Source organism: Mustela nivalis (assembly GCF_964662115.1).
Source record: "Mustela nivalis genome assembly, chromosome: 5".
Classification (NCBI taxonomy): domain Eukaryota; kingdom Metazoa; phylum Chordata; class Mammalia; order Carnivora; family Mustelidae; genus Mustela; species Mustela nivalis.
The window spans coordinates 74,302,706-74,374,794 of NC_139024.1; positions in this window are offsets into that span (position 1 = coordinate 74,302,706).

Sequence of the window (72,089 nt, forward strand, 5' to 3'; positions counted from 1 at the left end):
AAATTGGGTCTCATTTAACATGCACAACAAGCTCATTAAATATTCCTGAAGGAATTCATAGTCTAGTTGAATATATGAGACATATATTCGCATGAGAAAAATTAAATTTAAAAAAAGGTAAATAATAATACATGACATCATTAAGCAGCATGTGATTAATTTACATGTAAACAAGTGCATCATATAAACAACATATGCAATGTATTTGGAGGGAGGGTATGAACACTGTGGGCTAGCCTAAGCTACTGTGGGCTCATTGACTGTGATGGTCTTACCTCATTGAATGGCAAAGTTTATCTTCATTTGCTGAACTATAAAACATTAGATCCCAAAACACCCTTAAGTAGTCATTGTCTAGGGGGCGCCTGGGTAGTACAGTCAGTTAAGGGACCAACTCTTGGTTTTGGCTCTGGTCATGATCTCAGGGTCATGACATCGAGCTTTTTCTTAGGCTCCCACACAGAGCCTGGGGTCTTTTGGAGATTCTCTTCTCTCTCTACCCCTCCAACTTGTGTCCTCTCTTTCTCTCAAATAAATAAATAAATAAATCTTTGAAAAAAAAAAGTCATTATCTAGTTTGTTTATAGACAGAATATCTTCTTTATCACCTGATGTGGTGATAGCTTATCACTCATATAGTCTTTAATGGATCAATTACACAGCCCTTTCAATTACATTGTTATTTACATTTCTCCATTTGATCCTCACACACCCAAATGAAAAAAGAAGACCTAGGAGTGTTATCTCTCTTTTTCAGACAAGAACTTGCAGCTCTGGGAATCCAATGATTTGCTTCTAGTCACAAGGTAAAGGAAAGGCCTAGAAGTTTCTGGTGTTCTTTCTGCCTCTGATCTTTTTCCTGTGTAGAAAGAATGTAAATGCATGATAGTTGACCACATTTTGTCCACTGCTGTAGTCATAATTTCCATACGGACACTGGAACACTTTCTCCGAAATAAATATAGCCTAAAGATTCTTTGTTTTATGGATATGGAAATAGTACTAAAGATGGAAACTCAAGAAATAAATAAATGAGTTGGTCACTAATGGCAACCCTTGACTCAGGAGCTTTGTTGAGATGTGCTTTCTGTCTGAGGGGAGGGAAGGAGATATTGGCTGTTTTCCCAGAGGATGCTCATTGACTTACTTCCTATTAACTTAGTAGTATGTAGTATGGAGCACTGATCAGTTACCAATGCTCCAAGTCCTCTCCCCAACTAGCTGTGATCTGAGAGCTTCCAAGTATCTGCAGATGGGTCCAATTGGAAGTTATTCTCACCACCTCCAGTGCCACCCCCAAAATCCTGGGCTTGCCTTTGTTGGATTCCATAAGTAGAAGTTTGAAGACCTCACTGATTCCTCTCTTGGACTGTACCAGGGGTAGGAAGCCTGGGGCTGGTGGTGGGAAGCAAGGATGGGTAGGGGCAAAGAACAAAGTCTTTCAAGACAGGAGATAGGGTCTGCAAAAGGCTCTGGCTTTTCTTTTCTTTTTTTTTTTTAAAGATTTTTATTTATTTATTTGACAGAGCGAGATCACAAGTAGGCAGAGAGGCAGGCAGAGAGAGAGGAGGAAGCAGGCTCCCTGCTGAGCAGAAAGTCCGATGTGGGGCTCGATCCCAGGACCCTGAGATCATGACCTGAGCCGAAGGCAGCGGCTTAACCCACTGAGCCACCCAGGCGCCCCGGCTCTGGCTTTTCTAATGGATTCAAAGAGGATGAGTTTCTATTTGGATAGTACTCTGTCCACACTATCATCCCAGGAGGTATCTGTCATGATGGAAAGTAACTATGTCCAGGATTTGAACACACAAGGAAAGGTGCTACACTGGACATAGCTTTTATTAAGTACACTTGTCTTCATCATTCCTCCTTCCTGCCCAAACTGATGCCTCTAGGAAATAATTCTAATCACAAGGAAAATCTGGAGGCATAGAAATAGTTTATTTGCTTAAACTTGAGGGTCCAGAGAAGACAAACTAGTTCTTGAATTTTTTTTAAGATATGAATTATGGTCATTTTTCAAAGAGGTGCTTATAGGACTTGTAAAAGCCAGCAGGTGCTTTTAACTACAGCCCAAATTTAGCCAGTTTTCCCCCTTTCCGTTGTGGCCATCTTAGATACAGGGTGAGATTCTAGATACAGTCTGCGAAGGAGGTACTGTGCACACTTTTAGAGCACTGCAGCTAATTGCAAGCCTTAGAAGTACCAAATTGCCAAACTCTCTGGCTCTCATTTCCTTATCTGTAAACTGGGCAGTAGAGGTGTCTTACCTGGTAAGGACTGTGTTAGCAATGAGAGGTAAATACAAGTGAGGACTTGGGATGGTACCTGGCTCAGAGTAAGTGCTCCTGTCACTTCAGCCACTCTTAGATCTCATATTTATATATTTATATATATCTTATATCATATATGTAAATATATGTTATATGTTTATATGTATTTATATGTTTATATATAAAATATCCTACTCTTTTTTTTTAAAGATTTTATTTATTTATTTAACACAGAGAGAGAGATCAGAAGTAGGCAGAGAAGCAGGCAGAGAGCCCGATGTGGGGCTCGATCCCAGGACCCCGAGATCATGACCTGAGCCAAAGGCAGAGGCTTAACCCATTGAGCCACCCAGGCACCCCCAAATATCCTACTCTTTTAACATTTCTTGTATTTAAAGTGGTTACTCCAATTCTTTAACATATTTTTATAGCTGTGATAACATTTGATTTATACCTGCTGGTGTTTTCATTTAGTTTCTGCCAAGAAGTAAGTTGATGGGGGCTTTGGAAGGGATGGGGGATGGGGACAGGCATTGATCATACTAACAAAGCGAGATTTTATGCTTAAAAAGTATTTCTAAAAGGTCGATCTATATTTTAGACTCTTTTGCACCATTTGCTTTATTTATATAATAATACAGTTGCCCTTTTCATCTCTGCCCTTTTCATCATTTTATTAATTTTAATTTACATACTGCATTTCCGGAAATCTGCCCATTGAGGAATGCAAAATGCATGTGTCTCCCAGTCAGGAAGCAATAGCCAGCAGCAGGGGCTACTCTTCTGGGATAACTTCTCCAATATATTATGGTCATGCCTGGACAGACCTGACATACGATGGTTCCACGCAGGATTTTCCCACTTCACAATGTTGCGAAAGCAACATGCAGCAGGAAAAACCATACTTCGGATTTTGTATTTGGATCTTCTCCCAGGCTGTGGTCAGCGGCACGATCAGGAGCGTGAACGACCCATATGCCTACAACCACCCTCTACTTATCCCCTAGTTTTTCACTTTCAGTACAGAATTCAATGAATTCCACGAGCTATCCAATGCTTTGTTATCAAATAGGCTTTGTGTTGGATGATTTAGCCCAACTGGTAGGCTACTGTAAGAAGTGTTCTGAGCACGTTCAAAGTAAGGCCAGGCTAAGCAATCGTATTGGGCTGGTGAAGTACACTAAATGAATTTTCAGCTCATGATATTTTCAATTTATGATGTGCACTGACAATGCTGCTAATTTGGAAGAAGAGCTGGGGCCACGTCTCTGAGTTCTCAGATCGTTTGAAGGTCCCAGTAGCTACCAGGCTGTGGCAGATTTATATGGGTTGGTTAGCAGACAGCAGGTAGCTAAAAAAAAAAAAAGCCAAGGAAAAAGCCAGAAGAACCTCTATTGCTTTTTTTTGGGGGGGGGGGATGGTGAGGGGTATAAAATACTTATAAAATTTACCATTTTAACTATTTTTAAGCATAATGTTCTGTGGAATTGGGTATATTCAAATGATTTTATGATTGTACAACCATTCCTACAGCAGACTCCATACCCAGCATGGGCCCTGACATGGGACTTGATCTCACAACCCTGAGATCATGACCTGAGCCAAGATCAGGAGTCAGACGCGTGATCCACTGAGCCAATCAAGTGTCCCTCCGTTGCTTTTTGAGACAGCACTACCGGGCTTGAGGGACCTGGAGACTGAGAAGTGAGAAAACCACACACATAACTGTTCTTCTTCAGTTTGAGAGAGATCTTTTCTTCCTTGAGATACCTCTTCAAATAAAGAAGAAAACATGGACTTTAATATTTTTATTGAAGTTTACATGTCCTCTTTTTTTGTATTATAACATTTGAACATAATAACTTCAAAAGGAATGTGGATTTTCCAATAAACTTTCTAAGCATGATGAAAACCCAAATATATCCGTTCTGTAGAAAATACTAAAGCGTAGCAGACTCTACTTGTCATATTTTAAATATATCAGGAAGTAGCTGAGAGTTTTTTGTGTTCCATCTAAGTGACAACTGCCTTCACAATCATAGAGAATTGTAAGAATAACCCTGTCTTATTGCAGAATACAATGTAACCTCATAATATGTTGTAGGTTTATAATGTGTTGGGTTTTTTTTTTTGAGATTTTTTATTTATGTATTTGACAGACAGAGATCACAAGTAGGCAGAGAGGCAAGCAGAGAGAGAGAGGAGAAAACAGGCTCCCCGCTGAACAGAGAGCCCGATGTGGGGCTCCATCCCAGGACCCTGAGATCATGACCTGAGCCGAAGACAGAGGCTTTAACCCACTGAGCCATACAGGTGCCCCTATAATGTGTTTTTTTTTAAAAAATAAATGTTTGTATTCAGAAGAACTTGCCAGATAACCATATAAATCATTAGATGAGGCTACCTACCAGGAGAGATGTGTGAAGAGAATCAGGAAGGCTTAAAATAAATTAAAAATTAATTAAAGTGAACTTTCAGTGCTGTTGAGAGTGGTAAATGGATACTGAGAAATACTACTAATGGAGATAAATTGATAAACCTATAGGAAAATTATATACACACATATAGCACTTATTTAATATTAATTACTGATATATAAATATAGGTCACTTATTTGTTTATATCATATCATATATATAAAGAGTAAATTGGTAAACTTGAGAGATTATATCAAGAACCTAATATTTTGGTCTTATTTTCCAGTTTTATTATGATATAATTTACTTATACCATTGTGTAAGTTTAAGGTGCACAACATAATGATTTAATATATGTATGTATTGTGAAATATCATCACAATAGGTTTAGCTAACATCCAAGAACCAAACACTTTGATCACAACTCCATTCTAGGGAATCATTTTAAGGAAATCATCAGACAAAGATTAACATATGAAAATGAACACAATATTATCTGTAATAGCTAAATGATAGAAACAATTTTTTTTAAATTTCCAAACATGAGAAGTTGTATATTGCAACTAATCTATTTGCCCTAACATTGTGTAACAATTATAATTTGTTAATGAGGGATTTCAATGACATGTAAAAATTCTCGTGATGGAGAGACTGTTAAATGAAAAAAGAAGAATATTTTTCTGTGCAGCGTCATTTCAGCTATGTAAAAATATGTACAGCAAAAAAGTTGGTTATTCTGGACGTGGGAAACTGAGTTTCTGCATCTAGTTTCCCACATTCAAACCAATAGGAATTCTTTTTTCATACACCGAGCTTCATTTTATGAGAAAGAAATAAATCACAAGTAACTAAGTTAATGTGCAGAATTTAACAGAGCACGTCCCAGGGTGAGTCTGTGGGGAGTCAGTTTATTCTTCTCTAGCTCTTAAAAATGACATATTTAATGGTGACCCTAAGGCCCATGACATTCTAAGGCACTTTGGAACCAGGAATGGTTTTGCTCAGTATGGTTTTCATACTAGGTGAATATATTGTCTTCTATTTTTTGAAACTGGTGGTCTGCGTATGGGATATACACAACTCTGTGTAAGTAGAAGATCCAATTAACGAAACCTGCATTCTCCCATATTTATGGCAATCTGGGGCTTAAAATCCTGTGGCCGCAATCTTCATTGACTTAAAGAATTAATTTTTTGTTAATAATTACTTAATTATTGGATCTTACTTGTCCCCAAACAGTCTCCCACATAAGGTTTACATCTGAATGATGAGAATGAAGTAGTTTACAAGTTTCTTTAGGCAATATAAAATACCAACTCATGCCGGCTGAAGGGACAACTTCAACCATTACTGCACGGGCAGTGAGATGGGAGACGGACCGATGTGCTTCCCGCAGGCCACTGCATTTTCCCGTGAGCCTCTCTGGTGGCAGAGCTTCTCTGTGCTACCAAGAGAAGACTGGCATCTCTCTAGGAAGTGAAAAGGTCTTTTTCATACCCTGTGCTGCCATATGTTTTTAGTTGAAGTTGGTACTTTAAAGGTTTTGTGAAGTGGCCACAGGGCTTTGCTTGTTACATGTGCCTTTGGATTAGCTTCTGAAGACTGCCGTCCATGGTCGTTCTGATATTTTAACAGCTTTGTTTGCAATTTGGGATACATATTTTGGTCTAGGATCAAATAGGAGCTCTGAATCGAAGACAAACGTTTAAACCAGCCACCAAACATGTTTTCTTCAAAGTGTGTACAAAACAGCGGCTTACTTTTCGCATGCTTTTGGATCCCATAGGCAGGACCTCCAAGCTTTCCAGGTCCAGGTATTTCAAGAATCCCCTTTCCGAACTGGTGACCTGACCTTAGATGTTGAGTATTTTAAGTGACTCTCATCCACCCTAGAGCTTTCCTAGGTTTGTCCCTTTGACACTTTAACTGGGTTAGAGTGGATCTATCATTTGGGATCTCTGCCATGCTGGAACAAAGACATTAGTTGTCCTGGTAACTTACTTCTTTGGAAAGAGGAGATGTTTTCATTTAGTTTGTCAGATGGCAAATATTTTTGCTGACTGTCTCATGAACAATGTATCCATGTGTGGCATGGGGCGGGGGCAGGGGTGAGCTTAGGGAGAAATGATGGAGGCTTTTTACATTTGAGTTAGAGGGATGTAGGTTCCAGAATTACAGTGAACCCAGCAGAGGGCTCTAGGCTTAGTGGAATAATGGAAAAATAAATCAGTGTATTTCCCATGAGAAAAAAAATGATAATATAGCACCTATGTGGCCAATTTACATGGTACAATTTGACAGTTTGAGACAGTTTGAAAAAATTAAGATTGAGAAGTGTTGGCCATGGGACTAGATTGAAATGCAGCAGTGGTGAGGAGATTGGAAGTAGGACTTAAAGGAGCAAAGCTACTTTTTGGGGTATCTGTTGGAACAGAAGTATCTATTTGTTCCTACACAACAATGCAAAAGTAGCTTCTAGAGGCACCAGTGCTCCTCTTAGTGTGCTGCTGCCTCTCTATTCGTGAGCATGACAAGAAAGGCACAGGTAACAGCGCCCTCCAGCCCGCAGATGAGTTGTCCTCATGGATTCTTTTATAACTCATCCTACCATTTGTCAAAATATAACTTTTCTTAAAAAAGAAATAAAAAATAAACCCTCTTTCAACTGAGTTTCCATTACACTTGTCTTTTTTCATGAATTAATTTATATATTCTATAAATATTTATTGAGAATCTGCTCTGTCCCAGCACTGAACAAAAAAGACACGATCCCTGACCCCAGGAGGCTTGGTGTCCGGGAAATAGAAGTAAACAGGCAACTAAAATACAATGTTCCTGAAGTATCTCTATTGTACTTACTTATTTAGATGTCGACTTTATTTAGTTAGATGACCTAATTTGACCTATGGGGGTACAGAGACTGAATCTCATATTTATTTGATTCCCTAGCATCTGGGATGCATCCTATGTGTTTCAGTACATTTATCGAATTTAATTTATTTGAGTAAAATCTAGCAATATGAAGGATTTCGAAGTAGTATCCCCTGATTATTTTTGCTCAGATTATTACAGATGTTTTGTATGTTGGAGAAATACTGCATATGTTTAATCCAAATTGATCCAGGACTGATTCTAAAATGTCATATTAAAAAAAAAAAACTTTTATTTTTAAGCTAACAGTCTTATATAATGGAAAAAGCTTGAAGTTTGCACTGGATCCAGATTTCAGTTCTGTAAAAGTGACACCTTTTCTTAAACCCAGCTTCCCTTTCTCTAAAAGGAAACGATAAACAAAATCTAACTCAGGAGTTTTAAAATGAGATTAAAGTACATAGAATGTGTGAAAATTGTTTTGTCAACAATAAAGTGAGATGAAATGTTAATGGTGAATCAGTCAGTTAATCAGATAGAAAAAGCTATTGGACATTGTGGTAGGCAAGTATTACTTTTTTTTTCTTTACTGTTCATCATCTTCTCCTTGGGGAAATGCCCTTTCCCCATTTTTATGTGACTTTGTTGTAGCCCTGTGCATGCCCAGCCAGGGACATGACTGAGGCCAGACCAGACAGTGTCCTAGGAATTAGGACCTTGTGCAGACTCGTGGGTACCAAAGGCCATCGGAGTGGGAGCGGTGCCCTGGAGAGCCCAGGAGCTCCAGGGGAGGAAACCCTCACAACCCTGGCTTCTGTCCTCCCCCAGACTGGGATGTGTCGCCTTTCCTTCAAAGCTGTGAGCTACCATGTAGTTTTTCAGCAAACGCTCTTTGTGCTTAAGTAAATCAGCTTTTGTTTCTTGCTCCTAAAAATATTGATTGATAAAGATTTTACTGGGATTTTAATTAATTTGAAGCAATATCTATTGAGTCTTTGTACGTTTTTTGTACAGTTATTGTACATTTTTTGTACATTCATTGCACACACACTCCCTAAGATATGAGATATACTTTCTGTTTTTGAGAAGCTCTATCTCCTCTGAGTACCCCACCTTTCCTGAGCCATCCCAGCTGGGGCTGGAAACATGTGACACCAACAGATGGTGTGGAAGTCCCCAGGAGCACCTCACAGGTGGTTTGTGGAAGAGCCTTCTTGACCCCTCCTTGGTATTTCCATTCATCTCTCAGGCTCCTGCTACTTTCACCATGACTTTCACTGTCAATGCCCAAAAAGGCAGCTAGGCTGGCAGTGCCTTCTCAAAACTGTTGAGCTTCTGGAGTCTGGCCCTGAAGCATGTAAGCTCCTGAAAAACGTAGCCGAGATTCAAGGTAGATTATCGTTCAGTGTCAAAGGACTGCTCAGAGAACAGGCACTGGGATTCCCACCGTCCAGGAGACTTCTTGGAGGATCGGGGATGCCCACTGCTTATCAGAGGATGCATTGGTTTTGGATAGACAGAAACAAATGAAGTGGGAAAATAGGAAGTAGGAAAGCAAAGATATGGAGATGTTAATGAGTAAGGCTCTAAACGGCACTAAGGACAGACAGCCCTGAAATGGAGGGAGGATTTTGTGGGCCAGCAGAGTCTCACAACCAGAAGAACTCACCCGAGTGAAGCACAAAGGTCTGGCTTAGATGCGAAGAGGTATGTGAGACTGATTGCCTCAACCTTTGGGACTACCTGGAGGGGCCTGGGGCACTGAGAGCAGCCATGTCCAGCTGTGATTAGCTCAGACCATTTACCTGAGTGCAGGCACGCATTATCATTTTCAAGATGAGCCACAAATGACAAAGGTTGGGAAACACTGCTGTAAGACTGGTGGAAGATGGGACGTGAAAGATAGCACTAAAGGACCATGCAGGAAATAGAACATCAGAGTAAAGAATTAGCTATTTCCTGGAGGTCAGGGAGGAACTCCTAAAGGATTTTGACTGACACACGATTAGCCTTGTCATAAAACCATAAAGTCTTTGACTTAAGAAGGCCCTAAACAAAACTCATTTAATCCATTTATTCCCAATCCAAGAGAAGATAGGAAAGGCTGGCACGTAACAGCCTCACTTGATTACTTTTTCAAAAAAATGTCCCCTCCTCTCCCTTTGCAGATTCTGGTACATCTGCTGAGGACAGTGGTGGGGGAATGGCATCGGAGAGTTTTTCTGGGTAAGCCAGTCCAGTTCCTGCTGATTAAACCTAGAGTGTTTCCAGCTATTTGGTTCAACTAATACCCTGGTAACCTGCCCATCTTTCCCATTCCTAAGGGCTCTGTGATCAGAAAGCAACCACCAGATTTTTTCGGATGTGACACGGATCACCTCTCCATGTATCTGCAGTCTGTCGTGGTAATTATTCTTTACAAGTCCCATCCTGGGATTCCATATCGCTGATAAAATCAGGACCCAACTCCACACTAGCAGCCCCCTCCCCCCACCTCTGGCATAGAGACACTCCTCCGTCTCTGTAGAGCTCTCTAAGGTGAAGCTTTCTCTCCCTAAGGCATTTCTTAATAGGAGAGCATCATATAGGTCTTCTGAAGTAGGAATGGGGCAGAAGAGGGGTGAGGGTGGTTGGGTGGTTTACACATAATAAATTCATTTCAACACTCCTACCTTTTGATGGTTTGGGTCCCCTTGTTCTTCCAAGGGCAACTGTGATACTTCAGTCTCATGTACTGGTCCAATTAGCTGGTTAAGGAAATTGCTGTATAATAGTTCTCAAGCTTGGTACCTATCTGGGGCAATTAAAAAATTCCTGATGCCCAGCATATACCCCAGAAAAGTTAAATTAGAATCTTTAGGATTGGACTCCAGCATCATCAGTATTTTTTGAAGGTTGTTCCAATGTGCTGATAAGGTTGAGAAAGGTTTAAGAAAAAAGGAAGAAAGAAAGAAATAAAGGAAGAAAGGAAAAAAGAAAGAAAGAATGAAAGAAAGAAAGAAAAGAAAAGAAAAGAAAAGAGAAAAGCACAGTGTTAGACCCTACTCTCTAACCTATTGAGCTGGTGACTCAGGGTCAACTCCAGCAACTTTCTCTACAGAAGTGAGTCTCAAACTTTATTGAGTGTTAGAATTATCCAAGAGCTTGTTAAAAACAGAGATGACTAGAACCTACCCTCTAAATGTCTCATTCAGTAAATTTGGGACAGGGCCTATAAATGTGCATTTCTAACAAGTTCCCAGGTGATGCTAATGTTGCTGGTGTGGAAACTATATTTTGGAAAACTGTATCTCCCTAAGATGTAGCACCGTTAGGTCTGAAAAGGCAAGGGAAGAAAAGCATGTTGCTGGGATTCTGTAGGAGAGTCTGTCCAGTAGGAGGGAAACAGCAAGGAAAAAATACCCCAGTTTCTCTCTCCTCCTTCTCTCCCATCTCTGCGTACCTCCCATTGACAGGAGAGAAAAACAGCGTGAAGAGAATCCAGTGATACCATCCCATAGGGGTCAGCCTTCCAGGACACAAAGCAGAGCATAGAATAGATGTACATAGCTGGACTAAGGGAAAATGAGTAGAAGATGTTGACATCCCAGTGTGAACCTTGGACCCCACCTTCACTCGATTTACCGTTTAATCTAGTTCAGCCTTTCAAGTCAACCTTTTGTACAACTCAACCAAAGTCATAGAACTAATCAGCAGTACAGCTAGAGCTAGAACCAGGCCTTTTGACCCCACACGCTCTGCTCTTTCTACCACGCCAACAGGATTTCAGGCTGATAAATCCAGATAAATCCAGGGAGTACACTGGGAATACTGTTTGTGATTCAGTCTCTCTGTGTTGTGGGCGGTGATGGGGAAGCTCTGGGAAGGAGGGAGGCAATTTAGAACTTGTTGCAAGACCCTAGGTATGAAACTATAGAACACAGGACCCAGGTGGACGCAGTAAGAGTAGAAATGAGGGAATGGATCATAAAAGTCTTTGAAAGAAAGAATACTGGGATGTCTTAGGTGAGGGGAAAGAAGTATGAGGGTTTGTCAAAGGTGAATAAATTCTGAAGGGGAGCCTACCGGGGCATATGGGGAAGGAAGAATTTATAGGTTCGTTTTTCCAACTGAAACACAACGGGAGGACCAGGGTTCTAAGAGCACAGAGAAACAGAAGTCAGCCCTGTTGCCTCATTCTCGGAGCGTGCACCCCCCTGGTGTTGATGCTGGCAGGGGTGTGTGTGTTGCACTTTCTCTCTCACTTTTTCAGCTGGTACCACTTGTGACAACAGCACACTCTGGAAGGATACCTGGCCCGGGGTCAGGTGAAGTGAATGACAAAAGGTGACTGATGTCCACAAGCCCAGTCTGTGCTGCCAGCCTCAGTACACCAGCATGGTACCAGATCCATCTGGGCTTGCGTAGGTTCTGCCATCAGTGTCCAGGCAACCTTGGGCACACCCAGAATCTGGAGGCTTTGAAGCCTCGACTCTGAATTGGGAGTAATAAATAACACCCACCTTTCTTCTTGTTATTTGAAACCTTCTAACCAAGTTGACCAACTTGTCTCAGATTAATAACAGTGACTCAAAGTCGGGCCCCTGGGTGGTGTCTGCCTTCGGTTCAGGTCACGATCCCAGGGTTCTGGGATGGAGTCCTAGCCGCTTGCTCAGCAGGGAACCTGCTTCTCCCTCTGCCTGCACCTCCCCCTGCTTGTGCTCGCTCACTCTTTCTTTGACAAATAAATAACATCTTTAAAAAAACCCAAAAAACAAAAACAGTGACTCAACGTGAAATAAAGAAAGTATTATTATCCTCATTCCTAGCCTAGGAGGCAGACAAGTTTTGACTTTTACATGAAAAGCGCAAACTGACTTAAAGAATTTGGTGAGTTAAATTATGAGAGACTGGCTTTTTGAAGAGAGAGCAATCATTACTGGAAGAGTAGATCATGGTTTTAGTCAAATATTGTCGGAGGCAGGCCCCTGGCCAGGGTGGCCTCCGCCATTAAAAGATGGCGCCTGGCTAGTTGCCAGGTTAGGATTGCCTCCTGAGACTAAGCAGAATGTCCAAAGAGGAAGTAAACAGCATTGGTTGCTAGCGAAGTTGTTCGTTTAGGTGCACAGCCTGATTTGCTCCCTCCTGTACCCTGCTCGCTGATTGGTCATGTAAGCATATATAAGTGTGTAGACTTGCGGAAATAGAGAGAAGAGAGAGAAGATGCATCTGAACCAGGGTTCTTGTCGTCCTTGCGGGGCGAGGGCGATAAATGGCGCCGGCACCCGGGAACTAATAAAAGGAATCTTGCAAGGTAATCCGCAGGAAAGCGGGGAGTAAAGGTCCGCAGGTAAGCGGGGACATTAGCCACGTTCAAAAGTGGAAATTCCGCAGTAAAGCGGGGAGTAAAAATAGAAAAACCTTGCAAGGGAGAAGTCCGCAGGTAAGCGGGATAAAACCACTACAAAGGTGGTGGGAAACTTGTACAAGACCGCAACAAGAAGCGGGGCGGCCATAGAGCTGGGATTTTCTTATCAAAACCGCAGGTAAGCGGGGAAGAGACCACAATCAAAGTGGTGGGAATCTTGTACAAGTCCTCAATAAGAAGCGGGGCGGCCTTAGAGCGGAATTTAGCGGCGAGTCTTTAACGTCTGCGTCTGTTGTCTGTGTGTTCATAATGGGATATGAAGTATCTAAAGTGCGGTTGGAAGGGTCTTTTTAGAAGACCTGCTGAAAGCCAATGGAACTACACTAAAAGCAAAAACTGCTCGGGCCTTTTTGAATACAGGGGAAAAGGCGGCTCCATGGTTCCTAGATGAAGGCTTGCTAAACATACCTCAATGGGACCATTTAGGGGAGGATTTGAAGAAACAGAATGCTTTAACTCTTTGCCTCAAATTTAACATAACAAAAGCACAGGCACGGGACATAATAATCTCCTGCAGAAATTGCGTGATATTACTACCTGCACCATCCTTGGGGGTTAATCCTAAGGGTTTGTTACCTAATCATATATGGCATATGGATGTCACATATGTTTCAGAATTTGGAAAGTTAAGATATGTTAATGTCTCTGTAGATACCTGCTCTGGAATAATTTTCGCCTCAGTGCATATGGGGGAAAAATACAGAGATGTTATCGCCCATTGCCTACAGGCTTTTGCGGCATGGGGAAAGCCACGCCAATTAAAGACAGATAATGGTCCAGCCTATAGCCCACAACCCTTTAAAGCCTTCCTACAACAACTTGACATTCACTTGATACATGGAATACCCTATAACCCACAAGGACAAGGTGTTGTGGAGCGCGCGCATCTTACAATAAAAAATGCGCTTTATAAACAAAAAGGGGGAATAGGGGACACCTTCAGGTCCCCTAAAGATAAGCTCAACACCATTCTCTTTATTTTGAATTTTTTATCGTTGGACAAAACGGGTAAATCAGCTGCAGACAGACATGCAAGTGATGCTGCTGCTTCCCCTAAGCCTTTAGTACTTTGGAGGGACATCCTCACAGGAAAGTGGAATGGACCAGATCCAGTGTTAGTATGGAGTAGGGGGTCTGTATGTGTTTTTCCACAGGAAAAGGAGGCTCCAATTTGGATCCCAGAGCGGCTGGTGCGTGCAGCCTTGCCTCCGAACACCAGTCATGATGCTGAAGATGCTGATGATAACTCTGGGGATGCTACACCTCCTGCGGCAGACGCAAGCCAGAGAGCTGTGGGCAGTGGTTAAAGCATGGCCATATCCTTTACCAGTGACTAACTCTTCTCTCATATTCCCTCCTCTCCCTTTGATGCATGGCATGTCTGTAACTTGCTAGGAGCATGTACTGAAATCTCAGCAGTGTCCATGTTAAATGGTGGCAAATTCCTCAACTGTTCTTATAAACAAAATGACTCTAGTATCTTTGAGACAACAGTTAATGTGTCTTGTCCCAATAATAGTACTTATCAGCCCACTCCCATATGCGTCTGGCCACCATTCCTTTTCCTCGTAACAAATGCTAGTGAGCTGAATGATACGTTGAATTACACTAAGAACTGCTGTCTTTCCCAGTGCTGGAATGTCACGGCCTTCAAACTGGCTGTGATTATGCGTATCCCTACCCATGTTCCTATCCCAGTTTCCATTCCAGAGGACAAGTTACCGGTGGTGCTATCCAGAAAGAAGAGAGATTTTGGTATCACAGCCGCCATTGTGACAGCATTCGCTATATCTACAGCAGCTGCCACGGCAGCAGCAGTCTCGCTTGCTGCAACTATACCCACTGCGGAAGCTGTGAACACCCTTGCAGAAGGAACAGCGGCTGCCCTTCAAACATAGACTCAGATCAATGCACATCTGCAAGCAGGAATCCTGATAGTCAACCAGAGAGTGGATTTGGTTCAAGAACAAGTGGACATATGGGGGGCCCTATTGGGACTGGGATGTATAGTACCCTTCCTGGCAATTTGTGTAACTCCCATAGTCACTAATATGAGTGACTTACAGAATGTCTCCCAACAGCTCTCCCAATACTTGCGGGGGAATTAGTCCGCAGAATTCCAAAACTATACTCAGCACCTGCTACTAGGCATAACAAGGATAAATAACACCAGAGTTGAGCTTGCAACCCTCCCAGAGATAATCAAAACATTGCAAGATGTGTTAACCTTTACGAAACAATGGGCTAGCGTAATTGGTCTGATGACAATCCTCGTAGTGGGCTTGATTCTGCTAGTAAGGAAACTGCAAATTTGGAGGCGACAGCAACATAGGCAACAGCAAGCCATGGTGCAGGCCTTGTTAGCCATCAAGGCTGGAACATCTCCCCAAGTGTGGCTAAGTATGCTGGATCAGTAGTCAGCGACAGGTAAGATTGGTGGGGGAAATATACCAACCTAAGACAGGACGCAGATCATTGATATCTGCCGTCTGATGACGGGTAAGGATATTCCCCGCCACTGACAACCTAAGACAGGCACGATCCTTGCCGTAAAAGAAAAAAGGGGGAGATGTCGGAGGCAGGCCCCTGGCCAGGGCAGCCTCCGCCATTAAAAGATGGCGCCTGGCTAGTTGCCAGGTTAGGATTGCCTCGTGAGACTAAGCGGAACGCCCAAAGAGGAAGTAAACAGCATTGGTTGCTAGCGAAGTTGTTCATTTAGGTGCACAGCCTGATTTGCTCCCTCCTGTACCCTGCTCGCTGACTGGTCATGTAAGCGTATATAAGTGTGTAGACTTGCGGAAATAAAGAGAGAGAAGATGCATCCGAACCAGGGTTCTTGTAGTCCTTGTGGGGCAAGGGCGATAAAATATATTTCCCTTCCTTAAAGAATCAATACATACTATCTTTTCACAAGGTGTGCTTAGATAACTGTAACATTTCATCAGATGGAGCATTCATGGATCTTTTAGGATCCTCTGGAAGTGTCAAAAAAGGAGGGAAACTTTTTAGGTTTGCTACTTGGGAAGACTTCTCTCATAGTGAGCATTATCACTTCATAGTGACTATTTTCAACCAATGTTTATGTTATTTAAAAGTGACACCAGGGGCACCTGGGTGGCTCAGTTGTTAAGCGTCTGCCTTCAGCTCAGGTCATGATCTCAGAGTCCTGGGATGTAGCCTCCCTCCCCCCCCAGGGCTCTCTGCTCAGCAGGGAGCCTGCTTTTCCCTCTCCCTCTGCCTGCCTTTCTGCCTACTTATGCTCTCTCTCTCTCTGTCAAATAAATAAATAAATAAAATCTTAAAAAAAAAAAGTGATACTGGCCTTTAAACTCAAAATTTTAGTACAGATGCAATTCCTGCCTTCAGCAGGAAGAGTGATAGTAAGACATTTCATTATGTCACTTTTTACGTTTTTTCCATTTATTTTTAAGCTACCCATGATCAACACAAAGTAGTCCAGAATACACCAAAAATTGGCTTTCAAAAGTTTTTAGTATCTTTCTGAGTTTTCTAGCACCTGTGGTCAATAGGTCGGCTCTTATTTGGTAGTTCTGCAGTGCTGAATGAAGCAATTATTAATGGAAAAGGAGAAGGACCAGCAAACTAACCCATACTTACCATAGTCAGATGACATTTAGGTTCAAAGCTGTGATTCCAAGAACTACTGGTAGAGCCAGCTTTAAAGGCAATGGCTCCATTAAATTACATGTATTGTCTTCTCCACCTTGTTCAGCAACTTGGACATAAGTGACAAATTCCCATTTTATAGATGATGAAACTGAGGCTCTAAGAAGTTAATGACTTGCCCATGTCACCAGGCTAGCAGGTGGTGGGGCTGGGCTTGGAACTCAAGTCTGCCTGATTCTCATGCTGGGACTCTTTCTGTGACATCACACCAGCTCCTTGAGTAGACAGCCCCAGCATTGACAGCTGTCCAGATCTGGATGGGTGACTTCCAGCTGAAATGAGAGTGGACAGTGTACAATCTTGAGGAAAGTGGATGAGAAACAAATCAGAATCAGCCTTAATGAACAAGGGCTGGTTGTGTTATATGGAAATAGGTGATAGAAAGGGACACTTTGCCCCTAAGTATATTTTCTTGGGCTCGTCGTCTCCCTGGGTACTTGAGAATTCTGGCATAAAAACATTTCTTTTGTTTACATGACTGGACCACACACATAGCCCTTAATCTCTTAACATGTTTGTGTTATTCAGTATTCAAACTTGTTTTCCATGAGATAATTCACCGAGATGGGACAGAAAGAAATGAGATGCAAAGGAAGTAAATTTGGGTACTCAGGAAGGTGAAAAGAAAGTTTCGGACAAGAAATGACACCAAAAGGGCAGGACAAATTGGGGGTTAGCAGCGAGGGGCCTCTGCTGCTCCAGGAGTTAGCGTGAGGACACGGGGAATGGAAGCATGTGGTCAGGGAGGGGCCACCAAAGGTTTACAGATCCTTCGTTTTATTATTTTTAGCTAAGGGCGGCTCTGAATTAGGGTTTGGGACACATGTGATAGAAAAATCAGATTGTGAGGAGAGCAGGAATTAATCTTAGTAACTGTCCTGCTTAACTAGGAAAAGGGTTGAAGGCCTGGGGAGGGGGGTACTGCTGTCCCTGAAAGTGGACGCTGGGAGCCGCTGGCCTAGAGGCTGATAACAGAAGATCCAGGCAGGTGGGAAGATTGCAAGGCCTTTCCAATCGTCGCACAGGTGGGGGCCGGCTCCTGGGGCGAGATGGGAAGTCCGCGAGACAGCGGGACAAGACCACCCTGAAGAAGAGAGGATGTGCCGGAGAAGGTAGACTCGGAAGCCGAGTTTCATGCCTGCATTCAGAAGGGAAAATCACCCTGCTGCCGAGTCCTGAGGAAGGATGTTTCTGTTAACGCAGAGGGCCGGGAAGAGCCACAGAGGCTGTGGGAGGCCTTCTGGCGTGTTCCGCTTGACCTCCCACTTGACTCGTGGCACCTTGCCTGTGATGGACACCAGGAGCCACTCCCAGGCCTCCACTTGGGGGGTGTTGAAGTGTTAGTCCCATAATCCAGCCTGCAAGTGGCCGGTAAGATGGAGTGCATGGGGCTCAGTGCAAATTCCAGCCCCTTCGATAAGTCCTCTGCGGTCGGGGGCTTGCCTGATCAAAAGGTGCAGACTGGAATTAAGATTCCAGATAAGCCGAATGAGTGTCTGGGGAGAGGCCCGTTTAGGGCTCTGAGACCAACTGTTGTAACTTGTGATCTTTATTTAACCCACCCAGAGGCAGGGATTCTTGCTATTTTGGCGAGTTTAGTGGCCAGCCTGTGTCTCTCAGGGCCCGAGATATAAATACCATGCAGCCAAAGTGAGGTATTTCCCCTGGCGGTGCCGAAGGCTCCTTGTTGAATGTCCTCTGGGAGGGCGAACTCTAAATACAAGTGTTCAGTTAAAAAATACTAGACCGTGTTATCTGCCCCTCACGTGGACCACATAACATAATTGATAAACTGCTTCCGGGCCAGGATCCCAGTGTGGATCCCATTCGCCCATGTGGATGGTTGGCGGGCTGGAGAAATTTTTAGAATCTCTCACTGGACACTTTGAAATGAGAAAATTATCTCCACGACTTATTATTTAGTGCCTTTTTTTTTTTCATATGTGTGTATAAATGTAATTTGGGCGAAACAGATAAAAGGGGAACGAACTATCCTAGGAAGGATAGGAAGGAGAGGTTGTCATACCCAATTGGCAAATTCTTGGTGGAAAAATCTCGATTCACAAGACTCTACTGTCAAAAGTTCATAGAATATACAGAATTACACGAATCAAGGATTGTCTCTGAAAGTAAAGTGGCCTTTCCTCTTTCATATACTGAGGGGGATTTCTCTTTTCATAAAAGGACCCCCATCCGTTAAAGCAAATGAGGGGACCTTTCCCAGTCAAACTTGTCTATATTTGCTTGTTCCAGAGCCAGGGATGGAAAAACCCATTTCTCAGATTTATTTAGCAACACTGTCATTTCTCAGATTTTCCCTATACGTCGTATCCTAGGGAATAAATTAACCCTGAGTTAATACTAGCAAGTCGTTTACATGAAGTTATATGATTTGTATTTCTTTCATCAGACATCTGAAAAATGACGTACCTACTCAGAATTTTGGATTTCGAACACTTTCAAGGCATCAGACCTCTGCCAGACAGCCTCAGAGTGGCATGATACTAGAATGTTCCTTGATTAGAGAAACTACATGCAGAAATAATACCAGTTACCTTGCTATACAGAAAAAAGACATTTATTTTTGATTCTCATTATTTTTTTCTTCTTTCTTTCTTCCTTTCTTTCTGATAAATTGTTATTATAGATTAGTTGAAACATGCAAAAGGAGGCAGGATGCTGTAATGAACCCTCCTTTACCCTTTAACCCGAAGACACTTTTAATCCTCACCTTCATATAAACTCCACTAACCCCCTCTTTCCTTATTTTGAAGCTCAACTCAAAAATTATTGCATTTCACCCTTAAATATTTTAGTATGCTCCAGAGTTTATTTTAAATTCAATACAGAGCAATGATTTAATTCCAGCAATAAAACAATATTTGAAAAAATACTCTCCTTTGAAAAAGAAATCTCTCCTTTTTTTTTTTAAAGAAAGTCCTACTTTTTTTTTTTTTTAAAGATTATTTATTTATTTATTTGACAGAGAGAGAAATCACAAGTAGGCACAAGTAGGCAGAAAGGCAGGCAGACAGAGAGGGAGAAGCAAGCTTCCTGCTGAGCAGAGAGCCTGATGTGGGGCTCAATCCCTCAGCCGAAGGCAGAGGCTTAACCCACTGAGCCACCCAGGTGCCCCAAAAGTCCCACTTTTTAAAAAAGAGAATGTGTCCTCTGAAATTACTTTTACTACTACTAATTACTATTACTAACCTGATTTTTTTTTTTTTTTGGAAGAGGGGTCCCTGAAAAGGATTTTCCAACTTAAATGTGCTCTTGGTTCTAAGTAGTAGGGTCCATTGTTTTTTGAAGTTGTAAATGGAGATGGGTCCATATTTAAATTGTGTCCCAAGATCAGCAGCTTTGCAGCAGGAGAGTGGCATCGGGAATGCTTACATCCTTTAATGAAAAACACAAATTTCATTTGATAGGTTTCTATTATGTTTGTGCTTTTTAACTTCCTATTGTTTTAACCAAAACCTGGAGGTTTACATGTTTCAGGCAACCATGTTGTCCTTTAAAACTTGAAATAAACAAAATCTCTTTGATGAGTGGCTCTGAGTGTCACAACTGATGGGGAAAAAATGTGATGAAAGATGCTGGCAAAAACCATGAAAGCTTTATGAAACAAAGGCTACCAAACTGGAACCACAAACTTCTGCTCAGTGATAGTCAACAAAATAAGTGTGTTTTTCAATACGTCTCTTAGGAAAACGAAGCTGAAGTTCTATATCAAATCTTGCTTAGCTCATTTTGTTGAAATGACACTAAAAAAGGCTTGATTACAAAACTAAGCCAGTGTTCCCAAATGAAGCCAGCATGACTGTCATTTATGGGCTAGGGACCACAGTGTTCCTCCCATCTGTATTTGGAAATCAACATATAAGCAGGCATCGGCATTTCAATGGTAAATAAAAAGGCATCCCGTTCCTCCTTCCTCAAGCCAGCTACTTTTACATTTCTCTCCCCCTGGGCTCAGGAAAACAACCCAGGATCTGAGCTCCTGTGAGAACCTGTCTGATTTAAGCTCTGCCAGGAAAACACCCAGTAGTTTACCTTACACTACAATGCGGGCTGCCTGAATAGTGGGCTGATCAAAAGGGATAACAGGTCAGAGCACTGAATAGAACCACAAGGAAATCCATTCCTAAGTGCGTTTCACTGGGCATCCGCGTGTCCTGCGCCTGGTTTCAGATCTCTGTTTAGCTCCCCTGCAAGTAAGGCTCCAATGATTTCTCAGTTAATTTGAAAGCAGTAAGAACTTGTCAAAGAAGCCAGAAAGCAAATGGGACCGTCCTAGCTTCCTTTCCCAAAGATGGCTATCAGCTAGATCACATCTCTGGTCGTCAGCCCTGGGAACCCGCCTTCGCCTCCGTTTGGATAGTGTCTGAGGACTCTTTGGCAAGAGGCTGTCTCCTGATACTGAGTTTCTTCCTTCCCTTGTTGACAAGCAAACACCCATGCCTCGGGGTTCCTGGGCTATTCTGGTGCCTGAGAGCGGTTCCGAGACAGCCCCGGCCGACCTGCCTTCCTCCTCTTTGTCCCGCACCTACGGGCCATTCCCAGGGTCTAGAATGTGGTGAGAAAGAAAAACAACGGCCCTCAGTGCCACGGTGTGGAATGGCTACGGGAGGAAGTGGCAGAGACACAGGAAACAGGGAGAGGTTTTCTTACACAAACAAGCCCGGGAGGAACAGGCTAGGAAAACAAAGGTAAAACGGGAGAAAGCAGCCACTGGGCCCCGGGGAGAGTGCGGTCAGGGCAGGAACCTATGCCAGCCTGGGCCCTTGGCGTCTGTGGCACTTCGGTGACTGAGCCTGCAGGGCCTCACGAAGTCTAAGGCAGTAGAGAGACCAAGAAGGAAACCTGAGAAAATCCTGACCTCCTGGGTTTAGAGTCTCAGTGAAGGGCTCACCCCGCCCCGGTGGGAGTCCAGAGCAAGCTACCTCAGCCTCATGACCTCCCTCTCTGCCTGCCCTCCTGCACAACAGGCAGGGAAGAGACACACCCAAGGGCACAGCTCCTGCATTCTGGTGGCGACCCATCTCTGGACCAGCCTGCTCGTTAGCTCCTGTCTTTGGCCGAAGGATGGGAGTCCCAGACTCTCTCTCACTGATGCTGTGCCCTTGCTCAGTCCCTCCCAGTTAAGGAACTGGATTCTCTGGGATGCATCCCTGCTTCAGTTGCTACTGCATCTCCACTCCCATTACACCCAATGGGTATTCTTTTTTCGGAGCCTATGGGCTCCCTTATCATAAGTTGTTGCTGGTATATCGCCTGTACTTAGTAGGTGTTCAGGAAAGGCATGGCAGAGGAAATTAACTGAACTCCCTCCCTGTACTTTTGTCCCCAGGTGGAATCTTCCTGTCCTTGGGCTTCTGATACTGGCTCCTCCCTAGGAACCCTCGTTAGCCACTTGCAGTAGCCACCTGCTCTTTCTTCTAGAACTTTCTTTCAGAAAGGGACCAGGGAGTGTTCTGACAGACCAATAAGAAACACCATTTGCCTACTCAAAAAGGTAGCCTGAGGGTAGCATGTTAGGAGTAGAACCTATGTCTAGAGAATGCTGCCATTTCTGATATTCTTCTGTGGGATTAGTTTTGGAAGGCGTCCCCACCGCACCTCCTGACCTCATGTGGAAATGATTCAGCCAGGGACAGCTCCAGGGATGGTTTGGGGGATGGTGATGGTAAGAGCCGCACTGTGATCTCCACTGCCCTCTCTCCTAAGGTACCATAATAAGACAACACGTTTTATGTGCACTATTTTTTGCGTGACTATTGCTAGTTTTCTAAATGTGGCACTAATAAAACAAAACAAAACAAATCTATGCCATTCTGAGCTGGAGTTTTCTAAAAGGTACATGGAGACTTGAAGAGGTCCTCTCAGAGTGAAAGAAAGGGCAAACTCTGCCGAGGAGGATGTGGTTCAGAACAAATTTCTTCCCTTAGAGAGGGCTTCCCTTCGGGGCTTATCTCCCCTTAAGCTATGAAGTCGTATATACCATTTAGTTTGACACCCAGGTATTCAGTGGCATCTACGTACCCACATATCTTTGTGTGGTGAGGCTATGGAGCAAGGAAGAGATGGGACAGCAAATGGAGGTGAGGCCTGCCTCACACTCTTCCACACGCCTCATGGGCCTTGAAGGGGAAGCTACATTTTACAGAGGTCCTCTGTGAATAGCAGCCATATAAGTCATGGCTTGTGGCCCATGGTGGAGCAGGAGGAAACCACAGTCAACTGGATGACTTGAAGGCTGGTAGAAGACACAGGGGAGTGATCCTAGGAGGGAGACGAGAGCCACCACTGGAGTCACTTGTGTGACTAATTGTTTAAGTGACTAATAGTTTAATGTGTGTCCCTCTAATTAAATTACAAATGCCACATGGGCAGGGACTATGTCCAGAGTTTGATTAAGAACTGTTTGTTGGGGCGCCTGCATCGTTCAGTCAGTTAAATGTCTACCTTCTACTGGGGTCATGATACCAGGGTCTTGGAATGAGTCCTGCATTGGGCTCCCTGGTCAATGGAGAGTCTGCTTCTCCCTCTCCCTCTGTCCCTCCTTTACTGCCTCTCCCCACCCCCACTCATGCTCTCCCTCACAAAATGGATGAATAATTTTTTTTTTTAAAGAACTATTTGTTGAGCAGGTGAATAGATACATTTGTCACTCTATTGATTTTTTTAAAAGTTTCTGACTTCCTCATTCAGTCATTAAAAAAAACCAACAACCACAAAATACATTGACTCTTGTCTCTGAGCTGAGCCCTGGCCAGACACCAAGAATAATGCAAACTCTCTGAACTCTCTGACAGAGTTCACCAGACTCATAGAGCTTGTTCACAGAATTCAGCCCTGCACAAAGTTAGTTCCTTCATCATGCTGAAAACCAGCCCCTGGATATGCTGCTCATTTTGACAGGATGTACTGATGACATCTGTTTATCTTCGTTAGAAAGATCTCTTTCTTGCTTCTTCCCCAAAGATACTTAGGATACGTAGGAACGTTAATTCGTTTATCTCTCAGACTCCCAGCATATGTACAACAATGCAAATTTAGTTGAAGTAAAGTGAAATTTTAGAATTTTGGACCCATCTCCAGATCTGTGAAGGTGGAGATGGGTCTCGACTGAACAATCAGCTGAGGGATACAGCCCGTTTTCTAAATGCTCTGAAAGTTAATAAAGCTGATACCCTCTTAGTCTTGGGCAAAGACTTACAAAGTAGGGATTTTGAAACTAGAAAGAAATTTGAAGTAACCTTCAAATTTTTCTCATTTTATTAATAAGGTAGAAGACAGACTAATAGTTAGCTTCTATTTTTAGCTCTGTTACACCATATTTGGTTGTCCTTAGGCAATTCCAGCCAACATCTTTTGAGTTTTATCAGTATCTGCCCTACGACCACATAGGACTTAAAATATTATAAATGTGAAAGTACTCTGAGAAGGCTGAAGTACTGTGTAAGTGAGACGCCATGTGAATGCCTCTGGAAAGGCTAGGTGGATGCTAAGTCAATCTTCTAGAACCTGGGAAATGGTTTCAGATAAAGCAAATCAAGACCGTTTCTTTAAATGAGACAATACATGTAAAGCTCCCATCTATGGTCCCAGGAAGCTAGTGAGTGCTCAATAAATGTCTGCTGTTATTACGATTATTTCTTTCCTTAGAAATATGTAATCTCAGAAAAGATAATCATTTCAGAGCACTACATGAACCAATCGTACTTAAAAATAAGCCCTGTGTTGGTTTATACTGAAAATAGTATGTGCATGAGATATCTTTATGTTGGTGAATATAAGCCACAAAGCAAGATTTTCAGGTTGAAGGGGTCAAATCCATGCATTAAAATTTGGAATTGATCCCAGAGAGCAAATCGTATCCCTCGGTAAGTCCTTATCTTTCCTCATCTACATTACTTACCTACAGTATCTTGGTTAAAACTTTGTTTTCAAGGATCAGATCTAAAAGGATGCTCAGTGTCTTTTGTATAATCACTACACATATTTATATCGGTTTTCCTACAAGTCCTAATTCGCGGGGGGCAGGGGGAGCCCAGATAACTATGATATTCCCTCCTTATCCACAACATTAAATAACTAGAACACAAAGATGAGATCATTTTTACCAAATAGTTGAAGCTTCAAAGAACAAATTCCTTACTTTAAAAACAAAAACAACGCACTTTAGCAAGAGGTTTGCATTAATTTCTTTTTGATTTCAGATTATTTTATCTCCTTCACTTTGTTATCTAACAGTAGAAGCTGCTGAATGGGAATATTCGTTCTCTGGATGGGGACATGTGAAGACCATGTGAATGTGCAATTTAGAAGGGATTCTAAGAGAAAATCATAAATAAGTATCTCAGACCCATTACCCATTCTACAAACTTCCTCCCCAATTTGCGTCTTTCCTCTTCTTGTAGGTGGGCTGAGGTTTCCTCCATGGATGGCCTTCTAACCGGGCATTTTACTCCAACTGAAAAATTTTTTTTTTTAATTTTATTTATTTATTTGACAGAGAGAGGCCACAAGGAGGCAGAGAGGCAGGCAGAGAGAGAGGAGGAAGCAGGCTCCCACTGAGCAGAGTACCCGATGCGGGGCTCAATCCCAGGACCCTGAGATCATAACCTGAGCTGAAGGCAGTGGCTTAACCCACTGAGCCACCCAGGTGCCCCACTCCAACTGAATTTTAATTAAAATGAATACAAACTGGAATGGGACACCTTGCAAGAGCGCAACTCCCATCACTGACTGTTTAGTGAGAGCCCCAAAGGCTGTAAACCAAGGACGCTAAGGAGAGCAACCTTTATGGAACTGGTCTATCTGGCTAATGGGATCATATCTAATTCCTGTGATTTTATTCTAAAGATCTAAGTTACCATAATCATATTGCTTTTTTGCTTTTGTTGTCTATTCCATTTGTCTGAGATATTTGGCATTTTACTTAATTTTATACTGCTTGTTCCTTTGGTATTACTGCAGCTGCATACTTGATTTTAAAACCACTAGAGAATTACTGGTCCTGTCTTAGGCAGTTGTCACGAAGATCCCCACCCCTCAGCCCCCAAGATAACTCATTGCTGGAAGAGACTCCCTAGGGGCAAGTGGGGCAAGTCTGGAGCGAAAACAGGACTATGGGTCCTAAAAACTCAGTTTACGGAGTTTGATGCAAGGAGGCAGAAAGGGAGCAGAGAGACCATAAAAATGAATTATATCGCTATTTAGGAAGCAGATAGTGGGATATGTAGAAATAATCAAAGTTTTTCTCAAGGAAAGTGATGGGGGCACATCCCAGACAGTGACTAGGGGAGTTCCATTTGTTCGGTTCAGTTTTGTTCATGATGACAATGGATTCCAGTTGAAATTGCCTAGTAGGGTTGTCCCACCGCTGTATCCCCCTACTCCCAACCCCACCCCCCTGCTATTTCAATGGGTTTCTTTATTTTCCTTGGGTAGGTTCAGCTCATCAATATGGACCCACTTTAATCCTCCCAGAGCCCTCCGAACATGCATGCCTTGTGAAATTTGGTCCCTGGGTGATGGAGCCATGCTCAGCCACCTGCTCTTCTGTTACAGAGTGGGAAAAGTAGCAGTGGCCAGTTGCTGAATGTCTTCCTCCAGCCATTTCAGAAAGAGATGGGGTCTAGTAAGGAGCTGTGAATCAAGTCCTTCGGTAAATGAGAGAAGGCTGAACAGAGATGGATGTTAACTAGACTTATTGTGATTATTTTGTAATATATACAAATATTAAATCATTATGTTGTACCCTTGAATCTACTCCATTGTATGCCAACTACAGCTAAATTTTCAAAAACCAGAGAAACTTGGACCCTGAACTATGGCACTGTAACCTTTTAGAAGCAGAGATACCTTAGAGATTGTCTTTTCACTGATCCTCCAGCCTGACTGCCCATTGGAAGCACCTTCGCTGCTTTTATTTATTTATTTATTTATTTTTAAAGATTTTATTTATTTATCAGAGAGAGAGGGGGAGAGAGCGAGCATAGGCAGACAGAATGGCAGGCAGAGGCAGAGGGAGAAGCAGGCTCCCTGCTGAGCAAGGAGCCCGATGTAGGACTCGATCCCAGGACACTGGGATCATGACCTGAGCCGAAGGCAGCTGCTTTACCAACTGAGCCACCCAGGAGTCCCACCTTCGCTGCTTTTAAAAACGATGCCGGTATTGGCGCCCTACCCTAGACCAATTAATTTCCTTGAATTGGCCTCATGGAAATTACCTTGTTTTTCTGACAAACAAAATGAGAAGTGCCGCTTCCTTTCATTACACCAGGTTCCAGAACAAGTGGTGGCAGAGTGGCCGGCACCGGCCGCAGGGCAGCGAGCTCCCACCAGGAAATGTTTCGGTCGAAGTCTCATTTCTCTCCTTCATGTCCCACCCCCCACCCTTCTCCCGCCCCAATTCCAGATGGAAACGGCAATTCTCGATTTCTTTATGGCCTTTTTTTGTCTCTACACTCACCAAACAGCAGCTACGTCTTTGAAGGATTTCTCTTGCAAAAGAACTTGGAAACTCCAAGTTGTTTTGTTTATTTAAAGAGTCCGTGACTAGAGACACTTGGGATAAACCAAGATCATGTGGAGTTGATGAAACTCCCCACATAAACACATACACACACACACACACACACACACACACACACACACACACACACACATTTTGAGCTGAAACTGACCAAGGCGGTGGGTTCAAAGGGTAAGAAATTCGATTGGAATGGGTTAAACATACAGAACATCCTGGAAGGCATTCTCATCTTCTCCCCTCTCCCTTCATTCCAACCCCTAAGCTCAGCTGTGGTTTAAGTGGGTCACTCGAGAGCCTCCCAGGTGGCCCAGCCACCCTCAGGAGGAGACACTTGCGGCCCTCTGACCTGAGGGCAGCGTTTTCCATTACAGAAGTGAAATGAGGCCCTAAGGCTGGAAAGGGGACATTGTCATTGAATGGTGGCTGACTTTTACAACCCAGAGCAAAAACTCAAAGCTTTCAGTCTTCCCCTACTCCCGCCCCACCACATTTCTTTTCACAAAGCAACAAATTCTGGCTGGTTATCACTTATGCTCCACCCCATTCTTCTAAGTTAGCTTTTGTGCAGGAAAATAGAGAACTGTTTTCATTGCCTTATCAGCGTCCCAGGAAAGGGGAAAGGAGCGTCTGGCCTGCTATCTGCGCCTTGCATAGGGACAATGAAAAGCTGAAAACAGGCTCCATGGGTGAGGGGCTGCCACTTCAGACCCACAGAGCTAGCCTCTGGAAGGACCAGGGAAGGAGGGGCTCTGCTTAGCCTTCCGAAAACATAATAGCCCCTGGGGTGGGCTGCCGCAAACAGGAAGGGTGTGGGCAGGATTTGAGAGCAGCTGCCATTCTGCTCATGCTGCCCATTCCCACAGCCTTTGATCAGTACGCAAATGGCATTTTGTGCCCTGAGATAAATGCTTGGTCAGAGGGTGTGTGTGGCTGTGGAGGGGGATAAGGATTAAAGATGAAGATGTTTTACAACCTGCCTTAAGGATCTGTGTTTTAAACCTGGGATCAGGGAGGTGCTGACGACAAGGGAACAGAAAGATGTTCTATGGGTGCATTTATTCATTCATTCATCGGACATTTTTTTTATGCATGCACCCAGTAAGTTCAAGTCACTGTGCTAGACAATGGAAGAGATGCAATGGTGAATAATACACAATCTCAAGTGTGGGGAGGTTATTTGGGATGGGAGACATTGTGGAGCAGGGTAGCAAGAGGTGGGGTACTCTTTCAGCCTGTATCCATCCTTCCGCACCAGACTCAGATACACATTACCCTCACCTCCACTCTTCCCACCGCGGGCTCCGGGCTTTGTGCTCTGCGGTTGAGAGCCTCTGGGAACCAGGAATGATTCGGGCCTGTGAACAGTGTGGAGGCAAAATAATAAAAACAAGGGAAACTCCTCCTTGGTCTAATTTGCAAAACTAAGACTCATACAAAAACAAACAAGTAAGCAAACAACAATAACAACAAAAACAAATAGCCAAAGTCTCTAAATACACAGTAAAAGAGTGTCACTGTCATCAGGGAGATGGAGGTCTAACTCAGTGAGAGCAAAGAAGAGTGGCTCCTTCCAGCAGGGGGAATGGTGCAGATGGTGATGGTGGGCAGGAGAAGAGCCTCAGGGAAGGCATGGTTCCTGAGAGGAGGCCTTGAGTCTGGATGAGATGAAATTGAGATGGGTAGCGATGGCAAGACAAGCTGGGGAGGCAAGGAAGGGTAGAAAGAACGTTTTGGGGGCAAATAAGACGTTGTAAATAGAACACAGTGATGGGATGAACATGGCCTGATAGAAAATAGCTCTTTGGCTGAGAATATATATGTTTACTCTGGAAAATATTGGAAGGCTATTCTCTAGAGAGCTTTGTATGCAGACTAAGACCTTAACCTATGACTAGGCTACAGTTTGTGGGGGAGTTCTCCTGTCACCCATCACTTACTAACCCTAGACTTTTCCACAGCCTGAAGGAAGGTCCCTGGGTACTGTGGTGTAATGCCCTGCCTCTGGGCCACACACACAATTTGAAAGCAACACACCATGAAAGGCCAATAAATGCTTGGAACCCTTTCTGAAACTCAAAGGTGTCTTACCGTTCATTGAGTGATTCATAAAACTAATATCTCATGGAAGTATAATTAATTTATATTTAAAATAATGTCTTACTTTATAATTTAATAATGTCCTGGCATTGTTCCAGGCCTTGGGAGTATAACACCAAACAAAAAATAAAGTCCTAGACCCAAGGAGCTGATTTTCTAATTAGGGAGAAGCAGCCAGTGAATAAATGTAGTGAATCGGGGTTATCAGGCAAACTAAGGCAGCATAAGATATCGAGAAAGATGGTGTTGGTGGGTTAGTTTACAGAGGGTGGTCAGAGAAGAAGACTTTTTTGATAACTGAGTGCCATTTGGGCAACAACATGACTGAAGTGAGGGAAAAGCATTCCAGGTAGAGGGAGTTTGGGGGAATTTGGTCAGTTCTATAGTCAATGGAAGGAGGAGGGACATTGCTAAAATCTACTGATGATGGATACATACACATCCTCTTCAAGGTGAGGAGACAGGTAAGGGAAAGCCAGTGCTGTATGCTTGATCCAGAAACAATCCCATGATGCTATTGGGAGCTTCGCTCTGTGGGCAATTCTGGGTGTTGTTTAATGTAGTTTTCTTAGGATGGAGGCAAACAAAGTTTTCCAAAAATATCTCCATAAGCCCTGATTTTGGTGAGCAATCCTGGATTAGGAAAATATTGTGGTTTAGAACTCTTCTATTACACTGAAGGTGGTTTTTGCAAGAAGAGTATGAATTTTTTTTAAAGGGTAGTGGGTTGCTAGGGTTGGAGAAGTCCTTCTTATAAGTCAGTTGTTTATTAATCCAAGAAAAGGCTTCTCCTTTGAGGTGAAAGGGAGGCTACATCTTTCTTGCCCACTTGAGCCGACAACTCACCAATGAGTAGTGTCAACGTTTTCTTTGGCAGATGAAATCGCTGTTAAAACACTACAAAATTTGGTGTATTTCCCTGTACCTACAACTGCCTATGACTTCCCCAAACCTTATGTAAATATAGTTGGAAAGCTAAAAAAAAAAAAAAAAAAAAAAAAGCATGTGTAATAAAAAAAGAATGTGCATGGAAAAATTGGTAAGTGGAATGAGTCTCATATTTTGGTATATAGTGTGTTCCTAAGAAAGAGAAAGTTGAACCATAGATGTACTCACTCCTTGAGGGCTAAATACAAAAAGAACAAAAAAACAAAAACAAAAACAAAGGAAAAGAGAAAAGAAAAGAAAAAAAGAAAAGAGTGCTGATTTTTAAAGAAACATTTAGGCGTTATTCAAGAGGCCTTGTCCATATTAATTAAGATTGGGGGGTGTTTCCTCTTATAACTAGTGTCATACTTTGAAAATATTTTAATTTTATTTTCATAAGATAAGGGAAAATGTAATCTGAAAAGAATATAAACACTTTTCTCTATTCTTTTTTTCAGTAATGACATTTCTTTAAGTGTGATCTTACCTAAAGACCTCTTGTTGAGGAAATGAGATGTGTTTGAATGTGCTTTGCTGGGCTGCTGCGAAGCTTTTCTGTTTTGGCTCCTGACGGATCTTAACCATGTACATGTCAAGACCTCTCAAATAGTGGCACATGTGGTGAGTATAAATGGATTATTCAGCTCCATGCTCATCAAACAGGGAGTTTTAAACTAGAAGAGGAAACCTATCCAAAGAGACTTAAGCTTGTTCTGTATTGGTCCCTGGAATTAAGCATGCATACATATGTACATATATATTTGCATCCATACATAAATCTCTAGAAAAAACAAAAATTCTATTTTTCCTCTACTTGTGACCACTAACCTTTTTCTTTTTTCTCCAAAGCTCTTGGAAGATGGCCCAGGGCTGCCTTAATGGTTCCTTTGTTCCTTTACAGAGCAACAGACTCTTGACCATGAAACTCTAGCCTGTGTGCAGATCTAGGTTCTGCCTCGCACCTGAGGAGCCATCTGCCTGAAGCCTAGAACCCTGGAGTGACCCTGTCACCCTTTGGAATCCTGGTCTGAGCCAGCTGCTGGTGAGTGGGATGAATGAGAGCTGGGGGAAAGAGGGTCTCTTCCTATCTGCTCTAAGGTGGTGTGCTTTGGAAATAACTATCTATCATCTATCTATCTATCTATCATCTATCTATCTATCTATCTATCTATCATCTATCTATCTATCTATCATCTATGACAGAGAGTACTTGAGAGAGAGAAAGTACAAGCAGGGGGAGCAGCAGAGGGAGAGGGAGAATCAGACTCCCCACTGAACAGTGAGCCAGGACCTTGGGATTATGACCTGAGCTGAAGGCAGATGGTTAATGGACTGAACTACCCAGGCGCCCCTGGAAATAAATACTTTTGAACAGCCCGCCTGACCTAAGGAAAATCCAGGAAATGGGGTATAGAGTCAATTGCCCTTTTTTGGAAATTTTCTTACTCTCTAGAGCAGGTCCAGGATAAATCAAATACTTGAGGCTTGGGTAAAATACATTTGATCCCAACTTGCAGCAGTGGACAGAGGACCCCCTGGGGTAGCTCATCTTTTTTTGACCACTTTGTAGGTCTGAGAAATTGAGTCTGTAACCTAACCTCCTTGAGTTTCTACTACCTTGGTTCCTTAATGGATAGCAATTTCTTCCTCGTAGTGGGATTGTGATGCTTACATGAGACACTGTTTGGAGAGGCTATTATCATTCTTGGCACCTAATGCCTGATGTACATTCATTCCCTACACTTGACTAGGAAGAGCACAGGAGCACTGGCTTAGTGTTCAGGTCTTATGGCAGACCCGACTGACTTGAACTCATGACGGTAACTATTTCAGATTCAGTGGTGAAATCATATGAAATTCCACTTTCTTAAAATCAGCATTAATTCACACAGTTAATTCATGCAATTCTGCTAGACTCTGTGCTAAGCTCTGGAGATATCGATGATACAGTCCTTATCTTTTTTTTTTTTTTTAAGATTTTTATTTTTTTATTTGACAGACAGAGATCACAAGTAGGCAGAGAGGCAGGCAGAGAGAGAAGGAAGGGAAGCAGGCTCCCCGCTGAGCAGAGAGCTCGATCCCAGGACCCTGAGATCATAACCTGAGCCAAAGGCAGAGGCTTTAACCCACTGAGCCACCCAGGTGCCCCGATACAGTCCTCACCTCAATGCAATTCTGAGTTTAGGGGAAGGCCCAGCACATCACAGACAAGGATTACTTGGAGTCAATCAAGCAAGGATGATGGAGGATGAAAAGGTAGTGGGGGCATTTTTAATAAGGACAAGGAATTAATCATATGGAGTTGGCTCAAGGAACCTACTTTAAAAAATGTGGCTCTTAAATACATTCATTCTAGAATGTATTCTAGAATGTAGTCTAATTTTTATGAGTAATTTTTATGTCCCTCTTAGAGTTAACTACAAAAATTAAACCCACTTTATTACCTTGTCTTATTATGTGCTCCTATGTTGTGTTTTTTTGTTCGTTTGTTTGTTTGTTTTGGGGTGGTTTTGTTTTGTTTTGTTTTCTTTTTTTTGTCTTTGTTTTTGGTAACTTCCAGTCCTATTTACCAAGAAAACTACTCTTTCTCCCATGTTTTTTTCCAATCATCACATCAAAAGTAGCAGGCACTCAAATAACTAAATTCACTGAGCTCTCTAAAAAATGTAGATCTTGGGGCCTTGGGTAGGTTAAGTGACCAACTGGTGATTTCAGCTCAGGTCATGATTTCATGTGTCAAGAGACTGAGACCTGCCTGGAATTCCACACTCAGTGGAGGGGTCTGCTTGGGATTCTCTCTCTCTCTCTCTCCTTCTGCCCACTTGTATGCACTCTCTTTCTTAAATAAATAACTCTTTTAAAAATGGCTCAGTGGGTTAAGCCGCTGCCTTCGGCTCAGGTCATGATCTCAGGGTCCTGGGATCGAGTCCCTCATCGGGCTCTCTGCTCCGCAGGGAGCCTGCTTCCCTCTCTCTCTCTCTCTGCCTGCCTCTCCATCTACTTGTGATTTCTCTCTGTCAAATAAATAAATAAAATCTTTAAAAAAAAAATGTAGCTCTCCATGGGTGTGTTGTCCATGCCGCCAAGACAGTGCTGAGGTCTCTGAGCACCACAGACACATGTGTCTAAGTTCACTGCTTTCGAGGCACACAGATACATGCCTGGTCTCCACTGCGTGGGGACATGAGGGTTCATTCACATGTATTCAGCCTGAATAAGGAATGAGCATTACCTGGTCTTGTGGTCATTGTGTAACACTACGGCATACTTTTGCTTGAGTTTACTGTTATAACGACTTGTGGGTTCAAGTTGTGTTTATATGGCCCTCTCACAAACAAGGAGAAAATGAAAAGTTTCGATTAGCAAGCTGATGACCTTCATGGGCACTTGACAATTCTATTATTTTCTAACTTGGCCAAGTGAGTGAAGTATTTTAGGAGGTAACAGGCACAGATTCGGAAAAGCATTCTATCTGGTGTAGGTTATTTTTGTCCAGGCTTAACTTCTTGAAGATCTATCTTATACGAAACCAGGGTGCATCCCCACATGAGGCTTCACGTTTACTTTTGCCGAAGAGGTTAAAAACCTCATGGGGAGACCGAGGTGCCTGGCTCTGCAGGCCTCAGGTTCATTTATAGCGTGACTGCCCCTTCTACCACACAGGTGGTGGAAGGGGTGTGGGTGTTGCTGGTGAACTGGCCATGGTGCTCGCTGCTTTGATTTGGCAGGGTGTCAGGGAGAAGAGTAAATACCATATTCCTAAAAGGTAGACCAATTGCTGGCTTTTTTTCTCAAGATACTTTCTTTTCTTTTTCTATTTTTCTTTTTTTCCCATTTGAAGTGGTCTGTGTGAGATACAGATGGCGAAGTGATTCCATGATGCATGGCATCTCACACTTCTTAACCAATTAGAAAAGGCTGTTGAGAATTACATGGAATTAATCCCATCCAGAAGGTCTAGGGACAGCCTCAAGGACTCAAACTCTAGCTACTAGTTTACAATGTCACAAGAGCCCCTTGATGGGATTAAAGCTGTGTATTTCCTGACAGTTTGTCTATTATTTCTTGTGAACTCTGTGTGTGTGTGTGTGTGTGTGTGTGTGTGTGTGGCTCCAACTGTGTCAGCATTTGTCGGGGGTTAGCAGTAAGCTCTCACATTCATTTTATTCAATCTGCCCAGCTATGAAGCCTTTGGAAAATGGCCACTTCTTTTATACTTATAAAAACCATGCCATTTAGTTGACTTCTCTTGACTTTTTTAAGTGTTTGTTTTGAAGTTTCATTTATACAGGAAATAGGCATAATCACCAATAAATTTAACTTTAATAACTCAGACCCTGGGAGTCTTTCCTGGTTGGCAAAAACCTCCCTACATACTGCAAATCCTCCTTATGGGATATCCTATTTCTTATCTGGAGTTGAAAGTCAGGATTAATCCAGATGATTAAGAAAATCTTTCTAAAAGATACCCTGCATCCTCTTTAAAATTAAACTCTCCTTGGAAGTTTCCTTTCTTTTCTTGGTAAAATCATAATGTCAATGATAAAAGTAAAAGTAGATCACAGGAGTTTGGGTATTTTTCCCTAGATATGTTTAAAACTCAAAGATAGTAGGATCCTCCCCATCTCTTAGACCACAAAAAATGACATTACAATATAATTTTCAATCTAATTACTAATACTCAATACACATTTTACTATATTCAATATACTAAAGAAGATGCAAGAGTATATAAAGGAGAAGTTTTTGATTCTTTCAGTGACGTTATCCATTTGAGAATCTCCCACATCGTATGTACCACATGTATGTGCTTAAGGGAGTACGCATACACACATGTTCACACACACACATTCACAGAATTCACCCGCTCTGTAAATTCTGAAGGCCAGAAACTTTTCTGCCAATAGCATTCCTGAAGATTTCCTTTTCTTCCTTTTTGCTTTCTAAGGCATGGAACTCTAAGACCCCTTCCCAGACAATCAGATATGCTCTAAAAAGTAACATTAGCCATGGGAAATATAGAGGGACAAGGGATATGCCACAAACAGGGATAAACACCTTCCTCAATGCAAACCTGCCAGATCGCTTCAAGCAGAGAACTGCTCCTTGTCCTTGTCCTTGTCCTTGTCCCCTGTGTGGCCTCTCTTTCCTGCCCAGGGACCAATAAATCAGGGCTTTCCCTCCTAAGTGACCCACCATGGGAGGCTTAGATAAGGCGCAAAGTTGCCCTCAATAGACTTCAAACCCCCACCTCTGGAACAAAATAGGAAAGTTATACTTTTCTTAGCACTCTATCTAGGAGAAAAAACCCAAGGAAAACATCCACTGGACAAAGCCTACTTTGTGTGCCGAGAAACCCTGATCTTGGACAATTGTCTCTAGTCTTATTTATGCAAGAAATGAATTTTCAGAGGTCTAGCAAAATTATCAGCAGCGAAATTATAATACTTTATGTTTATTTGGTTAGTACACTCTCCATTATCTAGGGGAAGAAAACAGTCAAAAAATTTTCCTTAAACAAAAAGTTACAGAGGAAAGAATAAAATGTTCATTTCTTAATAGGAAAGCTCTCATTTGTGAAATGCCCTGATATGATAAGAAAAGTACTTTATGCCAAACCTTACAAAACTTATTCTATGCCTGTGATGTGTGTACATATCATATGTTTATGCTTTTTTCTTATGTAGTGTATATATATGTATACCTAACATGCATTATTACTCCAATCCTTTATGTGTAAACAAGTGCAACTATGAGACCAGCTGGCTTTTCTTGACTAACCCCAAGTCCAAGTAGGTTTTAAATGAGAGGCAGTGTTTTCAGTTTGTGGGAGAGACAGGAAGTGGAGGGGGAGGTGAAGAGCAATAGAACAGAGAGAAAGCGTAGGGGAAGCATGGGTTTAGGGGCTCCATGGCCCAGGGTCTCAATCCCACACTTTAATCATTAATAGACCCCAATAAATATCTTTTTATTTTGATTTTTGAGCTGTAATATTAGGGCAATAATAATATCTCCCTTACAGACCTGCAGTCAAACGTGTAGAAACCTCCATTGTAAAGCAGGCAGGAGAACTCAGCTTTGAAGACAGTTAAGTGCAAGAGGTAGGTAACTGCAGATGACTTGGTTTTTCTTTCTGCCTGCCCTGGAGAGGACAAGGGGTCTTGAGAAAAGTTTGCGACATTATGCCAGTGAATTTTTAAAGTAGAGTCTGTTGTCCACTCAACAAACATCTATTACTGATTCAGGGCCAGGCTGTGAATTCTGCAAAATGATTCAGGGAGCTGCAGATGTTTGATTCGAATTTTATTTGAAAAAAGGATACAAATGGCAGGTGTGTTCGATGTGCTGAATATGAAATTAACTCTCTCTTTTAAAAAGATTTTATTTATTTATTTAAGAGAGAGATAGAGAGCATGAGCAGAGGCGGGGGCAGAGGGAGAAGGGGGAGCAGATTCTGCACTGAGCAGGTAGTCCGACATGGGGCTCCATCCCAGGACCCCGGAATCATGACCTGAGGTGAGGGCAGATGCTTAACCGTCTGAGCCACCCAGGAGCCCCTAAGTTAACTCTTAAGACACCACTCATGTCTTAACTTGTACACTCAGGTTAACTCATTTTTGTGTACACTCAGAATATAACTTTTCCTGCCTTCTCTGAAAATATTTTTTTATTTCTAAATGTGCCATTGATTAGGAACATAATGGTGTTTGAACACTCGTTTAAGAATTCAGGCCCGGGGCGCCTGGGTGGCTCAGTGGGTTAAGCCGCTGCCTTCGGCTCAGGTCATGATCTCAGAGTCCTGGGATCGAGTCCCACATTGGGCTCTCTGCTCAGCAGGGTGCCTGCTTCCTCCTCTCTCTCTGCCTGCCTCTCTGCCTACTTGTGATCTCTCTCTGTCAAATAAATAAATAAAATCTTTAAAAAAAAAAAAAAGAAATCAGGCCCACTCCTGTGTGTTCATATACAAGCAAACGACTTGTGTTATATCAATGCTGGTCTTGGTTAAATGCTATATCAGGCCTGGGGATCTGCCCAAAACATGCTCTGTTCCCCATGTAACGACATGTTTGGGCAAAAATAAATGACCGGCTACCTTGTTTGACAGTTTACAACACTGTAAATTTGAGTGCTTCTCTTTCGGCTTTTATATTTATGAGAAGGGATGAACAGTTATTACATATAGTCGATGATTCAGTCTTTGAAATGAAATATTCTCACCCACTTTTTCAGAGAGTATGTGGAGATTGCAAGGGGAGCTATGCAGAAGTGTTACCCTTTGTAAAGACTTCTAGGGGCGCTTAGGTATCTCAGTCCTTAAGTCTGCCTCGGGTCATGATCCCAGGGTCCTGGGATCGAGCCCTGCATCGGGCTCCCTGCTAGTGGGTGGCACGCTTCTCCCTCTCCTACTCCCCCTGCTTGTGTTCCCTTTCTCACTGTGTCTCTCTTTGTGAAATAAATAAAATCTTTAAAAAAAAAAAAAAAGACTTTTGTGGATGAATTAGGATTTTTCTTTGTACTGTGCAACCAAAATGAAGTATAGCAAAAAATGAAATACTGAGACTGATTTCAAATTACTTTCTAAATAAAAGTACCGCGTAGTGCTCAATGATTAATTTAATAATAAGTCAATGTTATACATTAATTATGTAGAAGAAATACACTAGTAAAATAACATTTGTCTGTTTCTATGCTGGGGTATCAAATGCTATTGAACAAGTATGAAAACCATGGCTCGAGGTATGACTTTCTCCAAAAGGAGGGTCATGGGAAGAGAGTAGCAAAAGTGCAACAAAAGTTCCACTTAACACAGTGCTCTTTTCCTTGTTTCTGGAAAAAATGGAAATGCAAGCCCCAGGATTGTAGTTTGCATGGTAACATGGACACAAGTATTCTATGACACAAGTGAATGTTAAATAGAATTTGAGTGAGATGGTCTCAAATCATGTTTTACTCATTTTATGCATAAAGTGCCTTTCAGAAAAGTGTTTTCAAATTGTATGTGTTCCTTCCTGCAGACTCAGAACCATGCATGTATCTGGCCAAGGCTCGTGTGGATTCTTCTGGTTCTGTGGGGCTTGTTTCTCCTTTAACTGAAATATTAAAGCGTCCTTGATTCTTTAAAAATTGTGAGAAATATCACTTGGATGTTCAAAAACAAAAGCACAAGCTTTATAAATATTCCTGTGAGAATATTTCCCTGCTGTGGTCCACATTTAGAGTGAAGTACATTCTCTGTGTCCATCATTGTTCTATTAATACCAAGGACCAAACACTTCCTGTTTCAGGGCCCTACAGACTGAGAGGAAGGAAAGAAGAAACAGAGAGAGAACTGCCTGCTGATGCTTCCCTTTTGATGAGGATTGGAGGGAGGCTATATATTGCCTCCAAAGCTTTTGGGCATTTGTGGGTGGGATGGAGGTATTAGAAAACCTGTATCGATACAGTGCCTTGAGTGGGTAACGATGTCGATTATTACTCCATTTATAGTCTTGATAGTTACATGTTAGCCTTTGCATTAGGGATGATTTACAGTTACTTTTTGATTTGTTGCACCTATACTAGACAATTAAATAGATGCAAATTCCCACATAGAAACTAGGAATATATCTTATGTATCTTCTTCTCTAGGGCATTCATGTGACAAAACTGTCTTCCTAGTTGCCCATGTCCTCGTCACCTGTCCGCCAGATTCTTTTGATCCCCCTGGTCCAGTGAGGTGACCTGCCTCTCCTGAGTTCGCAGGTTAGCACTGGTGGTATCAGCCTTGCTGATGCTACTTCATTTCTCAAGCTCCACCTTTCTCTAGTGTTCCTTCTTCTCGTGGACTTGTCCTACATTTTTGTTTATTTTCTGTTTCTAAAACTTATGCCTTCTTTACTTCTATGTCCATCTTCCTAGGTTTTCAACAGGACTCTCCTGCATAGCACCCAAATGACCTGATGTAAATTCTGTCATTTTTCATTTTGGAACTATGCTCTCCATCCCTTGCCCTTTTCCTAAGTCTAGGCTAAGATGACCAAGGTATTACCTCTCTCAGAACTGGAACAGCCCCTACTGGTCACCACCCAACTAGACTGAACAAGAACTAGTGGAAAGATCCTGGATCATCCAAACTCTTTCATCCCCTACACGAGTCACTTAAAACAAAAGACACTCAGAACTAATCATGTAAAAATCCTGCCAATGTAAAAATAAGCAAAACTTCAAAAACGTGTTAAAACACGTGGAAAGGGATCCTTATGCTTAACTCAATATACGTTTGAAATCATTGTTTTTTCTTTTACAAAATAATTATGTGTGGCAAGAGTAACCTAGAGGTCAAATTTGGTCTGAGTTCTTAAGATCCAAGTGTGATGGGAACTTGTTCTGTGTTCTCGAGCAAGTCACTCCTTACATTCATTTCCCTAACTACAAAATGGAGATTATGCCTCCATCCTGAAGGTCCTGGGGCTTACTGTCAGAGAAGTGTTTTGAAATCCACTACTGAAAGGTGCTCAGCAAGTTCAAAGCACTAATATTAAGAAAGGTTTATATCATATATATAATGCAGTAAATCCTTCCCATAAGTATAAAATGATTCTTCCTAGTTTTATTCCTTACACAGATTAAAAGACCTTCAGTTTCTTCAAAACTATCAACTTAACACAGGGCTCCAGCTGTGTACACGCACAAAACTCTTCCCGTTTGCCCCATGAGCTGAGCCCAAGACAAAAGAACACACTACTCACGAGTGTGACTCATGTGAAAATTAAAACTTCATGCTCCATTTTATTAAGGGCCTTGCTTTCTTTCAGTGGGTTAGAATAATTGGGAATAAAGATAAACACTGTAAAGTAAACATGGACACTGAATTAGTCCAATAAAGTAAATGTGAGTCAACTGCTCACCAGCAAACCCAGTGGACAAATGGGGGAACTTCAAGAGTCTCAAAGCTATTGATGAGTCCAATCCATTATTTCCCCAAGCACTTTGAGTATATTATCTGAATCGATAGAAACAATGCTTAATCGTAGAACACATAATAATGGTCACAATTAGGGTTTTATTCAGGAGAATAGGGATCCCAGAAGAGAGCACCTGGCTGGCAGCATGAATGGTTAAGGGAAAGGGTGAAGGCCCAACAGAAGTGATGGTATCACAAGGTTATAAAGGTAGAAAAGATGAAAGATGACATTCCATGTGTGCCGGGTTTGTGCCAGGCAGTACGCTAAGCACCTCACATGCACTCTTTCATGGAATCCTAATATGGAATTTGCAAGATAGGCATTATATCTCTTCCACAGTATTGAAGCTGAGAACTTGGGTCATTTTTCCAGGTATTAAATAATAGAACAAGAATCTCTCTGGATTCATATGAGTCCTAGTTGAACTGTTTCTACCACATTCTGGCACCATTTTGGGGAAAAAAGTCTGTTGGTTCTGAAAACTGTTGCTAGGTTTTTTATTATGATTTGTTAATAAGCACACCAAAATAATACAGTTAGTTTTCCTCTTGGCTTAGTGTATCTCTTTAACTTCTGTGTGGCCATATTTCCTTTTCTTCAATCATAGTTGGATTGACAATCTGTTTTTTAAATAATTAGATTGAATTCTGCCTTAAATATGATATTGGTGGTGAAAATATACACATAGCAACTATAATGCTGGGTATCTGCCTTATGTAGTGATGATAAAGGTGAAGAAGCATTGAGATGAAATTTGAGAATCTTAGAGAAATTTTGGCAAAAAGTATAGGAAAAGAACAATTTTTTGAACACTTCTCTCAGGAAATTTGTTCTGAGTTGTGTACTAGGAAAGGAAAATCCTAGTTCTTGGAAATTCTATGAGGAGAAACCAATATGTGGATTTTTCTGAAGAAAGCAATTTTTTTTTAAGATTTTATTTATTTATTTGACAGACAGAGATCACAAGGAGGCAGAGAGGCAGGCAGAGAGAGAAGGAGAAGTAGGCTCCCTGCTGAGCAGAGAGCCTGATGCAGGGCTCTATCCCAGGACCCTGGGATCATGACCTGAGTCAAAGGCAGAGGCTTTAACCCACTGAGCCACCCAGGTGCCCCAAGAAAGCAACTTTTGTCTCAACTCTTTCTATCCCTCAGTGTCTGCCTCCAGAGAGTCTCTAGAAAGGACTTTCATCTTGTAAGATTAGCTCTGAACTGTCTCTGGCCACCTAGTGCCGCTGGATTCCTTCTGTACTCCCCTCTCTCCATTGCTCTCTAGGCTAGCTTTCTTTACTTCTCCGATCTCCAGTTTCACTCCCCTGGCAGTTTCTCTCTCTTCTCTGTGACCCTGGGGCTGAGGACTGCCTTTGTTTCTGTACTAGATGCTCATACTTCTAGCTGCTTTCAGGACAGCATCTGGGTTCTCTCCCTTGTCCATCAAACTGAAGGATGAACAAGAGCAGAGAGCCACAGTGTTTCTTCTTCACTGACTGGAAAAGCACTAAGTTGCTTCTCATCAAGGGCTGGGGGCAGGGGGTTTGTGGTGAGGATCCATAACTGGAAGTCCCTGTGGGGGCTTGATATTCATTAACTTGGACAAGTCTAAAAATGGCAAGGAGGCTAGCCTTGGCACTCCCAAGCGTGCATTTTTTTGGGTGCATGGTATTTGGAAGTAGCATTTGAATTCCACATTGTTTTAAAGTGGCTTTTGCTCTCTCAGATTCTGATGGTAAGTATCTCTATCTCTATTACTGCAGAGAGTGAGATTGAAGCTCAAGCCTACTGCTTTTGAAACACAGCTCTGAGAAGACATCCTGATCTCTGGCACATGAAACTACCTTAGTACTAGGACTAGGAGAGTTTGGGTTTAGGAGCTTGCTCTGCATTTTTTTTTTTTTTAATTAAAAATTGCTCCATTTACAATGTCTCTCTGCTAGTTTTTTTTTTTTGTTACCATTTTTTTTAACCTTCAAATTTTAAAATTCTTTTTTTCTCACTCACTCTATTTTTGACTTTTGTTTTTATAAGCTATCATCTTCAAGAAAAGCAGGAATGATTTAAGTTCACAAAGAGAAAAATATTCATGTATACCAGCCCTATACAATAGAACTTTCTGAGATGATGAAGATTTTCTGTATCTGCCCTTCCCTTCCCAGTACAGAACTCACTAGCCATATGTGGCTACTGGGGGCTTAAAATGTTGCTCGGGTGGCACTAAGCAATGACAACACACTAGAGACTTGGGGGGAGAATTATGGAGAAGAACAAGGTAGGAAAAAAGACTCCTTTAATTCTATGATTAAAGTCCTGGATTGCTTGATGTCTCCCTACCCCTCCTACCCTGAAAAATGGTTCATGTGCATGCAACCTGCCAGAATAAACACAGCAAACACTTATAGAACTGAAATATGGTATGCAATACCACATTTTCAGATTAGACTCTGAGAAGTACACAGGTAAGGGAGACCAAAATAACACTGCAAAGGTTTTAAAACTAAATTGACATTCAAACTACAGTCCACCAAACCGAATCAAGACATGTTCAGGGTTGATTGCCTGCTTAAATATATGACTTAAAAAGAAACCTGATTCTTTAACATAATACTCAAAATGTTCAGGAATCAATCCAAAATCATTCATTATACCAAGAACCAGAAAAACCGTAACTCAAATGAGGAAAAACAATAACATATGCTCTGCCAAGATCACACAGAGGTTGGAATTAAATGACAAGGTTTTTAAGTAACTGTCATAAAAAATACTCCAACAAGCAATGCATGAAACGGAAAACTGAAACAAGAAGCAGTGGGAACATACAGAAAACAATAAAACAGCCGACCTAAATTCTATTGTATCATTAATTACTTTAAAAGCATCTGATGTATTTTCACTTAAAAAGGGGATTCCATGGTATAATAAAAGTTGTAAAAGAAAAAAAAAAAGCAAATGTCTTAGTCCCCTTTCCTCAGCTGCCGCTGAAGTGCTCGGAGGCACTTCATCCAGCCACTGGACCACACCATGGCTTTCCTCTGGGAGCACATTTTCGTGGACTCAGCCCTCATCCTACACAACAATGAGGTGCTGGTCATGGAGGATAGTATCAATGCCCCCATTAAAGCAGTGGGTGTAAAAGTTGAACCTTTCTGACCCTGCTGGTTTACAAAGGCCCTGGCCAATGTCAACGTGGGGTGGGAGGGGCAGTCTGCAATGTTGGGGCTGGTGGTCCTACCCCAGCAGTTGGTGCTGCCCCCGCAGGAGATCCTGCTCCCTCCACCACTGCTGCCCCAGCTGTGGAGAAGAAAGTGAAAGCAAAGAAAGAAGAATCAGAGGAGTCTGATGATGACATGGCCTTTGGTCTTTCTGACAAAACCTCTTCTGTAACCTGTTCAATAAAAAGCCAAACTCTTAACAATCAATCAATCAACCAACCAACCAATCAATCAACCAATCAATGTAAATGGCTCAAACACGCCAACTAGAAGACAAAGATTTGCAAAATGGATTAGAAAATGTGATCCAACTATGTGCTGTCTACAAGAAGCTCAGTTCAAATATAGGTATGATATAGCTAACGTAAAGCACAAGAATGCAAAAAGGTATATTGTGTGAACATTATTTAAAAAAAAGCTGAAGTGTCTGTATGAATATCAGCCAAAGTGGACTTCAGAGCAAAAGAGAACAAGGACAAAAAGCAGTGTTACAAAGTTATAAAAAGGATCAATTACTTAAGAACATATAACACTCCTAGACTGATGATTCACAGACCCGTACCCCTGAAACAAATAATACATTATGTTAATTTTAAAAAGAACATATAACACTCCTAAATATGTATGTTCAAAGCAGCAGAACCTGCAAAAATATGAAGCAAAAATTGCAAAACTGGAAGGAGAAATAGATATCCCACAACTATAGCTAGGGCTTCCCTTAGTAATTGATAAACCACCAGCCAAAAAAATTCAGCACAAAACTGGAACATGAATGTTTGTAGCAGCTTTATTTGTAGATCAAAAACTGAGAGCAACTTAAATGCCTTTCAGCCGGTGGATGGCTAAACAAATTATAGAATATCCATTGCTAGAGACTGAATGTGAACTCCCACCTTTCAAATACATATGTTAAAGCCCATTGTGATAGTATTTGAAGGTAGGAGCTTTTCCGAGGTGATCATGAGGGTGGAGTTTTCATGAATAGGATTAATGTCCTTATAAAAGACAACCCGAAGAACTCTGTTACCCCTTTCCAACATGTGAGGACACAGGCAAAAAGATGGTTGTCTGTGAACCAGAAAGTGGGCTCTTGCCAGATAACCTAATCTGTACACAACTTGATCTAAGAATTATCAGCCTTCACAGCAATAAGAAATATATTTCTGTTTTTTTAGTAAACCATGCAGCCTCTGGCATTTTGTTACAGCAGCCCATGTAACAAACACATACCTTGGAACACTACTCCGTGATAAAAGTGATAAAAGAAACAAATTATTGTTAAATGCCATAACCTGATGGATTTCCAAGGCACTATGATGTATAATGAAAAGCTAATTACATTCGTGTTACATTATCAAAAGGACAGTGTGGAGGGACAGTGTGACTGTAAGAGGTGATGAAACAGTTGGTGATAATCTTAATGATAATCATGGTTATATAAATCTATCTACATGATAAAATGTCATAGAACTATACAACCCCCAAAATGTGCATATTAAAACAGGTAACAATCCAAACCATATTATTATTAGATTATAAAAATTAGATAGATAATAGTATGGTACCATCATCAATTGGTTGGCTTTGACAACTCTGCTGCAGTTATGTAAGATATTATTGGGGATAAGGGTCCATGGTCCCATGGATCCATGGGAACTCTCTGTACTATTTCTGCAACTTCTGTGTGAGCCTTAAGTTATTCCAAAACAAAAATATCCTTTTAAATGTGGCTAAATTAACCGACGAACTGAATTTTTCATTTAGTTTGATTTTTATATATTTAAATAGCTGCATGTGACTATTGGCTTTAGTATTGGACCATGTAGGTCATTACTAAGTTTTGTCAAGTAACTTTTTGATTTCCATTTGTTTTTATTCCTAGGCTCCTGAGGAAAGTTTCATGTATGAAAAATTTACCCAATGCATAAAATATAATGCATATTATTTCACTCTCCTGTTATCAAGTACAGTACTGTGTACCACATTGGAGCATAATGAACTTCAAGTTTCAAAAAGCAATGCATTTGGTCATTTTATCACTTTCCATCCCATTCCGATGACTATTGTGGATAGGTGAACGTTAATAGCTCAGCTAGGCTGTAAAGGTTTTTAAGACTCAACCTTGTTTTGTAAGCTCACTGAATAGGAAGAGGTCTATAGTTGTTTAGAACCTTAATTATCTCTTTTTACTGACAAAATCTGAGCAAATCCCTAGGAATGAACAGTTGGTCTTTGGACTTTCCCTGCCAGAATAAGTGACTTTAAATCTTTGCCAGCACAGGTTAAGAGATCAACTCATTTTTCAGAGCCCACAGAAGTCAATCTCCTCTGACTTGCAGAAGGGGTTTGATTCTGTCCTCCCTTTTCATTCATCCCCTTCAACTTTTCCCAAAGCATCCTCACTCTAGATAAACGATACAAGCTTACGATGAGGCAAATTTGTGGTGTGCTGGCTCAGCCCCCCTCCCTCCCTGCCCCAGCCCCACACAAAAGCAAGAGTCTAATCATAATGAACTGCCCAAGCTTTCCTGGGGGGGTACTCAGGGGTGGAGACATTTAAGGTTATTTTGGGATCGGTTGCTGTAAAGCTCTCCTTCTAACCACTCCTAAAATGGTGATGGAGGCTGTTAGGACCCCTCACCTTGGGGAAAGACTAAGCCTGATTGTCTAGAGATTTCAAAAAAGGAATATTAGGATTCTCTTCAGTGGCATATGGGGGGTAGGGAGTGAACATTAATACCATCATTGTTTAGGATTGCCAGCTCGTGATGATAAAGTGCATACTGACTTAGTTGGTTTCAATCACTGTTTAAAATTCTCTACAGATGGTGCACCCACTTTCACCTGTACCAGGGAAAACTATTCCTATCATCCTTCCTTCAGAAAGCCACTGGTTTTCTCCCTTCTATGTCCAGAGCTTTCACCTTTCCAGACAGACTGAGGGAGATTCAAATATGACCCTAAAGTGTCAGTTCTGAAAAAGCAGGAGATAGTCTGTTTCCCTCTTGATGCTCTCTAACAGTTAACACAATGCTTGGCTCTAATTGGCATTTAGGAAGTTATTTAAATAAAGAGAAATGAATTAGTTTATATTTCACAGACAGAAGTGACCTTTTTTTTTTTCTTTCTTTCTTTCTTTTTTTTTTTTTTCTTCATGCTAAGAGATGACTTCACAAAATAGATTCCTCCTCAGTTAACTGAAAAATACTTTCTCCGGAGAGGTAATTCCCATTTGTTCAAAGGCAGTTTTCCAGGTAAAGGAGCAGCTATTGAGCCATTAGCTGAAACCGGCTAACACTAGGTTTGAGATGAGTACACTGGCCTGAAGAAAAGGGATCTTGGCAGGACACCAACAGCATCTAGGGTAGTCTATTGTACCACCTGTATCCAGTTGTTTCTCCATCCTGGAGGAGATTTTCTGAGGTCGGGTTGTGTTGTTTAGAGGTGGGATTCAGCAGCTGACTGACATCAACTGGTTGAGTCATTCTATCTGCAGCTATTTCATGACTGGTGAATTAACTGGAGCTGATGAAGACCATGATCCATCCATTTAAATCTTTGAGGGTGGGACCAATCTCTGCCTTTCCATCTGGGATGTGGTATTGTTTCTGATGCATTATCTTAAACATTTAAGGGGGCTACTCTTTTTACACCAGTCATTATGAGGGTTTTCACAAATGTTAAATGCACCGATGCTGATTATAATATTAGCGAGTCGGAAATAGCTGTAGGATGGGTTCATGAATGCTGGGGACCCACTTTGAGATGGACCCTGAACTCACAGGAGGATCTCTCTAACAGGAGGATCTGTGATGGTACTCTTGGTCTTTCGGTATCATAGTCAACTCAGAGCCCTGATTCAACAACCCACTTTCCCCAGCATATGTTTATTTGAGTAAATGGCCATTGGCCCCTTTGTAGGAAGATGGGAGAAACACTGCTATATACACATACCATGGTGTTGCAAGATCCTTCCTCACAGAAACTTGCCATTACTTCAAGCAGTAGGTTACGGGTCTAAGAATTAGCTCAAGTCTGTAAATTGACTAAGAGATCATGATTTTCCACTCAGGTGGTAGACCTTAACCTTTTGCTCATCTATTCAAGATCTGTTTTAATTGGTGATACACATTAAGCAAGACCCTTATCACCTGCCCATTGATCTCATTCTGGAAATACTATCTTCCATTAGGGAACTTCAGAAATCTCTTTGAGCAGAGCCTGCTCATCTCTCTGTTGTGGACTTTGATCATCATGCCCACCTTGCTTCTGGCCATCTGAGATCTATCATCCCCATTGTTATTGGGGAGCAGAGGTTAATAGCAGAATCTCTTATCATTAATCCTAATCTACATGGGACATCCACTACTGAACTTCTCAACAATGCTGCTGCCCCCCTCATCTAGGAGAGAAAGTTACAATATTGTCAAAGGAAGCTCCCCAGGGAAGAAAGCAGCTCTGAGCCTCTAGCCGCAAAAACTCACAGCAGCTATAAATTGGATACAACAGGTTGAAGAAGGGAGTCTGGACAAGGCAGATATGGTATCTGCTGTGGGGTCTTTCCTTTCTGCCCCAGATCCCTACTACATGGCTTTGTCTCAGTCCTTGTAGGTAATGATGTAATCTGTTCACATGACTGTCCCTCACCTTACATGCTTTCCTTATTGTGTAATTTAGTTTAATCTCAATCCTGAGGTATTTTTCTAATGAAGTTTATATGCTCTTTCTGAGCCCTGCATGGATAATGACTTTGACCAACTTAGCTTTGTTTTCCCTGCTAGAAAAATTTTTCAAAGATCATCTTTCTTTTTCTTAAATTTTTTTTTAAGATTTTATTTATTTATTTGAGAGAGAGAGAGCATGAGAAGGGAGAGGGTCAGAGGGAGAAGCAGACTCCCTGCCGAGCAGGGATCCTGCTGCAGAACTTGATCCTGGGACTCCAGGATCATGACCTGAGCCAAAGGCAGTCGCTTAACCAACTGAGCCACCCAGGTACCCCACAAAGATCATCTTCCAATCCATATAACTCACACCAAATAACTACTGATTTTCTTTCCGATTAAAAAGCATCCATAATTCTTGTAGTAAACTTGAAAAGAAAAACATAAAAGGAAAGATAATCTAATCTTGCTCTCTGAATACAACCACTGTTAACCACTGTTAACAATTGGATTTACTCCCCAATACTTCTGTGTATGCATACAGATACATATATCCCCTATTTTTTTTAATTTGTTTTTTAAAGATTTTTTTTTTAAATTTATTTGACAGACAGAGATCACAAATAGGCAGAAAGGCAGGCCGAGAGAGAGGAGGAAGCAGGCTCCCTGCTGAGCAGAGAGCCCGATGCGGAGCTCGATCCCAGGACCCTGAGATCATGACCTGAGCTGAAGGCAGAGGCTTTAACCCACTGAGCCACCCAGGCCCCCCTCCCCTATTTTTAACTTAACATGACTTTATTTTAAATTTATCATGCCCTGAAAAATAGTATTTGTAAAACTCTTTTTAATGACTGTATGATACATTGTCATATGATTATACTATTATTAATTTAATTACTTTATTTATACATTCCCTTAGTTTTGGAGATTTAGATTTTTCTCAATGTTTCAGTTGTTATTATAAACGACATGGTAGTGAACACATTTTTTAAATAACTGAAGAATGGTTGACATAGAATGTTCTATTAGTTTCAGGTATACAACATAATGATTTGACAATTCTAAGCAATGATGAACACAGTCTTTTTGTCTACTTTTCTAGTTACTTCATTCATACAGTAATCATTTAGTCAACAGATATTTACTTAACTCCTATTGTAAGGGCCTATTTAGCCAGAGCGGCCCCACTTCGGTTGAACAGCCATTTTGTTGTTTACACAGTAAAACTTAAATTGACCCTGCCTCCCCCACCCCCAAGGGGACCTTATTTAAAAGCAAGTCCGGGAAACCAGTCCCAGGTAACAAAGCCCAAATACAAGGGCAGGGCAGGTCAGATGGAGATAACAGCCCGAATGCAGGGATGAGTCAGGACACGTGGAGACATCCAATCAGTGGGGCGCACATACTGTCTCCCTAGCTACCAAGGAGTGTGGGCCCCCCCTTTTGGGTGCCAATTCTCACCAAGGTGATAGGCTAGTTCAAATGTCTACTGTGGGGTAAATTGTAGTTCAATTGGCCACCCGTGTGTGACCTAGCATGACTGTGCAGCTTTCTCTGTGTATTGCAATCTCATTGGCCATCTGGTGGCCAGGCTCAACCTCATGGCCTTTGCTCTATAAAAGTTAGTCTGTGTGGCAGGGAGAGGTCTCGCTCTCTGTAAGAGGGGAGGCCCTGGCCGGTTGGTTTGATTCTCAATGCTTCGTGCGAAATAAAGCTTTGCTTGACCTTCACTTTGTTATCAGTCTCGCTCCTTTAATCATGGACCCATTATTGGGGGACCCAACATTGGGGACCCAAGATTATGACAAGCCAGAGGCACTGCGTAATCAGCGAAGCACACAGCAAAAGACAAGCCAGGCACTCCCTGCCCTCCCTGCCACCACGGTGGGTTATGATGTGCCAGGGAAGAAACTTTAGAAATTACTGCAATTGCAAGAGTGATGATGACTACAGAGAGGAAGTGCAGAAAGTTTTGTGTCTTTGTCAGCTTGGGTCATCATGACAAAGAACGATAGACTGGTAGCTTAAGCAGAAATGAATTTTCTCACAGTCTGGAGGGTAGAAATCTGAGATCAGGGTGTCAGCATGGTCAGGTTCTAGGAAAGTTTCTCTCCTTGGCTTTCAGGGCCACCTTTCCGTTCAGTGCTCAGGTGGCCTTTCCTTGGTCATGTGTGTGTACCAATGTGTGTTTATAAGGTGCCTAAGTCTATTACATTAGGAACACTCTTAAGACCTCATTTAATCTTGGGGCGCCTGGATAGCTCAGTGGGTTAAAGCCTCTGCCTTCAGCTCAGGTCATGATCTCGGGGTCCTGGGATTGAGCCCCACATCAGGATCCCTGCTTGGTGGAGAGCCTGTTTCCTCCTCTCTCTACCTGGCTCTCTGCCTACTTGTGATCTCTGTCAAAAAGTAAATAAATAAAAAATCTTAAAAAAACACAAAAAAACCTTATTTAGTCTTATCTCTAAAAGCCTTATCTTCTAACACAGTCACATGGGGGGGTGGGATAGGTTTGGGCTTCAACATATACATTTGAAGCGGACAAAATTCAGTCCATAGCATTTTGGGAACATTTCAGGAGACAGTCTAGATGAATATTTTTTCAAATGTTTAAAAGAAATTAGTGTTTTAGAGATTTTATTTTTAATTTTATTTTCATTTTATTTATTTAATTAATTATTTTTATTTTATTTTAAATTTATTTTAATTTAATTTAATTTTTAATTCTTTCAAGATTGCCTGACTTAGCAAATAAGAATACAGAATGTTCAGTTATATTTGAATTTCAGATAAACGGCAAAACATTTTTAGTGTGAGTATGTCTCATATAATATTTGGTGTCCTGTGTTTTCTCTGGCAATCCTTCTTTTCATGCTTTAATGTGGTCAATGCTACCTTTTAATCCATGTAAGGGATCATAGCCTATGTATTTGTTATTCTGAAGGATACTTACATGTTTGTTTATTGCATTTATGTGTGAACAGTGAAATTAAGTATTTTTAAAGTGTCCATGGGGTGCCTGGGTTGCTCGGTTGGTTAAGCATCTGCCTTCGACTCAGGTCATGATCCCAGGGTTCTGGGGTCTAGCTCTGTGAGGGGCTCTAGCCCCATGATGGGCTCTATGCTCAGCAAGAGCTGCTTCTCCCTTTCCCCCTTCCTGCTGTTCTCTCTGCTGTGTTCTCTCTCTCTGTGTCAAATAAATAAATTAATTAATTAATAAATATCTTTAAAAAACATGTCCAAGTAAAATTGATTGCTACTTTGTCTGACATTTTTGTGGGTAGACACTTAAAAGAAAAGCTATTCTTTTTTTTTTTTTTGTCAAATTTGTAAGCCTCTGTTATTATTTAACTAAAAATTTTTATTTTTATTTTTTACACTATATCTGTTTCTAAAGCATTAAGACATATATATACTTTTCTTCACCTTAAAATAAAATTTTAAATGGAAGGAGGCCTGTTTGAGAAAAAGCATTCTCGATTCCTTAATAATTCTTCATGGAACCCCCCATTATGCAGAGAACATTTAGCTCTCCTTGACAAGTCCATACTCCTTGAAAACTACTTTTTATAAATATTCAGAACAATGTGGCAATGGTGTAGGGCTTTCAAAAGACGTGTGGCTGCACCTTCCACATTAATTCTTTGTTCTGAGGCTGCCATTCACTGTATTTTAGGCAAGGTAGCTCTTATCTCGAGAGTAGGGTTTCAGCTGCTAGAATACTTTCTGACTCTCAATCTCTTTCTCTGCCTTAAAGGCTTTATAACTGTTCCTTGAAAAACACTCAAGCCAAGAAGGTGGTACAATTAGCATTTGCCTCAATACTCTCACAGAAGCTCTCCCCAGGATAATTTTACACTAAGCCACAGACTCATTATGCGATTTTTTTCAAAGGATTACCAATTGGAAACAAGAGCTGAAATGTATCCTATATGGTACAATTGTACATACAAAGTACTAGCGTCTTAAGAGACACAGTGTCACCCTATCTATGGAATCTAGCTGCCCAACGAAATATTCAGCCAATATTTATTACATGGCAGTATCTGATTTGAATGTCAATGTCCTCTGAATTTCTTTACTGGTCTCCAAATTCCTTTTCAGATTTCCTAAGAGTGCTTTTCTTTCTCTTCTCACCTCTGAGTCCATAAACACAGTGCATTGTCTCGCTTACCATCTCTAAAGAAGCAAGCTCTACTTGAATGACACAAGCAAGCTTCCAGGATACAGAGTGCTGAGTTGTAGTGTTGGCGATGGAGAACATAAGAACATGCAATTATGCTTTGCTCTTAGTTAAATTTTGATTTAATCAATTCAGACAATGTGAAGCTGTGAATTAAAAATACTCTTGTGAAGGATTAGAAGGAATACCTTGGTTTTCTGCATCAAAAGAAGGCACATGTTTATTTAGAAGTCTGAACTAAAAATGTTTTACTACAGAGTTTTAAGGAACAGCTGTTTTGCATGCACTCTTCTTGAATTCCAACAACTTCAGCCCCTTCCAGGACCCTAAGCTTCATAGGGATGGGGAATTTTGTTTACTTTGCTCATTTCTCTATTTCTAGTGCCGGGAGCAGTATCTAGGGCATGGTATATTCTCTTCAAATATTTATTGAATGTATGAATAAATAAAATACAACTCCCCCAAATGTGCTTCATTTCATTTTCCCAGCATATAATCACGAACAAATGCTTGGTGAAGTAAGAGGGATACTCATAATTAGCACGAATTTCATTCCTACTGTCAAGGTGGGTGTTCATCGGGTGTTCATACCAACTCTTTCTAATTGATGTTTTCAGAACTCCCCTTGCCAAACATTAGTGACTTTTGTCCTGCCATGTTTACATACCTGAGACCAAGCACAGGCACTTTTTGAAGTTAATTAAAGATTCACTTATGTTAAACATTTCCGGATGATAGCAAGAGACCAACTTGGCAGACAGTAGGAATAATCTCTAGTACTTCCCTCTGTGATTTTTCTCAGACAGGTCTTGAAGGGTCTGGTCCTAATGGGATTGATAGAAGCGAGATGGGGTGATTGGGAGATGCTGTGCTACTTACTGCCTACAGCAAGAGAGTGCAGGTGAATTCAGGGACAAAGATCACCAGTTTCCTCCTTTGTATATCTGAGTGCGTGTTCCCCACGACAAATATAAAATCCCCTAGCTGGCTTGGGCCTGCCACCCAGCGCTTTTCTGGTATGCCTTTCATTTATTTGTTGTTGTGTGTTTGAAGGCTAACTTTTTAAATACCAACTCAAAAGATTACCTTATCAAATTGCTTCCCAATTTGATCATCTCAAAGTACCCTTTTATTTACTTTCTTCCATGATCCATTCAGTTTTGAAAGAGTTTTATCTATATAGAAACTGTATTTATAAACTAATAATTAATTTTCCGTTTCTGTTTTCTTTTAGAAACTCTGCTTCTCAGAGTTTCTCATCAGAAAGTGAAGAGAGCTGTTTCCACAGGTGTTGATTTAGTTCCAGCCAAGAGCCAGAGACTCCACATTAAGTTTATCACGGGTAAAATAGATGACTGTCCCGGGGCTCTTTGAAATAGTCAAAGTAGTACCTGAGGACCTCTGGGGTCCCAGCCTGAGCATCACATTAGACTGTACATTGAGACCAACTGGGAAGCTTGAAAACACTAGTTCCCAGGCCCCATTCCAGACCAATTAAATTAAGATTTCTGTGCCCTGGAGCGACTTTATTTTTTTGAAACAATAAATTCATGTGGTTAAAAAAGTCCAGCAATACAGAAGAGTGATTTTAATGCATGACTACGGTTAAAACCACTGCACAGTGTAACATATCTAAAGCAAATGTTAAAAACAAAACAAAAGTAAAAAAAAAAAAAAGAAAAAAAGAAAGGAAAAAGGGGAAAGCCTTTCTTGAAGCACGCATCCAGCCCTGTGGAAAAGACTTTTGGAACTCTGGGTCTGGCCTCTACCGTGCTCAAAGCAACTCTCAGGGAAAGTGATGGCAGAGGTGTCCCCTCTCGGCTAAAGCCTTTTCCTTCCTAGGGCCCAGTCTCAGTAACAGAACAGGGCACCACCAAATTCAACAGGGAACAGGAGTGGGAGCTCCAACTTAAGATGTCTCAGGATTAAATTCCCTGCATCAATTAAATATGTGGGGACACCATTAATTTCTCAATTGGTGCTCTTCCTGCCAATCAATCCTGCATTTGCAAACAGCTCTCTCTCATTCCCACACAGCTTTAGTGTCATCCCTTCTCCCCAACTCAATGCTTGCAGGATGTTCTACACTTCTGGTGGTCCCTGAGGCCCCACCTCTGGCCCCCTTGCTCCTGAATGGTGACCATTCAAAACCTCAAGAGAAGTGACATGTTTATTAAAGATGTCCAATATTACACTTTAGGCTTTACAGATGAACAGAAGCATTCCAAGGGAGTAGGGATATTTTTGCTGGAAAATTGCCTGTAGGAAAAATTGCCTACAAAAGACAAAATTGATAAGAAGAAACAAACAATTAAATGAATGCCAAACATCTTAGGAAATGTGAAAATTCTGATTCAATATATTTCCAACTGTCTTGTGAAAATAAATACAGGAGACTTCCATATGTTCACTTTGAAATTTAATGTATTTTGTAGTACCTTATTGATTTCAGAAAACAAATACCCAGGCTTTTATGACTTTCATGTCTTTCTGAAAGCTGGGCATCTTAAGGGTCCTCAAAAAAGCCCTCTGGCTAAGTTAGGGAATGTAGAATTATGACTAGCCTCAGAGGCAGCTTAGCTGATAGACAGAACAAAGGCTTTGGAGAAGGCTAGACCTGGGGTTAAACCTATTTTCTACTCTTGGGGCTCCTGGGTGGCTCAGTTGGGTAAGTGTCTGCCTTTGGCTCAGGTCATGATCCCTGGGTACTCGGATTAAACCCTGCATCGGGCTCCCTGCTCAGTAGGAAGTCTGCTTCTCCCTCTGCCTCTCCTCTTTCTCTCTTTCTCAAATAATAAATAAAATCTTTAAAAAAAAATAATACATTATATGTTAATTTTAAAAATCTTAAAAAACCCCCAGCAACCTATGTTCTACTCTTGACTAGCTGCATGATTGTAGGCAAATTACTGAACATTCATAAAGCTCACATTCTGTATCTGTAAAGTGACACTGATAATACCTGTTCCACAGAGTTGTTAGAAGAATTGAATGAGCAATGTCTACAAAGTATTTAGCACTGCATCTGTTGTTTAGGAATATTTCACACATATTGCTATCATTATTATTCAAAAAAGCAGATGACATCCCCTTTCTTCAAACAGTTCAAAATCTTTGAGGGAAAGAATTAATGCAAAAAAAAAGTGAAAATAACAAGTTAGAATATAATAAAATTCTCAACTAAGAAGAAAGACAAAGGAACAGGTTCTGGGTTAATAGCAAGACTGTGGGCTAGTTCTGGGATGACCATCAATAACTGTGTGAACTTGGGCAAGTTACTTTACTTTTCTGGGCCTCTTATTTCCTTATCTCTAATATGCCGTTATTAAAATAGACAAGCATTTCCAACTTCTAAGAGTCCCTGAATGAGAATCCTCAAACTATTTTTAATATTTCAAAAAACTCAATAAAATTAGAGTTTGTACCATGATACAACTGCTCAAATTAATTAAACTATCAAAATTCTTTGCTTTTGCAAGACTAAAAAAAAATCACTTTTCAGTAATAACATTAACTCTTCATGCAGATGAGAAATCGTGGTCAATCATAACATTTCAGGAAATTGCAGAAGAGATAAGGAAATGGATTCTTGGTTATTAAAAGGGTGGAAACTACTGTAAGACTCAAGATTTTCCAGGACTCTACTGTTTTCTATTTGATAATTTCATGGATTAGACTACATATCAAAGTATAGGTTCCTGAAAATCAGTGAAACAGGTTCTCAGTTCAAAATTTTTATTCCTGTCTCCCCTAGATTCTCTATAAAAACCTCTACCCTGATAGCATCACATTCTTGCTTCTTGTACTTTGGTTTTGCTTCAGCATCCTCCCTCCTCCCAGGATGACATCTTCCTTACAGCCCAGCCAGCTTGAAACCCAAACTCTCCCTCCATGTCACACCCTTATTAATAGCTATAGGACTTCCGTTCACTACCAGCCTGACACTTCATGGGGTAGGTCATTTTCTCTGTCTGTACTTATCTCTTACTTTCCCAATTAGCCTGCAAACTTAAGGGCTGGTCATTGTTTTAGAGTCATTTCCTAGCCCCTTATTTTCCACAAAAGCCATGAATTTTCACCAAAGAAATTGACTAGTCATTTTTCAGACCTAAAAATCATTGATGGATGACAACGCTAGCTAGCTGGTGATAGCTTGATGAGGATTAGGATATTTATAGTGCCAAAGCCTATCCTATCAAAATACTTGTTAATAACATATAATAAACAGTACAAAAAAACTGGCAGACATAATCATAACCAAGTAGTAAAATTTAACAGCACCCAGAATGGGACAAACTGACATCATGGACCTCCTCATATGATGCTCCAAAAAGAATACAGCATCACTGTTCTGATATTCCTGTCATAAAGCATACCCTGAATCTAATCATGAGGAAGAATTAAACAAATTCAGGTTGTGGACTACTACACAAACTAACAGTCCTATACACTTGAAAAAATATAAAATACATAAAATTCAAGAAAAGACCAAAGAATTATTCCAAGTCAAAGGACATGACAACTAAACACAACTAGTAATCTTCGACTTAAGATCCTCAATCTATAAAGGATTTTACTGAAACAATTGGTAATATTTCAATGGAGTCTAAATTTGGTGGTGATCATCTATGAATGTCAATTTTCTTTTTGTTGTTGTTGTTAAAATTTATTTATTTGACAGACAGAGATCACAAATAGGCAGAGAGGCAGGCAGAGAGAGAGGGAGAAGCAGGCTCTCTGCCAAGCAGAGAGCCCAATGCGGGGCTCGATCCCAGGATCCTGGGATCATGAGCCGAAGGCAGAGGTTTTAACCCACTGAGCCACCCAGGTGCCCCTGAACGTCAATTTTCTGATGCTGCTGGTTGTTCTGTGTTTTTGTAGTAGAGAGCCTGTTTTAAAAGGTTTTATTTATTTATTTGAGAGAGAGAGATAGCACATGAGCAGGGTATGGGGCAGAGGGAGAAGGAGAAGCAGACTTCCCCTTGAGCAGGGAGCCCAATGTAGGGTTTGATCCCAGGACCTTGAGATTATGACTTGAGCTGACTGAGCCATCCAGGTGTCCCTGTAGTAGAAGGTCTTTATTTTTAGGACATAAACACTGAAATGTTGAGGGATAAATCTGCTACTTGAATGGCTCAGGAAAAATATGTATGTTATATAGAGTAATTAATGTGGTGTTAGATATATATACATATTTTGCATAGGTTACATATACAAGATATTTTCTTGTATTTTATATATGTGTATGTGTGTATATAGACAGAGAGATGTGGTAAAATGCAAACAATTAGCTAATCTATGTGTAGGTTGTATGGGAGTTCTTTGTACCATTCTGCAGCTTTTTTTGCATGTTTGAAATTATTTAAAAATAAAAGGTTAAAAAATGAATTTCAGCACAATCAACATGAGGAATTAAATTGATAACATAAGACTGAGAATTTAACAGATGTAAAAGATGTTTTCCTGAAAGAATGTCTTCAGGTGTGATATAATAGAAATACAACATATAATAAAAATTCTTTGGCAAAGAATTATAATCTATTATTAGAGGATAGGCTGAAGTGAAATCAAAAGATACCAGAGTTTAGGCATAAAGAAAACTTCCTTTATTGCAACTGCAATCCTGAAATTATAGCTATTCCTTGCTTATTGTAAAATGGAATACACTTGACTCTTGAACAAAGCAAGGGTTGGGGCACTGACCATCTACAAAACTGGGTATGACTTTTGACTCCCCCAAAACTTAACTACTAATAGCCCACTGTTGACTAGAAGCCTTATGGATAACATAAAGAGTCAAATGACAAACATTTTATATCTTAGGTATATTATATGGATACTTACAATAAAGTAAGAGAAAAGAAAATGTTAAGAAAAATCATGAAAGAAAAGTACATTTACAGTATCGCCCAGTCTTTATCGAAAAAAATCCATGTCTAAGTGGACTTGTGCAGTTCAACGTGCGTTGCTCAAAGCTCAGTTGTATATTGAGGTGGACAAAACTGGACAAAAACGTCACTGGATTTGTTTGAAAATTCAGTGTAATTATTTTCGGATTTTTCTGAGGGACCCAGAACAACGGTTACTGGATTCACATGATCATGCCATGAGATGGCCCAGCTCCGTGGTTATAGTAGTTGTTACTCCATAGTAATGACTGGGAACAGACACTCATTTTCTCACCTTAAGCAGCATCGAATCCATAGGCCGTTAGAAGAGCACAGGGTGAGGAGTGTGCCCTTGTGCGAGATAAAGTCGCTGGAGGGAGCGGTTGCTTCTGGGAAGACCCACCCCCTTTTTAGCTGTACCCAACAATGACCGCTGGCCTGGTGCAGTTAGCTCAAAGGCTATTCTATACCAGTAGTTTCCAAAGTATGCTCCCCAGACCAGGAGCATCCGCACCCCAGAAGTGGAGCTCAGCAATGGGACTTTACTCTCCTAGTCAGGAGACTCGGAAGCGCGCTGAAGGTTGCAAACGGTTGATAACCCATCCACTCAGCAAGTCTGCTAGGGAATACTCAGACACCTGTCTCTCCTCCGAAAAGGGACTAATTCCCAATTTCCTTGCGGTTAAAAGCCTTCAGAAAGAATCACCGTAATTTAAATGTCTCTAGCTCTCCGGGAACCTCTTAAGAGGACCATAAATAAAAATGTAAAAACAGGGGCGCCTGGGTGGCTCAGTGGGTTAAGCCGCTGCCTTCGGCTCAGGTCATGATCTCGGGGTCCTGGGATCGAGCCCCGCATTGGGCTCTCTGCTCAGCGGGGAGCCTGCTTCTCTCTCTCTCTCTCTCTCTCTACCTGCCTCTCCATCTACTTGTGATCTCTCTCTGTCAAATAAATAAATAAAATCTTTTTTAAAAAATGTAAAAACAATTAGAGAGGCACCAGAAGCTCTTTTCATCCTCTTGGTGATGCTCTAAATGCAGCAAGGACTTGCCAGTTGGCTATTACAATTTTATATCCACCTCTGTATTAAGGTTCTTGGTTGGTAGTATTTGCTTTGGGAACCAAATGCCTGTCATCTGAAGGCACCATGGAGTGATTAATAAAGGCTTTTGTAATGCTCATTAAAGTGACAATGGCTCATAGATACCTGCAGAAGAGGCTCCTAGGTGTGTGTTGGGGTTGAGGCGGGAGAAGTCTGTTTTAGGATAAAGCAGCATTGCGAAGCCAGACAGCCTTCGGAGAATGTGGCAGGGAGGAGAAGCGGGAGGAAGCGCACGAAGGCAGGGCGCTGCTGCATTCCCACGTGCCTAGCACGCGGGCGGAGGTGGGTCTTGGTGGAAGCGCTTTGTCTGCGGTCTGGATTCCTGCGCTGCTGGGTGTCTTCCCTACAGTAGTTGGTTTTGGTGTTTCTAACACACTATTTTGTTTTGTGTTTAAGATTTTAGTTATTCCTTTGACAGAGCACAAGCAGGGGGAGCGGCAGGCAGAGGGAGAAGCAGCAGCAGACTCCTGGTTGAGCCGAGAGCCCTCCCTGGGCCTCAAGCCCAGGACCCAGGGATCATGGCCTGAGCAAAAGGCTGATGCTTATGGGACTGAGCAACCTACGGCCCCAGAAGGCTGACACTGTTTTAGACAGTTCAGGCTACTGTAACAAAAATACCATAGACGGGTTGGCTTAAACAACAAGTGTTTATTTTTCACTGTTCTGGAGACTGGAAAATCTAAAATGAAAGCACCAGCAGATTCTGTGTCTGCTATCTGCTCCACAGATAGCCCTCTTCTCACTGTATCCTCACATCAGGAAGAGGGTCAGAGAGCTCTCTGGGTCTCTTCTCCAAGGGCACTAATTCCATTGGGTGTGGGTTCCACCCTCATGACCTCCTCACCTACTAAAGTCCCCACCTCCTAAGTCCATCGCACTGAGAACTGGGTTTCATTGTATGAATTTGGGGGGAGACATGACATTCAGTCTATAGCACATAGATTTTTCAGAATTTAGGAATTTTGTTAACTTTGAAGGAGAAGACATTTATTTAAGTTATTTTCATTAGTCGTTCTCTCTTGCAGAAGGACAATCCCCATGGTTGTGAGATCTTTGAGGGTAAAATGTTTGCCCTCTAGGGCAAATTCTGCCTGAGATTTGCTGTGACATCTGGAAAAAGTCATTTCACCTCCATTTGTAAATAGCTTATTTCTCTGTATTAGAAGCAGAATTATCTCCTGTTAATAAATGGGCACACTTGTGTCACAGTAATGTGACCAGTTCCATCCAATAGCCCCTTCACTGGCATTCTAGGACTTGAAGCCCTACTGAACCAAAGGTCCCACTCACAAGGTGGACCCCAAACCTGAGAAATAGGCAAGACTGGAGCTTTCACCAACTTGGTGGACAGTCTATTCAGGAAGAGTCATTCCCAGGCCAAAAGCTGAGGTTAGTTTTCTAATCCTTACCTATTAAACCCTACCCTATTAAAATAGTGCCCTTGAAGGAGCTACTGTAGCCAAAACCAGTTGTTGGAAGCTTAACCAGCTGTGTCACCCAGGTGCCTCTAAAATGATGATAATTCTGAAACAAAAACAAGAACAAGGCAAATGAGAATAACTATTCTTACATAGGACTTCAAAGTCTTTTTCTCTCACTTAGAAAAAATACTGCAGGGTCTAAAGGGGAAAAAATGTGTTTGCAAATGATAGCTTCTGGTGCCTCTGCCTTTGCAGTTTATGCCAAAAAAAAAAAAAAAAAAGAGAGAGAGAGAGAGAGAAAGAACCTTTATAGGCCTATTTAGTAATAACCCCAAAGGGCTAAGCATACATGCTCTAGAACCCCCTGATTTTATCAGCTATAGGATCCCAGTACACAAGAGCCAATTTAGCAAACTTGGTGTTTCTCAGAGGTGTGGGCTGCTCTCTAGGTTCTGGCTTTTTAAGTTTGATGTATTGCTTCTCTCTTAACATTAAGCCAATATTCTGGGAAAGTCTGTAAAACAAAAAGTCCAGGACGTGACTTGGACAGATTGCTGACTGTCTTTCACAGGCTGGATTTTATGAACTCTTCCATGTATGACAGTGTTTTGTTTTGGTTTTAATGTATTCAGTGGTGGAGGATACTGAACCAAACCATTGTGGTGAGGCTCACAAAGATTTAATAGAGTCCTAGGCGGGCCACAGAGAGATTCATTATGTGCCAAGAGTGGGATTCCAGTGATGTGTATTCAAAATAGGCTACTGTAATTAAAAATTGAGTTTATTGGGATGAGAATGCTTGAATTTATTAGCAGGTCATGCGATCAGAGGAAAAGCTATCCAAAATAGACAACTGCTACAACGAAGTGTAGGAAGAAGGAGAAATCTCAGGGATGAATAATTAGATCCCAAACATTACCACACCTCTACAAAATTCACAAGGGACCCGATTCATGTAAACATAATAACCCATCGTTTAAATCTCTTCCTCTAGAAGCTGACGATCCATCCAGTCAAAAACGGACCCGGTGTTTGCTGCTATATGAATGACGGACGGGAGGATCCACTTTCTCCTCGGATGTTGGGGGGGGCACATAATCCTGGGCATAGCTGCCACCATTTTTACTGCTCAACCCCCCACTGTCTGTGGAAGGTGGGGATATAATATTTTGTTGGCCTATCAGAGGTAACCTAAACTTTGAGCTTACTTTTAAGAAGCTTGAAATTTATCTGGAGCTAAAGCTTGAAATTTATCTGGAGAAAAAATGACTCTAATCTTTAATATCCTTTGACCATTTGCTGTTTGCCAGCACCCTGTTAAGCGCTTTTTGTGCGTTGTTTTATTGAACTGTAAAGCAGTCATGTAAGTAGAGATTACGATTATCCCCTTTAACAGTTGAGGACATTGAGACTTAAGACGCATGAAGTGCCTTCCCAACGTCCCAGGAAGTGGCAGAGTCAGAATTTGCACTGTGCTCTGTCTGAATTCCCTTCCTTACCTCCTAACCACTGCAAAGGGCAATAGAGCTTTCCACCAACTCATACGGAGACAAAGACAATATCGGTGCAGACTGAATTCAGAATAAAGAAACAGAGCCTGTTAATAACAGTATTTTGGAGCTGAAGTTTGAGTATTTTTCATTCTTCAGAATAGATGTAGAACGTCACCGAGGAACATGGTGAAGAGACTAAAATACTAGTGAGTGTATTTGATGTCAGTTTCTACCACTAAAACTTGTCCCGTTCACAGTCTCGCCCTCCTTCCTTCCTGGTCACACCACCTTCTATCTCTGAACCTTTGCCCTTCCCTCTGCCAAGAGTTACTGCCTGAAAACCTGAAAAAGTCTTACTGTCCTTTCAACTCTGTCCTTTTCACCCGAAGAAGTGCATTTTACGGAGAAAGGGATTTCATTTCTGAGTAACCAGCTTCCAGATTTGACCATGGCCATGTCCTTCTCTCTGCCCCGGGGTCTCCACTTCAAACCCTGACGATCCAGGTGATAGAGCAAGGCCGATGCCTTCACCACCCACGTTGGGTTATCTGACCCCTCTGAAACTGCCACAGATTTCTTTTTCTTTTCTTTCTTTCTTTCTTTCTTTCTTTCTTTCTTTCTTTCTTTCTTTCTTTCTTTCTTTCAAGATTTTATTTATTTATTTGACAGAGAGATCACAAGTAGGCAGAGAGGCAGGCAGAGAGAGAGGGGGAAGCAGGCTCCCTGCTGAGCAGAGAGCCCGATGTGGGGCTCTATCCCAGGACCTTGGGATCATGAGCCAAAGGCAGAGGCTTAACCCACTGAGCCACCCAGGCACCTCACTGCTACAGATTTCAGTTATGTTCCCTCTCTATAGGCCAGGCTGCTCAGGCACTATTATGGGTTCTTTAACTGATCCATGGGTCTAAAGAATCTCTTCGCTTCCTCCATGTTCCCTTCATTTTGCCGGAACCTGTCTCCTCAGCTTCTGCTTCATCTTGTTCTCTCGACCAGACCCCATTCTCACCAAAGCCATTCCCAGGTTTCATCCAGTAGTCTCTCTGCTGGGAAGCGTCCTTTTTTCACTTTCATTTCTTCTTAGGTTCTCCCTGATTTGGGCGATAATTGCTGTGTGTGCGTGTGTGTGTGTGCATGTGTGTGTGTTTGTGTGTGTGTGTGTTCAGTGCTAACAACAACGCAACCCTCAAACAGATGTTAAACTTAGTGATCCTTTGTGTGCTTGCTTGGATATTTATTTATTTATTTATTTTTGAAGTACAACTGTATTTTGTTTTATTTTAGTTTTTTATTAACATATAATGTATTATTAGCCCCAGGGGTACGGGTCACAGCACTCACCATAGCACATACCCTCCCCAATGTCCATAACCCAACCACCCTCTCCCTACCTCCCTTGCTTGGGTATTTATTATTCCTTGTACTTTCTTGTACAGTTGAGTGTATAGGTATATTCTTTGCATTGTTAAGTGCTCATACTGAATTTTAGATTTTAAACTTCTGTGGAACCCTATCTACTTTATTGCCTGCTAAAATGTTTTGAGCTGCGCTGTGTGTATTTGGGCAACTGAATCCTATTTGGCTGTTAGAACAAATGGAATACAATTTGAAGAAAAACAAGATAATACTAATTTTTGGACTGCTTTCACGGAATTCATTTATTTTTCTTTCTGGGTTTTGGATAGCATATGTGAATTTTATGGTAGAGTCATACAAATTCTAAATAATTAAATAGAATAGTGTAGAGTGGTGAAAATTCCAGACTGCTTTCATTTTAAAATGAAAACAGTTGTATCACTTTTAAGAATGTATAATAATATGAATCATGTACAAAGTATTAATAATATTTGTTCTAGGATACCTACAATATCGGTGTAATGGTCAGGAGGCCATCAATTATACCGAGCACAGGAAGAGATATTTTTGAACCTCAAATTTCCCATGTAGAAACTTTATGTTCTTGGACAAGTCCTTCAACTCTCAGGTTGGACATGTCTCCTCCCAAACCAGTACTGATGATTCAGGGAGAACTATACACAAAGCACTTAACATGTATGTGTTGAGCAAATGATAAGTATCCAAAATATTTTAGCTAGTGTTAATATTTTAACTTGCTATTTCTTTGTTCTTATCATTTTGATTACATTTGATTACATTTACTCAGCAAACTATTTCTTCATGTTCTTTGTCTGGGTTATCCATATATTCATCCTAAGGGATTTAAATTAATGTAAGTTGGGTGAAATTAGGACAAGAGAACATTTTCTCTGTCTCTTCAGCCCTGCATATCCTATAATCTTCTGTCTTGTGGGAACATAAAATCGTAGAGGCAGGAAGTGGTAGTTTTAGCAGCCTCTCCTTGGCATATCATAGACTACGGTGGCACTCAGTATCAAGACCTCCTGCTTGGAAGTTCCTCTTTTCTCTTCCATTCCAAGTTAGCTCACAAACTGTATCAGAATTCTGGTAAAAGCAGGAATGACGGCACTATGGGGGCACCTCATGGATAGAGGTAAGAGACGGGGCTCGGAATTTACACTCATGCCAACAGTGTAGACCCACACTCAAAGAGTTCATCAGAGAAGATACATTGCTGAAAGGTGGCAGGGTCTTTTGTCAGAAGTGTTTTCTTTTTTTTTTTTTTTAAGATTTTTTTTTTTTTTTTTGACAGACAGATCACAAGTAGGCAGAGAGGCAGGCAGAGAAAGAAGAGGAGGAGGAGGCAGGCTCCCTGCTGAGCAGAGAGCCCGACGTGGGGCTCGATCCCAGGACCCTGAGATCATGACCTGAGCCGAAGGCAGAGGCTTTAACCACTGAGCCAACCAGTCGCCCCTCAGAAGTGTTTTCTGCTCTGTTTTTTATTTAGGAGCTATGAAAAAGGTCTCTAAGATGCCTGAAGACTTTATAGGCATGTCTGCCTTTAAAGGCATTTGTAAGGAGATGTTGGGATCTTGCTTCAAAGGGTTTAGGATCAGGAGTTGAGAGAACAAGTTGGATTCAATGCTGGTCTATAAAAGAGAAATAATGCCTGATGACAGGATTCATTTCTCATTTCCCTGGAATGGCAACTTTCTCACAATTATCTGTGTCTTACCACTGGTGGATGATGAGACCTACTGAGGTCAGAGCCCAGCCACCAAGGTGTCTTTGAAGGGAGGGTGCTTCATTTGTGAGGAAACCATCTGGGACTCCAGATGGTCTCATGCATCTAAACAGCTTTGCTTGTTCATTTATTATTTATTTATTTACATCTACTCTAGAGTAATCGCTAACAGTTAATTATAATTTTGAGCAATGTTTATGATGTAATTAAACTCTTCCAGTGACTTTTAGGATGAGTGAAAAAATTTTTCCCATTTCTTTGACAGGTTGTACTACACATTCACCTGTTATTTTCCAAGCCAGTTATTCTAACAGAAAGGCTTTTTAATGACTTTTCTTCACCTCAACTATACATGTGACATTAACTAAAAACTTGAATTGCCCTTCATTTTTGTTTTCTTTAGTAACACAAATCTCTTCTAAATAGAAATTCCTTGAGATGGATTTAGGCAATGGAGCAGATGAGTTCTATTGAATCACTTGTAGAGCCAAAGAAGCATTCTGATAGACTAGACTTTCAAAATATTTTCTTGTCTTTCATATTCATTTTACTTAGGGTATAGAGAAACATGCAAATGTTTTCCCTTCAACTTTGGCTCCTGTAAAAACAGACAACACTCAAGCACTCTCGAACAAATGCAACTCTACAAGTGTCTACATTAGTCAATTTGCTTAGAAAAACTATCTTCATTAGCCTATAGTAAACTTGACTGAAAACTTTTGACACTTTCTTTACCATAGGACCTGTGGAATCCTTCCTGTACATGTTCAGGTATCCTGTGCATTTCCTTGTCCTTCTACCAGAATGATTTTTCTAAAAGGCAAATCTGTCATGCCATTTCCCTACCTAGTGGTCCCCCTTGGCTTGTAAGAATAAATCCGAACTACCTGCAGACCAGACTTCTTTGAGAGCTGGCCCCACCTCTCACCATTTTCCCCTATGACCTCCAAGCCACATTCCTATGGACTCATTTGTAGGCTTGTGAATGAGCCCACAGCTTCACTCTGTGTTCAAGCCATTCCATCTAAGAAAAATGTGATTCCCTCACTTCCTCTCCCCTCTGCCTGCCTCAGGAATGTCCACTGTCTTCGCAAGTGTTCAAGCAATGCTCTCTCATTCAGCCCAGGCAGAACCATCCTTCTTGCCTCCCCTTCACCATCACCACTTCACATCCTTCTCTGACCACACACGGCATCGATAGGCTGCACTTCATCTCCCCAGCTGGCCTATGTTCCTTGAAAGAAAGATCTGGCCATGGTATTCATTTTTATATCCCAGCGCTGGCCACATAGTGAGTTCTCTAGAAGTGTGTACTGAATGACTGATTGATTAGAGGAGTAAAGAAAGAACTGGATGACAAATGATATTCTCTTACAACAATAGCCAATGGTTCCCTGCCAGTAAATGTTACCAAGACATGTTTTGTAGACTGTCCTCGTCCCTTTCATTTGTGATACCTCTGCAGTGTTCAGGGAATCACAATAGTCTGGAGTTGATGGTCAGAGAGTTGTCATTTTCTCCAGGGCTCATTGGCCTTTCTGTGGTTTGACACCCTAGTTGTTTGCCCACTAGTAATAAAAAGAAAAGAAAGAAGTAACTAGGAAATGTTGCTGCTGAGAGTTCAAGGCATTCCAGCTCACCCCTCACAAAGGCTTGAGGACTTAGAAACCTCTATGTTCAAGGAAATGGAACCATTTCAGCCTGACCTCCTGGAATGAATTCACTCAGCAGGGGAGTAACTCCTTTAGGAATCGAAGGACTCCCTTCTTGAGTCTGGGTGGTAGAAAACAGCACATATGTGCACGAGTATGTGTGTATGTGAATGCGTGTAAAAGTAAGGGAGTTCCTCTTGTAGGTCAAAGAGCAAGGAAAAAGTTGATAGATGTCATGGATATTTGATCTTAATATGTCTCAAAATGAACTCCTGGGATCTTCCAGCTCCAAAGTTCCTGCTGCTTTCCTTGTCTCTGTTAATAGCATTCTTCCACTCTTCCAAATACCCAGGCCAAAATCCTTGCATCTGCTTCTCGGGATTCAGCCCCTTCCCACCACCCCCACAGCTGTCCCTTTGGCTCCAGCCACTGCCATATTTCACTGGGATGGGTCCCATTGCCTCCTACCTGGAGCTTCCATCATTGCCCAGCTTGAGTATATTTTTGACACAGTAACTACGGCAACCTCTTAAGACATAAGTGAGCTCCTGTGGCTCCCTGGCTTAAAACTCTCCAGTAGTTTGATGTCTCATTCAAAGTAAAAGCCAGAATCCTTCCTGTGGGCCACAAGCCCCACATCACCTGTTCCCCTCAGAGCACAGATCTTCCCCATCTCCCCGGCTCAGTCTGCTCCAGCTTCACCAGCCTGCTATTCCTTGAGCCTCTGGGGACACTGTCACCTCAAACTCCCCAAGCTTGCTGTTCTCTTTGCATCAGACCTCCTTTCCTGCTTGGAGAGAACCCTCACTTCCTTCAGATTTTTCCTCTAAGCCATCTTCTCAGTGAGGCTTTCCCTACTGAGATTACTCTCCATCCCACACTTCATTCCCTTCTTCCCTTTCCTCTTCAATATTTAATGTCCAACATTCAATTTTTTTCTGTTCCTTTTACTGCTGTATCCCCAGTGCTTAGAACAAACAATGAGCAGTATGTACAAGATGCTCAATAAATATTTGTTGAACTGATGTTGGATATTTTAAAACATTGTTTTGGGGAAGACAAAAAGTATGATTTTTCTTTTGGCTGAGATTCAGGACATTGTGCTTATTAGCAGGAGACTTTGGAAGCTTATGGTCTATGGGTGAGAGACAAGAGGGAGAAGGGGAAAATTATGTTTCTTGGTTACAGGTTGCCATCTAGGTGGTGTATACTTGGTTTTGATCTCTTTAAAAGCCCTCTAAAAACAGTGTGGAGGGGCCATCTGGGTAGCTCAGTCAGTTAAGCATCTGCCTTTAGCTCATATCATGATCCCAGGGTCCTGGGATCGAGTCCCATATCAGGATCCCTGCTCAGCTTGGAGCCTGCTTCTCCCTCTGCCTGCCACTCCTTCTATTTGTGCTCTCTCACTCTCTCTGAGAAATAAACAAATCTTTAAAAAATAAATAAAATAAAAAATAAATAAATAAAATAAAAACAGTGTGGAGGTTCCTCAAAAAGTTGAAACTAGAGGTACCTTATAACCCAGCAATTATACTATTGGGTATTTACCCCAAAGATGCAAATGTAGTGATTCAAAGGGGCACGTGCACCGCAATGTTTATAACAACAGTATCCACAATAGCCAAATTATGGAAAGAGTCTAGATGTCCATCAACAGATGAATGGATAAAGAAGATGTGGTATATATATATATGATGGAATATTATGCAGCCATTAAAAATTTGAAATCTTTCCATTTGTAATGATGTGGATGGAACCAGACAGTATTATGCCAAGTGAAATAAGTCAATCAGAGAAAGACTATCATCATATGATCTCACTGATATGAAGAATTGGAGAAACCAAACAGAGGATCTTAGGGGAAGGGAGGGAAAACTGAAACAAGAAGAAACCAGAGATGGAGACAGACCATAAGAGACTCTTCATCTCAGGAAACAAATTGAGGGTTGCTGGGGAGTGGTGTAGGGAGGGTTAGAGTGGCTGGGTTATGAGCATTGGGGAGGGTATGTGCTATGGTGAGCGCTGTGAATTGTGTAAGACTGATGAATCACAGACCTGTACCCCTGAAACAAATAATACATTATATGTTAATTGGAAAAAAAAAAAAAAAGCCCTGTTGGGGCCCCTTGATGGGTCAGAGGCAAAATGAGAAGACTTAAGGGTAATATGTCAGCATCAAGAACAAACTATTCCAACATGCAGATTATCCCAGAATTTTTTTTTAGATCTCCTTGAAGTGAACTATCTATTTTTAAATCTTTATTTTTAAAAAAGCAAAAAAAAATGAGTATCTGTGAATACAGTCACAGAATGTTATGAACTCAGAATAAAAACACCAAGGAGGGTGTTTCTACCAAGGCGCAAAGGACAGGCTGGGAAGGCGGGTGAGCAGACTCCTGGAGCTGGGGTGATGCTAACACGGAGGGGCACGGGGCTCCCTGCTCTGACCAACGGCCTTGCTGCTCCTAGAGCCATCAGCCAAGGCTGTCTGGGGGAGCTCTGAAGCCTATGCAAGTTTGTTGCTTTGTCTCTGGACAGATCGCCAGGCAGCAAACCACCTCTAGAGCTGTGGAGACACCCTGACTTGACAGGGACACCGTGTGCCCACACACACTCCAGCTTTCCTGTTGAGCGATATTCACAACTGCTATCCCATCCCTCCCCACTGATCAGGCCACTGTTCTTTATTACATGTGAAAGCAATACATGTAGACTTCAGGTTTCAGGCCACGTGTTTTCTGAGAGGTTTTCAGCAACCGTGCAGCACTTCCAGGTTTGTGGAATTCCTTGGATCTGTTCCTGGGCACTCTAAATTGATAGCGCTTCGCTAAGAGACGTTGTTTTCTCTTCTTTAAATTGATCTGTGAGTGCCACTTAAACTCTGCTGCAAGAGAATAACATCGGCTGTATGTTACTGTTTTAGTCTGAAACAACTCATGACTTTTGTCCCCTGCCAAAGACTCCAAATCAATATCTAATGTATCTGTGTGTGTGCGTGCCTGCCTGTGTGCGTGGGCACGTGTGCCGTGAAATTCAAGATGTCTGAAAATCCATTGTCAGCTTTGGATGAGTAAGTTCAGAGATGATTAAAATATTTTATTTATTTTTGGGCGCCTGGGTGGCTCAGTGGGTTAAAGCCTCTGCCTTCAGCTCAGGTCATGATCTCAGGGTCTTGGGATCAAGTCCCGCATCAGGCTCTCAGCTCGGCAGGGAGCCTACTTCCTCCTCTCTCTCTCTCTCTCTCTCTCTGCTTGCCTCTCTGCCTACTTGTGATCTCTCTCTGTCAAATAAATAAAATCTTAAAAAAATATATTTTATTTATTTTTATTTAAGTCTGATTGTTTCTAAGGGAAAATAAGCAATACTCTATGTTAAACTTTCCCTGGGATCTTACCACTTTGTTTTAGCAAATGTCCACTTTCTCCTTTACAAAAATGCCTCAGATTTACTCAGAGGCCCTGCACTGTCCCAGAGAAGAGGGATAGACTTCAGTGTCTTGCAAGGAAAAGTTAGGGTAATTTTTCTTTGGGAAAGAGTGGGTTTGGGAAACTATGAGATTTCTTCCCAGGTATGTGATGGGCTATCTGGTTGAGGGATAAATATTCAGAGTTGCTCCAGAGAGAAGAGTTAAGACATCATGTGGGAATTAGAGATGAGCAAGACCTTAGTACTAATGTTGAATAAGGTTGTCTAAATGTGGAACAGCTCTATTGGAAAGTAGTGAGTCCTCTGTTTCTGGAAGCGTATCGGTTGACAGATTCTGTAGCTATTAAAGAGAATATTGCTCAGGTACAAATACAGTCAATTCTAAAATTCCATTGCTGAAATAAGACGTGGTCAGCTGAAGGCTGAAGGCTGCTTTTGCTGTTATTTTTAATGATTATGTAAGTATCTTTACCTCAAATTTCTGAAATTGCAGAAAGACCCAAATGAAGGTCTTTGCCTTTTTTCTCTATTAATTTTCATCTGGCTGTCTTGGTGGCTCTGCAGTAACGGGCTCCCCTACCCTGGAGAAATGTTCTCAGCCCTCCGTCCACCTGTCAGGGTTGCTGCAAAAGGACTTCTTAACCTGGGAGAAGGTCAGAGAGAGAAAGGAAATGAGAAGGTAGTGTGCTAGGGATTTGATACCCACCATTTCATTTAAATCACCCTCTATGTTACGTAATATCATGTTCATTTTACTTAGTGAAGAAACTGGAGGTAGGTGATGTTGCATAACTTCAAGACCATGGGGCGACTGAACAGAGAGTCACATCTGGAGGCGCCTCTACATGGCCTCCTCTCTCAGCTTTTCTGTTCTGATGCATGTTGTCTGCACACAGAGGCTGGGGGGACCATTGCCACCAAACTGACTCATCATGTTGATCAAATAATCGGTTTCTTTGATGATTTAACTGATTTGTTTATTCAGCTGACACCTTTGATTTTGTTTGCAAAATTGGACCATTGTTTGGGGCATTTGTAGAAGACTCTAAAGACATCTCTTGGGCTCAGTTGGCGATGAGATGAATTCTTTATGAGCACCATATCAGAGAGTTTGACGTGGCTTTTAAATAAGAATATACAGAACCTGGCATGTGGCTGTGTGTGTTGAGGGGAGGAAAAATGATAACTGATGGGAGGGTAGAGAGAAAGAGGCTGGTCCAGGGGCACCAATGACAACAAAGTGAATCCTTGAAGTCTTGAAATCAGGAATTGTTCAAGTTGGAAAGGATCTTAGAAAGCGTTAAGATGAGTCCTGTTAAGATGAGTGAGCTATGCTCCTGATAGTTGAACTGGACACACGCCGATGAATGACAATGCCAGATGGGGCACCTGTCTGATGACTCCTTCTCTAGAATTCTCTGCACATTCAAACAACCTACTTTAACAAATGAGTGTCTCCCAGGAAAGAAAAATGAAGTCTTGACAGAAAGACACCACACTGAAACACGTGCAAGGTCATTTAACTTAGTGACATCATTGACCTTTCAAGGGTCTTGGGGATAGGTTTAATTTTTTTTTATGATTTTAGGTCAGACTGCTTTCAGTGATTCAAGGTGAAGAGAAACTCTCCCACTTGTGAAGCAGCAAGCATTGTCAACACAAATATTAAATCTGTTTTGACCAAAAGGTTGCCAGGTAAATATTTGAATATTTCATCCTGCTTTTCTTTGGGATTCTGTTCTAGTCACATTCTTAGCTGATAAAGAGCTGATAAAAAGATCATCAGGAGTCACCAAT